Here is a 72,089-nt window from a genome sequence, read left to right on the forward strand (position 1 = left end):
TCTGATTCTGGCATCGCGAGTTTGGCTACAGCATACGTCGCCAAGTCCATCTTCAACACAGAAGACAATGACTTCATCACCAACACCGATGCAAATGACAAGGACGACTCCACTCCTACCTACTGCTTCATGGCCCGCGGTGCCAAGGTAAACAAACGCACTACTCACTATCAAACATCCAGTGACGATGACTCTGACTGTGATTCAAAACCCAGCTACAAAACACTTGCTAAAATTGCAACTGAACAACAAAAGGCCATGGAACATATTCAATACCTGTTAGACAGAAGCGATGATCTGTTGGGTGCTGAAATGACTCGATCTGAATCCTTAATTGAAGACATGAAAAATCTTCACGTTAAGTATCAGGAACTTGAAGATCGTCTTGAGACTCTCTCAACTACCCATGAAAAGCTTTCCTATGATTATCTTCAAAGGAAGCAAGAACTTGAGAAGTTGAGAGCGGATCATGAGGATCTTCAAAAGGAAAACGAGTCACTTCGAGCCGAACAGATCAGTTCCGCTCAAGAAGGATTTGAACCACCATGCCTTAAATGCATTGAGCGTGATAATGCTACTTCTGTTGCTGAATGTTCCACTGCTACTGTTGTTGCAATATCTTCAACTGTTGAAATGGTAACTAACCCCTCTGTTGAGGATACCACTGCTATTGCTGATGAGAATGCTAGGTTGAAGACATTGCTTGAAATAGGGATGTACAAAAGTCTTAAAGGGCATCAGACATTATGTGATGTCCTTAAGAAGCAGATTCTGAATCGAAACCCTAGGAAAGAGGGTGTCGGGTTCACAAGGAAAATAAGTGCAGATGGCTCTTACTGGAAACCTGAGCAGTACCCCAAAACCACATGGGTTGCTGCAAAGGAATCTTCAGCAGATCCATCCAATTTATCTGGCTTCACTTGTGCTAACCCCATTATCGCTGATGAATCCTTTGATGCAAACTATAAACTGTTTAAGAATCAGAATGGTGAAGTGTTTGCCAGGTACATTGGTACTAACTGCAGGAATGGATCGCCTATGAAGAAGGTCTGGGTTCTGAAAACGTATCTGGAAAATCTTCCTGTGAATGTCTTCATGACACCTCACATGAAGAAGACAAACCTCAGACCAAAGGCTTCATACGGTCCAAAGGCTTCATACAGACAGAGGACTCACCTGAGTCGCACTAACGCAAATGTTTTGCAGGGAAACCATACTCGGGCATATGAATATGAGAGCGGTTCATCAAACCGTCATATTCATATGACCAAGAACTATTCTGCCTATTCTTATGAGTACTATTATCCACCTGCTAGTCTGTTTGCTAGGGATTCAAAGCCAAAATTCTCAGATGCTCCACTTAGACTTATTGCTTCTAAGCCACCCTTGAAGATGTGGGTGGCTAAGAAAGCTTAACTCTCTTTTGCAGGGAAAGGTCTCCAGCAGAAAACCAAAATCTTCTGACGCCTTTGCTGGGGACCTTAAACATCTTGTAGGGCACAAGATCAAATGCCCGAATGGCATCACTATGTATTTCATTCCTGAATCGCATGCTACACTCCCTATCAGTCCTAATCTGGAACTAAGTTTTCATAACCCACTGGTTCGTCAAATGTTTTTGCTTCACAATTCTCTTCGTGAAGCCTATCCCCCTAACTGCACTGTAGGGTACGACACCAGCGTCTTCAGAATGGATTATTGACAGTGGGTGTACAAATCACATGACTGGCAAAAGAAGTCTTCTGATGGACTCAACCTTACGTCCATCCGACAAGAGCCACATCACATTTGCTGACACTGGTAAAAGTAAGGTATTGAGTCTAGGTAGAGTTGCAATCTCAAAGGATCAACACATGGACAAAGTCATGCTTGTTGAATCCCTTGGCTTCAACTTAATGTCTGTCTCAATGCTTTGCGATTTGAACATGGTCGTAATATTTGGAAAATATCGTTGCCTGGTACTAATAGAATCTGACAAGTCTCTAGTGTTTGAAGGGTATCGGAAAGATGATTTGTATGTGGTAGATTTCTCAGCAGGGCCACAGCTTGCAGTATGTCTTTTGGCAAAGGCTTCAGAATGCTGGCTTTGGCATCGGAGGCTTGGACATGCTGGCATGAGGAATCTCCACACCCTTGCAAAGAAGAAGCATGTCACAGGCATCGAGGGTGTCAAGTTCAAGAAAGATCAATTATGCGGTGCCTGTGAAGCAGGGAAAATGACGAGGGCAAAACATCCTTCGAAGACAATCATGACCACTACCCGACCCTTCGAACTGCTTCACATGGATCTTTTTGGTCCCACACACTACTCAACTTTTTCCACTACTGCTTGCCTCTATGGCTTTGTCATTGTTGATGATTACTCTAGATATACTTGGGTGCACATAATCCTTTTCAAGACTGAAGTGCAGGATGTCTTCAGACGCTTCGCAAATCGAGTTATGAACAATTATGATGCCAAAATAAAGCACATGAGAAGTGACAATGGCACTGAATTCAAGAACACTGGCCTTGATGCATATCTTGATACATTGGGCATCACTCATGAATTCTCTGCTCCATACACACCACAGAAAAATGGCACCGTCGAACGCAAGAACAGAACACTAATTGAGATGGCCAGAACGATGCTAGATGAATACAAGACTCCAAGAAAATTCTAGACTGAAGCTATTGACACCGCATGCCATACAATCAATCGTGTTTATCTTCACAAGCTTCTGAACAAGACATCTTATGAAATCCTAACTGGCAAGAAGCCAAATGTCAGTTACTTCAGAGTATTTGGCGCAAGATGCTGGATCAAGGACCCACACCACACCTCAAAGTTTGCACCAAAAGCACATGAGGGTTTTATGCTTGGATATGGAAAGGATTCGCACTCCTACAAAGTCTTCAATCTCTTCCACCACAAAGTAGTTGAAACAGTGGATGTGCGGTTCGATGAGACTAATGGTTCACAAAGAGAGCAACTGCCAAATGTGCTGGATGAAGTTCCAGCTAGTGAATCAATCAAGCTTATGGGAACTGGAGAGATTGTACCTTCTGAAGCTCATCCTGAAGAAGAACTTATCATCTCAGCACCTGATTCACATGAAGACAATGCTCAGCCTGAAGACATTCCTCCCAACAAAAACACAGATCAGCAAGAGCAAAGTCTTCGCCCTGTACACCCTCGTGTTGCCAATGAAGTGCAGATTGACAGAATAATTGACAGCATCAATGCACCTGGTCCACTCACTCGTTCAAGGGCAACTCAACTAGCAAATTTCTGTGGGAACTTCTCATTCGTCTCAATTTCAGAACCCAAGAAAGTTGAAGAAGCCTTTATGGAACCTGAATGGATTCAAGCAATGCAAGAAGAGCTTCAACAGTTTGAGCTAAACAATGTATGGGAACTGGTTAAGCGTCCTGATCCACGGAAGCATAACATTATAGGCACCAAATGGATATACCGCAACAAGCAAGATGAGCATGGTCAAGTTGTCAGAAACAAAGCTCGCCTCGTTGCTCAAGGATATACTCAAGTGGAAGGCATTGACTTCGATGAAACATTTGCTCCTGTGGCTAGACTTGAAGCCATACGTATACTGCTGGCATATGCAAATCATCACAACATAACTCTATATCAAATGGATGTGAAGAGTGCCTTTCTCAATGGCAAGATTGAAGAAGAAGTGTATGTTGCACAACCACCAGGGTTTGAAGATCCAAAACATCCTGACATGGTATACAAGCTCAATAAGGCATTGTATGGTCTCAAACAAGCCCCTCGGGCCTGGTATGACACACTCAAATACTTCCTGAAGAGCAAAGGCTTCATACCTGGTTCCCTAGATCCCACTCTCTTCACGAAGACATATGATGGTGAACTGTTTGTGTGCCAAATATATGTGGATGACATTATCTTCGGCTGCACCAATCAGAAGTACAATGAAGAGTTTGGCTAGATGATGCAAGAGCAATATCAGATGTCTATGATGGGGGAGCTGAAGTTCTTCCTCGGTCTTCAAATACGGCAACAACACAACGGCATCTTCATATCTCAAGAGAAATATCTCAAAGAGTGGCTGAAGAAGTTCGGTATGCAAGACTGCAAAGGCTTCACAACACCAATGCCAGCCAAACATCATCTGGGTCCTGACGACAATGGTAAAGAGTTTGACCAAAAGGTATACCGCCCCATGATTGGTTCTTTGCTCTATTTATGTGCATCTAGGCCAGATATTATGCTTAGTGTTTGCATGTGTGCTCGATTTCAAGCGGCACCAAAGGAATCGCATCACCTAGCTGTGAAGCGAATTCTTCGATATTTGGCTCACACCCCAACTCTAGGATTATGGTATCCAAATGGCTCAGAGTTTGATCTGGTTGGATTCTCTGATGCTGATTATGCTGGCGACAAGGTTGATTGGAAGTCTACATCAGGCACATGTCACTTTCTGGGACGATCACTCGTATGTTGGTCTTCAAAGAAGCAGAACTATGTATCCCTCTCCACTGCTGAATATGAATACATTGCTGCTGGATCTTGCTGCGCTCAGCTCCTCTGGATGAAGCAAACGCTCAAGGACTATGGAATTCATCTGAAGCAAGTGCCGCTTTACTGTGACAGTGAAAGCGCCATCAAGATTGCCAACAACCCAGTTCAGCACTCGAAGACAAAGCACATTGAAATTCGTCATCACTTTCTCAGAGATCATGTTGCAAAGGAAGATATTGATATCATACACGTCAACACTGAAGAGCAATTGGCAGATATCTTCACCAAGCCCTTGGATGAGAAGAGATTTTGCAAGTTACGGTGTGAGCTAAATATCTTGGAATCCTCAAATGTCCTGTGATCAGGCACACATCCTAACACTTATGCATGTTGATGACTTAGATGTGCAACACACGAAGTAACGTATATCTTCAATCAATGAAGACATACATTCTAAGTGTGAATACATTAACGTGGAATTTGACTTCGGAGCGCCACGATAATTGTGCGCCGTGTCTGGGTCTAATACTTCCTATACGGTGGGTAACGCCACCACCAAACGTTCTATTTGAAGTGTTTCACTCATGGCGTTACCTTGCAATGTCTTCACATTTGGTTTGGCTTCAATCAATATGTCTTCATGATAATCTTCATTGCGTTAATTATATATATATATATATATGTACTGGTGTTCTGTCCTCAACAGCATTCACTTAAAGCTATGTCTTCTTGTTTGAATCTTTTGAACTAAGTGAATGTGATCGGACCCTAACCTCTCTATGCTCTCTATCTCAAAGTCTATCTCTCCAAGTCATATGCATTCTATTGAAACTGTCGAATGTCTTCTCTGCGTCCTCGTCAGTAGAAGACACAGAGACAAACGCTAAAACCGTTTTCAATGCTCATCCATCCACAAAAAATCCGGAGAAGTAGGAACGACCACCCGACAATCCAGGCGTGCGTGGGATGGAACTGCCCCCGATATTCCGCATGATGGACACGTGCTGTTCAGATGCGAATCGCCAGGGGCACCTACGTAATAGCGCAGTGCCGCCCTTGTCCCTATAAATACACGATTCACCGCGGTCACTATCTCTTCTTCCACCCTAGCATGAAACCTAGCGCCACCGCTAGCTCTCGACGACGCCGGCGACGAAGCGCTTCACTACCGCAACCTCTCCGACGCCGTTTTCACGCCGACCGTGGACATCGTCCTCTCCGCCGTCGCCGTAGGTGTCTTTTGTCGCCAAGTTAGGGCACGAAGGATTGAACTGCTCGGCCTCATCTCTTACTTCGTCTAGCAGTTCCAAGTGTGGTAAATAAATCTTCCTTTTACAGCCTCGGTTGATCCTATGGTTCTGTCACTTTCTGCCATAAGAAGTTTCTATTCACACAAGTTAGATCTCTCTCAATCTGCATCTCATAACATGCCTAGTATATTCACTTGTGCTTCATGAAGTAGTTAGATTCCTCACTTGTACTGATCTGTGGATTCGTACAAATCTGGAACCAACTTCTTATCTATGAGTGAATGTCTTCGCACGATGAGGTCAATGTCTTCTAAACTGATTTACCTTCAAAAACCTTCTGAGAATGCATATGACCTCTTCCCCTTCCCACGCACCTTAATGCTGTCACAGGTACATGTCCGTGGGAGAATCCTTTGGTTCTCATAGTCTGCATTCATTTGCAGAATTCTTATAGCATCACATAAATTCTCCTGAAGCCAATTCCTGTTGGTCCAGCAAGAGGAAGCCTTTGAAGCCTTTGAACGTCTTGAAGCCTTTCAAGTTAAGGCTTATGGCTTCAGAGAAAGCAGCAAGGAAGGGGGGCAGACAGCGTCGTGGCGACACATCCAGAGATCTGCCAGATGAACTCGCAGAAATGTACAAGACAGATCCTGAAGAGGATTACGTTCAGTGCAAGACCCAAATCCAATGGATTTGACGCTATTGGTCAGAACAATGGTGCAAATACCGCTTCGTCACCCAGGAGTATGCTGAGAAATATGCCATCAAGGAACCATGGGGGGACAGCCTTTACAAGAACCTCATACCCAGGACCAGAGATGAAGCCATTGCTCAAGGCTTCTACCCATGCATGGTCCGAGGACCACAGCCTGATGATGCGCATCCGGCGTCACTCCTCTGGTGTCGCGACGACAATCTGTTCCAGCGCAACTTCCAGTTTGCCCAAAAATCAGCGAAGCTGAACAAGAAGAAATTTGGGTTAGACTTCAACCCTGGTCCCTCCTCACCAAGAGCTGATGGCACACGTGACGCAGAACCAAATATCATCGGTCCGTATGCCAATCTTGAGGGCCTCATCACCCGCATCCGAGTACTAGGGACTGCCGTGAATGACCCTCCAGCTGACTCTGATTCTGATGATGCACCTGCTGTGCCGAAGCCTAAGCAGACGAAGAAGCCAAAAGCTTCAGAGCCAGCCGCTTCTCTCAAAATCTCCAGAGCGAAGCCATTGGCAACTGCACCTCCTGAAGCCAGTGTGCAGTCTGAAGACTTATCATGAGTCTCCAAGCCACAGAAGGCCAACATGCCTCAGCCACACTCCAGCCAAGAGCTAACAGCTACTGCCATTCTGTGCAATGACGCCATTGACCTGTCAAGTGATGAAGACCTGGCAGATGGCGCTCTTGAGCAGCTCATCAAGAGCAAAGAAGAAGCAAAAATCTTCAACAATCTGCCTCTCTTTGATGTCGCCGTCATCCACGACTTCATTGACGAGTGGTTTGACACGCCCAACATCAGCTTCGATGATCTACAGTTGCCCATAGGCCTCAGCGTCGCTTTCCAAGGCGCTATTGCTTCAGAACTTGCAATTGCTCAACGCGTTGTTGAACTGAAGCAGAAAATTGATTTCCAAAAGGCTTAGTTCAAGAAGCACATGGCCAAGCTCAGCGTGCAAGACGTGAAAAACTTCAAGACCATGATGCATGAGCTCAAAGAAAATTTTCAGAAGAAGCGTGCTGAAGCTCAGGGCTCACGTGAGCGGATGAAGTCTCTGGCTGAAAAATGTGTACAAGCCTACAATGAGGCTGAGAAGCGCAAAGCACTTGGGCGTCCCGGCATCGACCCCAGGATGGCCGCGAAGAAGAACAAGAAGCCTGCTGTGACTGAACCAGAGGCACCTAGGCAAGAAGCAGTTCCAATTGTCTTCCCAACTGCGATGACTGGCTCGAAGCTAAAGAGCCGGTCAACAGCTTCAGAGCTCAAGAAGACAAGAACTGCTGAGGCTGAAGCCAGGAAGAGGAAAAGCTCTGAAGCCTCTCCTACTGCCCCCAGCAAGAAGAAGCGAAAAATCAAGAAATCTCGGGCTGCTCCCACAGAGCCGTTAATAGTTGAACCCCTCTCTGTCATCTATCCTGAAGCGGATCGTCAGTTGACAGTGCATGAGCCTGCTCCCACAGAGGCTCCGCAATTTGAAGACATTCCAGCAGCCGACCCCATCGCTGCTGAAGACATTGGTCACCAAGATAATGTACAAGATGATGCAGCCCTTACTCAGCTTGAGACAAGCGAACTTATCAGCATTGGTCGTCCGTTGACGCCAATCACACAAGATGCATCGTGGGCAGATCGTCCACAGGAGGAAGATGATGAGCCCCAGCCCACTGCAACTCCACAGGCGTCGTCTGCATTCCGCAGGCTTCGCAAAGGTCCAAGGGCTCAGGCTGCTGAAGACATTCCGGCTGCATCAGCCGAAGATATTGAAGAAGAACCCCAAGCTCCATCTCCCCCGCACCAACAAGAAGCAGTTTTCCAGGAGAACGTACCTGAATCCGTCCCTCTCACTACACGTGTTGAGGCTGAAAATATTGAGGCTGCCACAACCAACACTGAAGCAATTGTGGAGCCCTTCCCAACAACAGCTTCAGAAGACACTGAAGCTACTGCACCTGAACCTTCTGTGCCTGAGTCTGCTGCCGGTCCACAATTCAACTATCATGTTGCGCACAGGCCCCAGGTCTAGAAGCCGATCCCACGACTGCCAAGGTTCCCAGGTCCTGCATCAGCTCCTGGCTCCTTCAACATCAACAGCTTCAGGGCAGATAATACTTTCTTCAACAGCACCACGAACCCTTATTCAAGGGAACGGATTGTATCAGACAGGTTCTGGAGGTACCCACAACGTAGCTATTATTCATGCATCCTATACAACCAAGGCCGCATCTTTCCTCACCAGCGCCTTGAGGTTGAAGCTGTTGCTGGTCTGCCTGTTCTGGAAGAAGCACTCGATTGCTTCAAGCAAGTGGGTCTGCTGCCGTTTATCATAGATGAAGAGCACTGGAATGAAGAGCTTCTGCTCCAGTTCTATGCCACCCTGCATATCAAAGGCTATAACAGAGATCCGAAGACTTGGGTCCTGGAGTGGATGACCGGCAATGTCCATCATGAAGCTAATGCATTCGATATCATTGAGCTTACCGGCCTACCCACTCCTGGCGAACTCTTCGAAGAAGGCTGCCAACTCCATGCTGAAGAAATTGCGAGCATATTCCAGCGGCCTGAGCCAAATATGAGTCAGATGCTCTCAATGATGAAGCCATTGCCTCATGATGCACCTTATCCAACTGAGTTATTCGTTGAAGACTTCGAGTACCTGCCTAGAACCATATATCACATCGTCAAGCGGACTCTATGGCCCATTAAGGGGCACTCTCCATATGCCAAGGTTGAAGGTGCAATGAAGACTCTCATCTTCTGTATTCTGCATGGCAAATGCTTCAACGCACAGGATCTCTTTATGCGCCAACTTGCAGCGTCTGGCTCAGATCTCTTTGGTTTGAAGTTTTATGCTCCTTGGGTTATGAGGCTGATCAAGCTTCACTCTGCAATCTCCTATCAGCCCTCAGCGTGCAACCATAGGATCTTCTTACCAGATGTGGACACCTCTGCTGAAGCAATATATCCTGAGCCTGCCAAGCAACCATTAAGTCTTCAGAAAGCAGAACACCAGAGCTTCACTCAGAATGATGAAGGTGTTGAAGCCATCTCAAGAGTGTATCCAATGGCTGGCACAACACGTGCCCCTCCATCAACTGAAGCCACTGACAGCACAGCTGCACCGAGACCCAAGAAAGGCGCTCGTGCACTCAATGAACGAGAACTTCTTGTGGCTCTTCACCAAAAGCAAGATAGGCATCACGACTGGCTCAAGAGGCAGATCAGAAGTATCATGCAAGACGTCAATCGCATCAGAAATCTGGCCACCAAGAATGCATTCGTCACACACGAAACCTGTCGCCGCACTTGGAAAAGCCTCACCATGATGTGTCCTGAAGCTGAACTTCAAGAGGATGGCTTCACAGAGCGCTTCAAATTTGACTCCATGCCTCCTCGAAGGGCTACGCTGCGCCAAACTCCATCACTTGAAGATTCGGAGTTTTCTTCCTCTGCTGCCATGGTGTCCGCCCGAATTATCGAAGAAGAAGACGATGCTACATCACCTCCACCTACTTCAGCTCGCGTCGAATCTGCACCAAGCTCGTCTGCACCGCCACCCAACTCCACCGACCCTGCTGCGCCTGGGAACGCGTAGAAAACTCTATGTCTTCAAACCTTTTTGGTCATCACTGACAAAAGGGGGAGAAGCATATGACATTTATAGTCTTCAAGCGGGTCACTATGGGCGGGTGTCTTTCATCTTTTGCTACATTTTTGCTTCGTGCTTACAACTCCCGTTTTTGCTACATTTGCTTCTTTGAGTTGTAACACGTAGCCTTGATGGTCGTCTGCTACCTGTTTGTCACTCTGTTATGCGAAGATAAATTCCGCATGTGCGACGATAAATTCCGCACTTAGATCATTCTGCAGACGTCCATTTTCCATTATGCATGTCATTATCTTCGTATACTCTAACATGCATAGTGGATTGTCATCATAAGTTGAAGTGGATACAACCTGCCATGTGCATTTGCATTCAAAAAGCAAATTACTTATATGCACATCTTCAGGGGGAGCCCTTGCAGCTTATGAAGACAATTCATATACAATTTCACAAATTATGTTCCCCGTTGAAAACTTCAACTAGTTTGTCATCAATCACCAAAAAGGGGGAGATTGTAAGTGCATCTAGTGCCACCCCTAGTTGGTTTTGGAGTATTGAAGACAAACCTAGTTGAGGGACTAATGTGTTTGTGAGAATTGCAGGATAACACAAGTAGAAGTCCGTCATTGATTCCGTTTCACTACCAGAGATGACCCCTAAAAATGTACGAAAACATTGAAGACAATGGTGGTTTATGAACATATTCATATTGAAGACAATGACATGTGAAGACTCCCTATGAAGCTTATGGAACTCGAAGACTTAGATCCTTCGTAGTTTTATTTCATTTATGATGTGTCATAGGAACCACCGTACTGTTAAGTGGGGTCCAAGAGAACCAGTCAGGATGACTGAAGTGATGCCTAATACAAATCCTATGTCTTCGAGCAAAGACTATGAGAGCAAATCTTGTCCAGAGTCGGACAAGTCAGCTTTACTTGCAGCCCAAGTAAAATTGCCAAGTGAGTTCAAAATCTGACCGTTGGAACACGTGTCAGTTCCTTAGTGACCCAGGGTCATTTCAGACAAATCAGGTCGGGTTGCCCAGTGGCTATAAATAGTCCACTCCCTTCAACCATAAACGGTTGGCTGCTCAGATTTCAGTGCATGGCTTTTGTCGTTTGAGAGCAACCCACCTCGAAGCCTTTGAGAGAAAATTCTTAGCGAGGAGAAAAGCCCTACCACCCAAAGCCAGAGTAAATTGGGCATCACTTAAGTCTTCTTGTCTGAGTGATCTGAAGACTTATTACACTTCAGGACTGTGAAGGTTAGGCGTCGCGTTCTGAGCATCCAAGAGAAATTGTGGATTGCCGGTGAACGAAGTCTGTGAAGGTTTGGGAGTCTACCATGAAGACTTACCAGAGTGATTGGGCGAGGTCTGTGTGACCTTAGCTCAAGGAGAATACGGTGAGGACTGGGTGTCCTGAGCTGCGTGTTCAGGACTGGGTGTCCGGGACTGTGTGTCCTTTGGTTTAAATACCTAGCCGCTCCAACCAGACGTACAGTTGTCACAGCAACTGGAACTGGTCCAACAAATCATTGTCTTCAACGTGTCATTGGTTTCATCTTCACTTCCTTTTACTTACTGTTACTCATTGTGAAGCCATTGCATGCTTGCGCTATCTTTTGTCTTCACAACGTGAATGTATGATCTATTTGGCTTCATAACTTCTTCCTACCTGATCCTTATTACACTGCAGCTGTTTGTCATTGTGCTTTCACTCTATTGAATACTTGACCATGGCTGGCCTAGTGTAATCTAACTTCCGCTGCATAGTAATAGGCATAATCTTTGCTGTTTGTCTTCATAACTCCCATGTTTCGGAGACTTTCATAAAAATCGCCTATACAGCCCCCCTCTAGTCGATATAACTCACTTTCAGTAAGGATACAAGTCAATATGGCAATTAGAATATACCAAAACTAGGAAGAAACCATTAATACGAAAAATGATAAAGGGGCAAGAATCATTGTGCATTCGCTCCTCTTTATAAACACCAGTGCTAGAAAGATACATTCAGAGAAGGACAACATCAAGAGAAAATAAACACCGGTGCTGCAAAGATACGTTCAGAGAAGGACCACATCAAGAGAAAATAAGTAATAGCAAGGCAGTCTTGATGATGGCACTTATCAACAACAAGACACGCATTCTCTTTTGTGTTGCTCTTTTGTTGACGTGTACCACTTTTCTGTGTGGCCTAGCGGCAGCGGGGAGGGACGTAGGTAATTTCCAAATTAGTTTCCTTGATGAGTTTCTTGATATAAAACTGACCCAAATGATTATGTATCATTGTTTCCATACATATTAATTTGTATGTTGTGGTGCTTCCTTCATTGTGTTTAGGTACCAAGGCTGCATTTGGAATCCAATGTTTTACTTACTCAGTGTGCATGGAGTCATATCAGTATGCCGTTGATTACTACAACAAGGAGTGCAAAATACTTGGTTATGACGGCCAGAAAGGCTACTGCAAGAAGGAGAATCTTGGCGTGTGTTGTTGTGCCTAAAGTTAAAGACATGTTATATTGTCATTTTGTAGAAAATCATTGCATGTATTTGCTTCTCAGAATACTAATTTATATGGATTATACGATAATTTCAATAACATATACTGGTAGTTGCTTTCGAAGACCAGGCTAAAAACTGGAAGTACTGATAACTTAAAAAATTAAATTGGGGAGTGAATTAATGGAAATATATGAGAAATACATTGGGTATATGAAAATTTGTCATTCAACGATGCTAGTTAATACCAACTGATGGATGTACAACTCAAAAAAAGTCCATATTTGAACCCTGGACTATCACAAATATCTAAAAACCAACCCCAAACTTTGAAACAATCTATCTTGCAATTCTAAATTGTCAAAGTCGATCAACTTTCAACTTTTCCTCTCCTCAAACCGGTATTTGGTGCGTTGAAGTGGTTTGGAACAATTGATCTCCTAGTCGGCTGCCATGTCACTTAATATTTTTCCTGAATACGTATTTTGTTGCATGTTGTAATCTATTTGGCGGCATCGGCCCTATAGTTGAGAAATAATCAAATAATAGCAATGGGCATTTAATCGCTACAACTCTTATATCCCAAAGATATAGGATCCGGGCTACCGTACTAAACTTTTCTGTCACTAGTGATCAGAATAGTACTTCATGGTCTACCTGCCGTTAGCCTCTCTCTGACTCACTCTCTGTGATCCTAGGTACCTACAAGGACGAAGAATGTAGATGAGACAAGGGACATCCATGAAGAAATTTTATGTTACACATACGGGACAAATTCAAAGTACTTCTATATATCCCTCCAATAAATACATAGGGTTGTAGGGCTATGCCTCAACCCATGACGATACCTTAGATATGGAGAACAGATCACAAGTACAATCCATCAGAGAACACATCATGAATATTGATTGATAATATGTCTTACAATAATTGTCGGATGTGATATACGATTACAAAGTATGGCTTGTTGGATGAGTGCTTGGTGGGTGGAGATGGTGGCGGCTATGGAAATGAGATGGGAAATGGCGGTGGCTAGGGTTAATTTGGACGATGAAGATTGAGGTCTGGGCGATGCTCTGTTGCTATTATGGGATTGAGCCCTTCATGGTAGATCGGATAGCTCATACGAGCGTGTACGATCGTGTGGAACATCGTCTTGCTTTGTTCTTCCTGGAGTGTCTCCCGCTTGATCTCCTCTATATCCTCTTTACTCACTTCCATGTATTGGCTTGATTTCCTCCATATTTAGCCCATTTCCTACGGAAATAAACTAAAGATCGGACATTTCAAATCCTTTGCATTGCTTAGTCGTTTGTAGTAATATCAGAGCGAATATCTTGGTTTTTAAGAAATATATCGGTTTATGCTCATGTATCATGAGTGCAAGAATAACAATCGTCAACTCCATCAAGCTTAGACTTGATCATCCTCGACCCACGTAGAGGCAAATCCAAAACGTAAGGAACTCAGTTGTTTACACCAAATAAGTGAGTAGGTTTTGCTTCACTTATGATCAGCGCACCTAGATAACCCTACACTTCTTGACTTCTAAACTTAGTATAGGTATAGTAGTGACATGGTTATTATGCAAGTCTTAGTGAAGCAAAGATAATCAACACAAAGCTCTTGCTCAACTAGATAAAATAACAAAGTAACACTTGATTCTATTTTTGCTACTGAACACTTGCTTGACGGGAATGCACGAAGGTGATTGCATTTCTTGAGCAATGAAAGCATGTATTAGGGAGTTAAAGTTATGCAAAGACAACATCATTCTAGAGTAGCTCTAACTCACCCACAAGTGTCTCATCATCAAGGCTCTCATGAACTTTATTTAAATCATTGTCTGCTGAATCTTTTGTTGTCTGGTGATGGGATGCCAAAGAAAGGATCAAAAATAAGGTTTTGTTGTGCTTTAAGTTTGAGTAATATGAACTAATATGTTGCTACTATGTACCATAACATACTCATATCCGAAATCGGAGTCGAAACTCTAGTGGATCGTTCATTGTCCAGTGGAGTTCTCAGCATTACATCAAGAAAGGTGACATTCACATTTACATGCCTACATGTGCATGGAGTAGTAAGACCATTGCACCAGCGTGAAGCTGAAGCGCCATGTACAAATATAGCAAAGGTTTTTGGCATAATATCATTCACCTTACAATTAATTTTCTTTGGAAAATTTTATCCACAAGGGCTATAGAGTCTATTAAAATGGACACTATGGTGTTAGGTATCTCTGACAACATCTTCTCTAAAAGGTTTTTCAACACCCAAGTCTTGTGAGACTTTCTGTTGTGCATGGTTATTCTTTGTTAACATATCACTTTATTTTAATAGCCTGATTTTCATGGATTACTTCAGAAAGTTACAAATAGATTTTTTTTCTCTAAGTTTTGGAAAGTGGTTGCTCCGGTGCCCTGAGCCATTCAATGTTTGTATTATTACTAGAAAAAATGCCCGTGCGTTGCACGGGGAGACAAAAACACATGCATTTAGATCCATCACCGCCAATCATAAGTCGAGTGCCCTCCGAAACATGACAAATCTTAGAAAGCCATTATATGGTGCACTGCTACCACGTACCAAGATACAGTAACAACCCATCTAAAAAAATATACAGTAGCAGCTGGAACCTCGTCACATGATGACATGCGACGCGAACAGACCATGCAATGCAACAAACAGGGGAGCCATTATGCATTCAAATAGCCTCATATACTCAAATTATTTTCCCTTTATGTAGAAAGTCACTATACAGTTGTCATAGTAAAAGCAAAAGGGCATAAATAACCTCATATGAAACCAACCCCTAGCTAGCAAATATAAGACTTACATGATTTCGAATTATATGACAAACTCATCATATATAGAATCAAAGTTGAACTATGATATATAGTAGATGAGCCCGAGCTGGGGCCATGCATGCACACACGATTAACAATATCAACTGCTGCTAACATGAGGTCAGAACTAATGGCCTCACAAAAGATGATTAGTTGATCAGAACATGGTTCTCCAAAATATTCACCTTTGACAGTAGCTGCTGCAACCGGATTCAATTGTCCATGCATGGGTAGCTACTGCATTGCAACTTCATTACACCTAACGATCCTAATTAAGGTTGCCACCACAGCCACAATCGCATCTAGAGATTAAAGGAGGCATCATCAGTGGATTAATTTCTGAAAGGTTGCATAATGTCATCCACGAAGGTGAATACTCATAGAACAAAAAACGTGTTACTTAAGAAACAAAGTAGATGAATTAGAACATCGATGGATACCATATTACCACCTGCGTTGAGGTGAGCCAACCCGTTGACCCCGCCATGGTCTCTAGATGCAGCTGATAGTCATGGTCTGAAGCGACCCGGCCATCGTCGACGGCGCGTAAATCGCTGAGGCCTCCACCGACAACCGTTGTCTACCACCTCATCGGCAGCGTGGGGGCTTGCAGCTGCGTCAGCTACACCGGGGCTGAGCTCGCGTGTCACCGCCGTCCCTGGACTGTGCACACCGCCTCTGCATGCTAGTGCGCCGATGTTCCTGCCTGTCTGAGCTCGTGCGTAGGCAGACACAACCTAGCCATGGGCATGCACACTCTGCTTGGAGCCGAGCCCAACACCTACGTCATGGCATCAACCATCGAGAATCTTATGAGCCTGATATTGACCAGATCGATATGAGGATTGATGGAGACTCCATCCATGGCAACCAATGGGACAATTTGTGAACTCAGATTGTGTTGCACAGTCTGGGGGTCCGTGATGGCGCACTTCATGGAGGCGAGGATGCATGGGAGACAGATGCATGGCATGCGACTCTATGATCGTGAATTCCGCAGGGAGTGTTGGCTATTGGGGTGCGCAGGACGGCAACCACGACGGCGTCGGCGGCGGCGGCTGCTCGTGGTCAGGCAGGGAAGCAACACGGCATCGGCGGCGACTGCTCGTGGTCGCGCAAGACGGCAACCACGACGGCGGCGACGGCGGCTGTTGGTGCTCGCGCAGCGAAGCAACACGACGGCGGTGGCGACTGCTCGAGGTCACGCAGGGAAGGAGCGCCTGGGACAGGGGGAACTCGAATCTAAGAGAGTAGAGGAGACGGGTTAATTAGCCCCGGCTGGTTTTCTCCCGATTTATGTAGCAGACTTTTTTTAGCGTGGCGTGCGCCTGCGGAGGCTGGTTCCTATTTTTTTATCTGATGGTGATACACATACTAAACTTATCTCATTTGGTTACTGATTCCTGAGCCGGATATAGACGCATGGTGAGTTGCAACACTTCGACGGCTTATAGGGAAAGATTGATTGTGGGTTAATTCTCTAATACAATAGGGACTTTTTTGCAAAAATGTCACGACGGTGAACCCGGAGACTCAATCCGTGCTTTATTATTAGGGAGAGATATGAAATTTAATGTGCATGGAAACGACCTCTAAAATGTAACTTTGGCCCATAATATTTTTGTTATGTAAGGATACAAGTCAATATGGCAATTAGATTATACCAAAACTAGGAAGAAACCATTAATACGTAAAATGTTAAAGGGGCAAGAATCATTGTGCATTCGCTCCTCTTTATAAACACTGGTGGTAGAAATATACGTTCAGAGAAAGAAAACATCAAGAGAAAATAAACACCAGTGCTAGAAAGATACGTTCAGAGAAGGACAACATCACGAGAAAATAAGTAATAGCAAGGCAGTCTTGATGATGGCACTTATCAAGAACAAGACACGCATTCTCTTTTGTGTTGCTCTTTTGTTGACGTGTACCACTTTTTTGTGTGGCCTAGCGACAGCGGGGAGGGACATAGGTAATTTCTGAATTAGTTTCCTAGATGAGTTTCTTGATATAAAACAGACCCACATGATTATGTATCATTCTTTCCATACATATTAATTTGTACGTTGTGGTGCTTCCTTCATTGTGTTTAGGTACCAAGGCTGCATTTGGAATCGAATGTTTTACTTACTCAGTGTGCAAGGACTCATATCAGTATGCCATTGATTACTGCAACAAGGAGTGCAAAATACTTGGTTATGACGGCCAGAAAGGCTACTTCAAGAAGGAGAATCGTGGCGTGTGTTGTTGTGCCTAAAGTTAAAGACATGTTATATTGTCATTTTGTAGAAAATCATTGCATGTATTTGCTTTTCAGTATACTAATTTATATGTATTATACGAGAATTTCAATAACATATACTGGTAGTTGCTTCCGAAGACCAACTTGACTAGCCAATCAACTCTTTAGGTCATATGAATCAACAATGAGCTAGCTAAAAATTGGAAGTACTGATAACTTAAAATTTTAAATTGGGGAGTGAATTAATGGAAATATAAGAGGAATACATTGGGTATATGAAAATTTGTCATTCAACGATGCTAGTTAATACCAATTGATGGATGTACAACTCAAAAAAGTCCATATTTGAACCCTGGACTATCACAAATGTCTAAAAACCAACCCCAAACTTTGAAACAATCTATCATGCAATTCTAAATTGTCAAAGTCGATCAACTTTCAACTTTTCCCCTCCTCAAACCGGTATTTGGTGCGTTGAAGTGGTTTGGAACAATTGATCGCCTAGTCGGCTGCCATGTCACTTAATATTTTTCTGAATATGTATTTTATTGCATGTTGTAATCTGTTTGGCGGGATCGGCCCTATAGTTGAGAAATAATCAGATAATAGCAATGGGCATTTAATGGCTACAACTCTTATATCCCAAAGATGTAGGATCCGGGCTACCGTACTAAACTTTTCTGACACTAGTGTTCAGAATAGCACTTCATGGTCTACCTACTGTTAGCCTCTCTCTGACTCACTCTCTTTGACCCATGAAACAAGAGACATCCATGATGCAATTTTATGTTACACATACGGGACAAATTCAAAGTACTTTCATAAATCCCTCCAATAAATACATAGGGTTGTAGGGCTATGCCTCAACGCATGACGATACCTTAGATATGGAGAACAGATCACAAGTACAATCCATCAAAGAACACATCATGAATATTGATTGATAATATGTCTTACAATAATTGTCGGATGTGATATACGATTACAAAGTATGGCTAGTTGGATGAGTGCTTGCTGGGTGGAGATGGTGGCGGCTATGGAAATGAGATGGGAAATTGCGGTGGCTAGGGATAATTTGGACGATGAAGATTGAGGTTTGGGCGATGCTCTGTTGCTATTATGGGATTGAGCCCTCCATGGTATATATTTGTAGGGTTGGTCCAAGAGACCTTTAGCAGTCCATATGATAGCTCATACGAGCGTGGGCGGTCGTATGGAACATCGTCTTGCTTTGTTCTTCCTGGACTGTCTCCAACTTGATCTCCTCTATATCCTCTTTACTCCCTTCCATGTATTGGCTTGATTTCCTCCATATTTAACCCATTTCCTATGGAAATAAAATAAAGATCGGACATTTTTAATCCTTTGCATTGATTAGTCGTTTGTACTAATATCATTGTGAATATCTTGGTTTTTAAGAAATATATTGGTTTATGCTCATGTACCACGAGTGGAAGAACAACAATTGTCAACTGCACCGAGCTTAGACTTGATCATCCTCGACCAACACAGAGGAAAATCTAAAACGTAAGGAACTCAGTTGTTTACACAAAATAAACGATTAGGTTTTTCTTCACTTATGATCAGCACACCTAGATAACCCTACACTTCTTGACTTCTAAACTTAGTATAGGTATAGCGGTGACATGGTTATTATGCAAGTGTTAGCGAAGCAAAGATTGTAGCGACCCGACGTTAGATGGTCAAGTCTCTATGCTTAAGTGTCATCCCTGGATCGGTAATGCTGACACACACAGTACTCGAACGATTTATAACAGAGTAGCAATCACACACTATTACATCGAATGTCTCCAAAGAGAACTTATTATAATAATATGGCTTAAGGCCATCTAACGCGATAACAGCAGAAGGCTTGGAAGACAAGGTGAGTCCATCAACTCCAACAGCATAGCTGAGCTGCACGACAACGACCTAACGAACCTTACTCCTCGTCTGAAAAGTCTGCAACATAATATGTTGCAGCCCGAAAATGGGCCAGCACATGGAATATGTTGGCAATATAACACAGTAGGGCAGAAACGGAATAATGCTATCAATACATGCATATATGGCTGGTGGAAAGCTGTATGGTTGTAGTTTTGCGAAAAGCTAATTTTTCCCTACAACAACGGAATAGATTTTAACTTTACTATCATGGTGGTTGAAACATCATTGAGAAGGTATCCCCAACTCAATCCCAATTAAAGTGAATTAACATCCCAACAGTATTAATTAGACATGGTGAGATACATGTGATAACCCAAGTACTAGATACTCAAGAATTGTCCATAGCCGGGGACACGACTAACCATGATTAGATTGTACACTCTGCAGAGGTTTGCGCACTTTTCCCCACAAGACTCGATCGCCTCCGTTGGATTTCTCGCACTACATGGTGTTTGAGAAACGGATGACCGAGACACAGTCTTTCAGAAACATTAACTCTCTACTCCGGGTAGACCATACCAAACCTACAAAACCCACTACCTGCTGATCTACCTCTTCAAGAGCTTCACGTAACTTACTCAACTATGCTAGAGCCCATAATAGCTTGTGGCTGCACACGGATGTTTCTAGCATGAATCATCTCAGTTCCCTTTGAGCCTGGGTGGCGGTCCATAGGAAGATCACACGGGTACCCTGGGATTTCCAAAAAAACAGACAACACTGGGTTCCCCAGGTGCCTCAATCCACCCAGTTGTTTGATTAAGTTGCCACCTTAAGTTGAACCATTAATTATCAATCTCACATTTGACATGAATTTCACTCAAAGCCAAACCACGTCTACGAGCATAGCATAGCAATATAAGCAATACATAGAAGTAACTCCCAAGGGTTTGAATATAACAGGGCAATAGGTTCTACCTCAGCAACTACTTCCCAACCCAAGAGTTAATGACATACTAATCATGCAATGTTTGAGGATTGGAACTAATGCATAAAAACAGGGTAATAATGGGATATGATGAAAGTGTTACTTGCCTTGCTGACGATCCGCGAATCCTAGAGACTCGTAGTAACACGCTTCGCACTCCAGGAATTCTATCGCAAGCAAACAATAACATACATAAGTAACAAGCAACGATGCACAAGAAAAACTAAAATAAAAGAGGTTGACCAGAAAGTTCAAATTAAGAACTCCGGTTCGCAAAAAGAATCAAAACAAACGGAGCAATGAAACTAAAACGGCGAAAAAAAGAAGCTTCGTTTACTAATCTGAAACTAGGTCAAATTTTACAGTAGCAAAACTTGTTTGAGTTGGTTAAATGGAAAGAGGGTTTCGAGACGAAACTCTAGGCGCTTGAATCGCCTGATTCCGTTAAATGAGCGAAAAGATAAACAGAAACTAAGATCGGATTAGAAAGCACGATCAGAAAAATCGCAGAATAAATCCGATAAAAGAAAACTCACGAACAGAATAATGAACGAGCGTTCATTAGCTGTAACTAACGGGTGAAAACCGTTCGTTAAAACGAACGTATGGACGAACATCCGCTAACTGGAAGAACCGAGAAAAACTGGTGAATCCGAAAAACAACGGATCTAGGGATTTTGAAAAAAAAACCGAACGGTTTTTATTAAAAAAACCGGCGGCGAGGCGCGGTGGCTACCTCCAGCGAGAGGGCTCCAGCGAGGCGGGGCAAGGGCTCGCGAGGGCGGCGGGGCTTGGCGGCGGCGGCGAGCGCGGGCGGCGGCTGCGGGCGGCAGGGTTGGCGGCGGCGGTGGTGGTGTTGTGGCGGGGGTGGCGGCGTATATAAAGGGGCGGGGGCGGCGACTTGGAGGAGGGGGCAAGGCGTGGCGGCTGCGGAGTCCAACTCGGACTCCGGTCCGAGTGGCGGCGGGGGCGGCAGCGCGCGCGCGCGCAGGAGCCGGCCTGGCGTGGCTGGGCCTTAGGCCTAGTCGGTGCGGAACCCCTTTTTTTTAAACATCACCGACCGAAATAAAATCCTAGAAAAAAAGCTAAAAATGCCAAAACAATTTTTCACCGTCTAAATAAAATATTTAGAACAAGATGAACATTTTCTTCGCCCTAAAATGCAATTTCGAAAAACATGCAATTTTTCTAATGCAAATAAAATCTGAATAAAATCCAATAAAAATCAATTTAATGATTTTAATATTTTTCCTCCAATATTTAATTTATTTTGGAGAATTCATATTATCTCCTCTCTTTAATTTTTAATGTGAAATATTTTTCGGAGAGAAATAATTAAAATCAAATCCTCTTTTCATTATTTGATAAAAGAATCAAATATGAAGACCGGGAAATCCCCAACTCTCTCTGAGGGTCCTTGAGCTGCTTAGGATTTCGAGGATTACGGAACGGAAAAGCAATAAGACATGATATGCATGGATGATCTATGTATAACATTCCAAATTGAAAATTTGGGATGTTACAAACCTACCCCCTTAAGATGAATCTCGCCCTCGAGATTCGGGTTGGCTAGAAAATAGGTATGGGTGGTCCTTGCGGAGATCATCCTCTCGTTCCCAGGTAGCTTCATCCTCGGGATGGTGTGTGGGGACCCCAACTCATAAGTCGTGATCACCGAATGCACGTGTACAGTGATCCCAGAGATCAATGCTCACTGAACACACAGAAGCTGAATAACAAGAGTCTTACATCCATACATATCGTCTTACACAATTTATGACCATTATGGTCAAGTCTTACATAGATAAAGCCTTAAGGGCTGAACATCAACTGAAACATAAGCAGCGGAAATCTTCGTCGATAAGTAGAACCCATGCCATCTGCCTTAACCCTACAGGCATTCTGACTGGGAAACGTCCTAGTTCGCATGTTCGTCTTCAAAGAACTCTTCTTCGAACTCCTGTTCTTCCATGCCTGGCCAATTAAATAACCAGTGGCAAGCCAATGAGTACTTTGAATGTACTCGCAAGCAACCCATGTTTTGGTTCAAGGTACAACAATGCATGATATAGGTAAATTTTTGCGGAAAGCTAATTTTTGAGTGCAGTGACATGTTCAACTACTTGTAAGACATGCATCAGGAGAAATCAAGTAACCATAAGGACAGATTACAGATATCAACATAAATAGAGTGGGCACCAACCCAACTCAATCATGTCAAGTCCTTTGACTTGACCCGAGTAGTTCTTCCTACTTATCCAAACACTCACACTAGTTTGAAAACATATGGACGTAGTTTAAGCAGCACCGCCCAACTGTCCTTGACCGTGGACATGGCTATTCGAATAGTTTTACACTCTGCAGAGGTTGCACACTTTACCCACAAGATCCGGGGAACTTTCGTGTCATCCACGACCCGCGGTACCTCAAGTACCCGGGGTAAGCACCCGATCACTATCTTTCCCTAGACGACACTAACAAGGAGTCCACTCGTTGTTCCGTATCCTCACGATGCACATCATACGAGACTCACTCGAGATCGTAACATCCGAGAGGGGACACAACGGTGTATCCGATGCCCTGTGAAAATAGTCATGGCCGCCCTACCTAGCACGACCCCATCCTGAGAGAGAGAACCAACTCTCCCCCGTCACTAGTAATGCAGGCTCCAAGCTAGTATCGGCCTAAGTAATCAATAATGCCCTTTCCCATATAAGGGTAGAGTGGTTGCGCATGTAAGGTTGGGACAGTCGACAAATCTTAAATCTAATCCGTTTTTGAAAAACAACACACACACTTGCCTCGGTACACCACTTCGTCATCAAGTGGTTACCCATCTCATTGTCTCCCTCGGGCATAAGTAGCACCCGACGGGGTTTTCGAAAAGTCCTTTGAAAGTACTGGTCTCCATCACCATGCATATTCTCGACCCTTTAGCGTAGCACTACTTAGCATCCTATCTACTCCCACCAGCATAACCCTCATAAGGAGGTAGGGTCATGCACAATGCAAGTATCAACAAGGAGGAAATGAAGGCAACCCACCAGAGTGGCTACCCTCTCATCATGATTCCGATGCAACAATAATAAAGTGTTATATGAAATGCATAAAAATGGTTTCATAGACATGGTCAAAGGGCTTCTTGCCTGGCTCAACAAGGTCTTCTGGGTCTTCAAAGTCTTCTGGTCCAACTCCTTCGTCAGCAACGCAATCTATCGTCGCAAAATAATAACGAGAAAATAAGGCAATAATCAAACAGAAAAACCAAAGTGCTCGGAAAAATGTCAACTTATTTTTGTAAAATACTAGGTGGAAAACTAAGAAGGGGAAATTCCTAGTTTTGGATTTGGAGTTGTATAATAGGAGAAATGGATTTTCAGAGGGGAATATAAATGCTCGAATTTGAATTTAAATTTGAACAGTGCAGAAAAGTTTGATGGATATTTATGAAAGTTACACCATTAAATAGGTGGGATTTTTGAAAAATGTGGGAGTTGGAATTAATTTATTTGGACATATATTTTATCCTGTGGAATTTTTGCAAGATTCCAGGAAAAGAAAAAGGGGAAGAAGCACTGTGCCTGCTGGGCCAGAACAGCCGCAACGCAGCAGGCCCAGCCAGCGGGCCGGCCCAGACGAGCCAGCGCACAGCGCGCGCGCCCGCCCACCCATTTTAAACCTGATGGCCGGGGCCCGCAGGTCAGAGAGAGAGAGGGGCGCGGGAACGAGGGAGAGGATGACAGGCGGGGCCCACCTGTCATCACTAACCCGTGGACAGGGGGGTCGCGGTGCTCACCGGCGATGATGCAGGCCACGGCGAGCTCCGGCGAGTGCGGGGATGGCTTCAGGGGACTGCCGCACGTCGGTGGGTGGTGGACTTGGCCGGCGGGGGTGCCTGGTTCGCCGCCTGGTTCGCCGGCGACGAGGGGCTGCGGCGGAGGAGCTTCGGGAGGTGGTGACTCCGGCCGTTTCCGGTGGCTACAGAGAAGGGAAACAAGGGGGAAATGGTCAGTGGGCTCTTGCGGTTCAAGATCGAGTGAGAGCGGGGGCGGAGAGAGCCCGTACCTCTGGATCGACGGTGACCCGAGGCGGCGGAGCTCGAGCTCGATCTCGAGCTCGGGTGATCCTGGAGGAGAGTGGAGGGCACAGGGGGCCTTTTTGGAGTAGGTGAGGGCGAGTGGTGGTGATTGGGAGGCTCGGGGAGGCCTTTAAGTAGGCGAGCCACGGCTCACCGTAGACCCGTGCGCCGGCGAGGCTGTTGCCGTCGCTGCAAGCCACGGGGGCTCACGTGGGCGTGTCCGGGGTGTTTGTAGGGGTGGTCTACGCCCAGAGAGAGGGAGAGGAGGAGCTGGGAAGCGTCAGGGCAGCGCGCGTGTGAGCGTGATCATTGGAGCTCTCGGGCGGCCATGGTGCGTGTGCGAGCAGGGGCAGGAGAGAGGGAAGGAGGAGGGGGCCGACCAGCTGCCGTGTCCTGGACGCCGAGGCGTCTCGTCGGGCGTGCTGGGGAGGCCCGAGGTGGCCGGAGGCGGTTGGAAGGGGGCGGCTACAGTGTGGGAGCGCACTGTAGCGCGCTCCAGAGAGCCCAAATGGCATGCCATGGCATATTATATGCCTTGTGGGTGCGGCCACTGATGTCTGGCAGCTCTAGGAGGGAGTAAAGAAGTGGGGAGGGGCATTGGATGCTCTGGATGGCCACTTGGGTGAGGAGGGAGGTGAGGAAGAGGGGTACAGGGGCTGACCAGAGAGAGAAAGTGAGGGTTTCACCCCCAAATAATTGATCTGAGGGCTTGCCACTGCTAATGGAGGTATAAGGTGACTAGATTAAGCTTTGGTAAAAAGTTGAGCTTACCAAGAATAGTGGAAGGGGTCAAAACAGTGGTTTTTGCAAAATGTCAGAAGGTGTTTGATAATGGTTTGGGCAAGAAAATGAACTCCAATTTCCATGAGGTTCTACAGGGTGAAATTACACATATAATTAGGGCGTTCTACCAAATTTGAGCTCATTTGGGCAAAGTGGCTAATGCAACTTTTGTAAACCCTAGAAATCAACAGAAAGGGGTTTGTGTAGATTTAGTCATGCAAAACCATTCTCCTTGATGCACCACTTGGTGTAGTGTCATCATTTGGTCATATGAACATGCTCACAAAATTTGGGGTCAAGGAGAGAAAGTTGGTAGTACATACTTGCTCAAATTTGGTTCTGAACAGAAAGGGTTATGGGGCATTTTGGTGGACCAAAATGACCTTGATTGAAGTGAGGCTTTGCAAGATCATCACAATATGCATTTGTGACTTGCTGGATGTTTCTTGGATTTTTATGAAAATATTTCCTGTAGAAATATTTCAAATCCTTGAAATGAGCAGAAATGGTTTTGGGAGGTTTTGTCCAATATTTTGAACATGACCATGTGTTGAAACTCTTATATATGGGAAATATATGTGCACTGAGTTCCCATCAATTTTCTCAAATATTTTTAAAATAATAAAATAGTTTTTCCCTATTAAAGACCATTTCTGGCCTTAAGAAAAAGCCTTTAAATAAAATAGGAAAACAACTTTTAAAATTATATTTTTAGGGTTTATGGGAATCCTATATCTAATAGGTTTCAAATATACCTTTTGAAATAGTTTCCATACCCCAAATCAGGTACTTGCAGTGCAAACCTCAATCCAGGGGTTTTTGGAAAACTAATTTTTTAAAATACTATTTGGCCAAATTATTTTTGTAAGAAATACTATGTTGCTCTATACACATGGCATGATCATTGGGCAGAAGTTTGGGGCAAGGAGATTAAGTATAGAAGGTGGAGTTGTGTTGACTTTAAAGAGCACTTGAAAAGCACACAGAGAAAACCAACTCCAAATAAAAGCCAAATAATGCAAAAGTTTTTGTTGGTCCAAAATTTTCATGCTTTATTAATGCAAATGAAGAGTTACAAAATGCAGGGTGTGACAGACCTACCCCCCTTACAAGAATCTCGTCCCCGAGATTCCTAAACTAGACTTTAAAGAGATATGGAAACTCGGATCTAAGGTAGTCTTCACGTTCCCAGGTTGCTTCTGCTTCAGTGTGGTTGCTCCACTGGACCTTGAAGTACTTGATCGCGCGGCTTCGAGTGCGTCGCTCAGCCTCATCCAAAATGCAGATGGGCCTCTCGCGGTAGGTCAAGTTGGGCTGAAGGTCAATGGCTTGGTGATCAACGCCCTCATAAAGATTAGGCTTGCCTGGGACTTGGAGACACTTCCGGAGTTGTGACACGTGGAATATGTTGTGCACATCGGATAGTTCAGGTGACAGTTCCAACTGGTAAGCCACTTCTCCACGTCGTGCAGTGATCTCGAAGGGGCCGATAAATCTTGGTGCGAGTTTTCCCTTAACGTGGAAACGCTTGGTTCCCTTAAGAGGAGTCACTCATAGGTAAACATGGTCTCCGACTTGGAAGTCTACTTGTCAGTGATGAATGTCAGCATAGCTCTTCTGTCTGGACTTAGCGGCCTTCAGTTGTTCTCTGACTAGCTGAACTTGCTCTTCTGCTTCACGGAGGATCTCAGGCCCAAATACTAGTCCTTCTCCGGTTTCTGACCAATTGAGGGGTGTGCGGCACTTCCGACCGTACAATACCTCAAATGGTTCCATCTGGAGGCTTGACTGATAACTGTTGTTGTAGGAGAACTCGGCAAAAGGGAGGCAATCTTGCCACCTAGCTCCATATGCTAAGACACAGGCTCGGAGCATGTCTTCGAGTATCTGATTCACTCGTTCTGTCTGGCCTCCGGTCTGTGGGTGGAAAGCAGTGCTGAAGGACAACTTGGTTCCCACGGCTTTTTGGAACTTCTTCCAAAACCTTGAGGTAAACTGGGTTCCTCGGTCTGACACAATCTCCTTGGGAACACCATGAAGACTCACGATTCTGTTGATGTATAGAGTCGCTAGCTGGTTGCCACCATAGGTAGTCTTCACAGGAATGAAATGGGCTACTTTAGTCAAGTGATCTACTATGACCCAGATGGAGTCATGTCCCTTGTTTGACCTAGGTAGTCCAGTGATGAAATCCATTCCGACTTTATCCTATTTCCAGTCGGGAACCTTGAGTGGTTGGAGCAATCCAGCAGGTCGCTGATATTCAGCTTTGACCCTTTGACATACATCACACTTTGCAACATAGGTGGCAATCTCCCTTTTCATGCCATGCCACCAGAATCTTTCCTTCAGGTCTTGATACATCTTGGTTCCTTCGGGGTGGATGGAATATGGGGTGTCATGAGCCTCTTGCAAGATTAAATTCTTGAGCTCAATCTTGTGGGGTACGCAGATGCGATTCCCAAACCACACAATTCCTTGCTCATCCTCTGAGAATCCTAGGGCCTTTCCTGCCTTGATCTTCCTCTTGATGCCTTCAATACTTTCGTGTCCCTTCTGAGCTTCCTTAATATCATCCATCAGGGTAGGCTTGACTTCAAGGTTGGCTAAGAATCCTGGTGCAACCAGTTCCAACCCGAAGTTTTCAAGTTCTTCATACAAGGCGGGTAGCCTTTCCTTAAGCATAGCATTCAAAGAACAAGCCTTCCTGCTTAATGCATCTGCTACCACATTAGCCTTTCCAGGGTGGTATTGAACACTGAGGTCATAATCCTTGATCAACTCTAGCCACCTTCTCTGCCTCATGTTCAATTCCTTTTGAGTGAAAATATACTTCAGACTTTTGTGATCCGTGTATATCTCACACCGCTTCCCTAGGAGGTAATGTCGCCATATTTTCAGGGCATGAACTACAGCTGCCAACTCAAGGTCATGAGTAGCATATTTCTCTTCATGAGGTCGTAGTTGCCTTGAAAGGTAAGCTACGACTCTGCCTTCTTGCATCAGAACACCTCCCAGTCCGGTTCTTGACGCATCACAATATATCACAAACTCTTTGTGTATATCTGGTGTGGCCAGAACTGGGGCGGTGGTCAATCTCTTCTTCAGCTCCTGGAAGCTTTCCTCGCACTTCGGCGTCCATTCAAACTTCTTGTCCTTTTTCAAGAGCTGAGTCATGGGTCGTGCAATGCTTGAGAATCCTTCAACGAACTTGCGGTAATATCCCGCGAGTCCGAGGAAGCTTCTGACTTCCTTCACATTGCTTGGGGATTGCCATTCAGTTACGGCTTCAATCTTAGTGGGATCGACCGACAATCCTTCTTCAGTCAAAACATGACCCAAGAATCCAACTTCGCGCAGCCAAAATTCGCACTTGCTGAACTTGGCATACAGTTGGTGCTCTCGAAGCTTGTCTAGGACCATCCTCAAGTGTTGCTCGTGCTCTTCTTCCGTCTTCGAGAAGACAAGAATGTCATCAATGAAGACAACGACAAACTTGTCCAAATATTCCATGAAGACCTTATTCATGAGATACATGAAGTAAGCTGGGGCATTGGTCAATCCAAAGGACATGACCGTGCACTCATACATGCCATATCTGGTTACAAATGCCATCTTCGGAATATCTTGGGGTCTGATTTTCAGCTGGTAGTACCCAGATCTGAGGTCAATCTTAGAGAACACTTTGGCTCCATTGAGTTGATCAAACAGATCTTCAATCTTGGGAAGTGGATACTTGTTCTTGATTGTAACTTCATTGAGGGAGCGGTAGTCAATGCATAAGCAGATGGTACCATTCTTCTTTGCCACAAACAGAACAGGTGATCCCCAAGGGGAGGCACTAGGGCGGATAAATCCCTTCCTCAACTGCTCTTCCAGTTGCTTTTTCAATTCTGCTAACTCTTCCGATCCCATTCTATAAGGCTTCTTATAGATGGGTCCTGCTTCGGGTATGAGCTCGATGATGAACTCAATGTCTCGGTCAGGAGGCATTCCCGGTAGCTCATCAGAAAAGACATCGGGGTATTCGCATACTACCGGCACTTGCTCCAATCCAACCTCTGACAGAGAGTTGACTTGGGTGGCTTGAGCAGAGGAGGGGTTGGAGGCAAATTTAACTTCGACTCCTTGGTCATTGGTCACAGTGACAGTCCGGTTGGCACAATCTAACAAGCCTTGGTGCTTGATGAGCCAATCCATTCCTAAGATCACATCCAAGCCTTGCGATCTTAAGATGATAAGGTCTGCTAGGAAGTCTACCCCATTAATGACAATCCCGACTCCTTTACATCCTATCTTGGCTCTCATCTCTGCTCCGGGGGTTTGTACCACCATAGGGTTATTCAGGGGTGTAGGGGTCATGCCACTTTTTAATGCAAACTTTTGGGTGACAAATGAATGCGTGGCTCCAGAATCAAACAAGATAGTTGCAGGTGCTGAGTTGACAAGGAACGTACCCATCACGACGTCTGGGTCTTCCTGGGCTTCTTCTGCAGTGACATGATTCACACGACCCTTGCCGTTGTTGGGCTGGTTGCGGGGAGCTTGGTTCCTTGGTGGCATTCCACGGCCTTGTCCTGGGTTCTGCGCATTGGGGCGCGGTGCGTCAGGCTTCTTGTTGGGGCAATTCTTGGAGTAGTGTCCTGCCTGACCACATCCGAAGCAAGTGACTTGATTGGGGTTGCTGCTCTTGCCGGCATTGTTATTGGGGTTGTTGTAAGCTGGCCTGGGGTTGGCATACTACTGAGGTGGATAGTTGGTGCGGGGTGCAGGAGCTCTTGGCTACTGATAGGTTGGCCTGACCGGGGCTGGCTGCCACGGGCGAGGCTTCTGGTTGCTGGAGCTACCCTTGCTGATCATCTTGCGCTTACGGGTATCATCCGAAGCACGTCGCTTGTCTTCCAGCATGAGTGCCTTGTTCACCAGATCAGGAAAGGTCGGGCAGTCACACACAACAAGCGAGTACTGCAGAGTCTGGTTAAGGCCTTCCACGAAACGCTCCCTTTTGGCAGCATCAGTGCTGACATCTTCGGGGGCATACCTTGAGAGAACACTGAACTTTTGCATGTACTCCTTGACAGTGTTGCTACCCTGCTTCAGGGCTCGGAACTCACCCTTCTTGATGGCCATGATTCCGGAAGGAATGTGGGCCTTGCGGAATTCTACCTTGAAGTTATTCCAAGTGATGTTTTGCTCAGCATGCATGGCCTTGAATCCATCCCGCCAAGCTCTAGCAATTCCCCCGGGACAGTGAGCAGCATATGCCACCTTCTCATGGTCCTCAGTGCATCCGACTAGTTCCAGCAGATCCTCAATGGTGCGGACCTAGTCGTCTGCATCCAGGGGTTCAGCAGTCTCGAAGAAGGTGGGTGGTGCATGCTTCTTGAACTCCACCAACGTGGAACGTGCATAGCCGTTTCCCGCCGGCTGGCGGTTGACAGCTTGAGCGATCATCTGGAGGGCTGCAGTGTTGGCTTGGCGTTCCTCTCGGAAGGCTTGGAGAAGCTGAGCTATGTCCATGCTTGGAGGTGGTGGCAGTGGTGGAGCTTGTCCTTGGGTTTGGTCTTGACTGGCTCCTTCTCCAGCTTCGGGCTGCTGGGTAGAGGTACCAGTACGAGTTACAACAGGCATCCTGTTGGAGCGGTCAAGGTCTCATGATTGGGAAAGATGGGGAAAGCAATATAGATGGGATGCCTAGTAAGGGGGTTGGTATATTATCTCCTCTCTTTAATTTTTCATGTGAAATATTTTTCGGAGAGAAATTATTAAAATCAAATCCTCTTTTCATTATTTGATAAAAGAATCAAATATGAAGACCGGGAAATCCCCAACTCTCTCCAAGGGTCCTTGAGCTGCTTAGGATTTCAAGGATTACGAAACGGAAAAGCAATAAAACATGATATGCATGGATGATCTATTTATAACATTCCAAATTGAAAATTTGGGATGTTACAAAGATAATCAACACAAAGCTCTTGCTCAACTAGACAAAATAACAAGTAACACCTTATTCTATTTTTGCTACTGAACACTTGCTTGCCGGGAATGCACGAAGGTGATTGCATTTCTTGAGCAATGAAAGCATGTATTAGGGAGTGAAAGTTATGCAAAGACAACATCATTCTAGAGTAACTCTAACTCACTCACAAGTGTCTCATCATCAAGGCTCTCATGAAGTTTATTTAAATCATTGCTTGCTAAATCTTTTGGTGTCTAGTGATGGGATGCCAATGAAAGGATCAAAAATAAGGTTTTGTTGTGCTTTAAGTTTGAGTAATATGAACAAATATGTTGCAACTACGTACGATAACATACTCATAGCCGAAATCCGAGTCGAAACTCTAGTGGATCATTCATTGTCTAGTGGAGTTCTCAGCATTACATCAAGAAAGGTGACATTCACATTTACATGCCTACACGTGCATGGAGTAGTAAGACCATTACACTAGCGTGAAGCTGAAGTGCCATGTACGAATATAGCAAAGGTTTTTGGCATAATATCATTCACCTTTCAACTAAGTTTCTTTGGAAAATTTTATCCACAAGGGCTATAGAGTCTATTAAAATTGACACTATGGGGTTAGGTATCTCTAACAACATCTTATATAAAAGTATTTTCAACACCCATGTCTTGTGAGACTTTCTGTTGTGCATGGTTATTCTTTGTTAACATATCAATTTATTTTAATAGCCTGATTTTCATGGATTAATTCAGAATGTTACAAATACATATTTTTTTCTCTGATGCCCTGAGCCATTCAATGTTCGTATTATTATATGAAATTTAATGTGCATGGAAACGACCTCTAAAATGTAACTTTGGCCCATAATTTTTTTGTTATGTAAGGATACAAGTCAATATGGCAATTAGATTATACCAAAACTAGGAAGAAACCATTAATACAAAAAATGTTAAAGGGGCAAGAATCATTGTGCATTCTCTCCTCTTTATAAACACCAGTGCTAGAAATATATGTTCAGAGAAGGAAAACATCAAGAGAAAATAAACACCGGTGCTGGAAAGATACGTTCAGAGAAGGACAACATCAAGAGAAAATAAGTAATAGCAAGGCAGTCTTGATGATGGCACTTGTCAAGAACAAGACAAGCATTCCCTTTTGTGTTGCTCTTTTGTTGACGTGTACCACTTTTCTGTGTGGCCTAGTGGCAGCGGGGAGGGACGTAGGTAATTTCCAAATTAGTTTCCTAGATGAGTTTCTTGATATAAAACAGACCCAAATGATTATGTATCATTCTTTCCATACATATTAATTTGTATGTTGTGGTGCTTCCTTCATTGTGTTTAGGTACCAAGGCCCCATTTGGAATCCAATGTTTTACTTACTCAGTGTGCATGGACTCATATCAGTATGCCATTGATTACTGCAACAAGGAGTACAAAATACTTGGTTATGACGGCCAGAAAGGCTACTTCAAGAAGGAGAATCATGGCGTGTGTTGTTGTACCTAAAGTTAAAGACATGTTATATTGTCATTTTATAGAAAATCATTACATGTATTTGATTTTCAGGATACTAATTTATATGGATTATACGAGAATTTCAATAACATATACTAGTAGTTGCTTCTGAGGACCAACTTGACTAGCCGATCAACTCTTCAGGTCATATGAAACAACAACGAGCCAGCAAAAAGCTGGAAGTACTGATAACTTAAAAATTTAAATTGGGGAGTGAATTAATGGAAACATAAGTGGAATACATTGGGTATATGAAAATTTGTCATTCAACGATGCTAGTTAATAGCAATTGATGGATGTACAACTCAAAAAAAGTCCATATTTAAACCCTAGACTATCACAAATGTCTAAGAACCAACCCCAAACTTTGAAACAATCTATCTTGCAATTCTAAATTGTCAAAGTCGATCAACTTTCAACTTTTCCCCTCCTCAAACCGGTATTTGGTGCATTGAAGTGGTTTGGAACAATTGATCCCCTAGTCGGCTGCCATGTCACTTAATATTTTTCTGAATAGGTATTTTATTGCATGTTGTAATCTGTTTGGCGGGATCGGCCCTATAGTTGAGAAATAATCAGATAATAGCAATCGACATTTAAAGGCTACAAGTCTTATATCCCAAAGATATAGGATCCGGGCTACCGTACTAAACTTTTCTGTCACTAGTGTTCAGAATAGCACTTCATGGTCTACTTGCTGTTAGCCTCTCTCTGACTCACTCTCTATGATCCTAGGTACCTGGAAGGACGAAGAATGTAGATGAGACAAGGGACGTCCATGAAGCAATTTTATGTTACACATACGGGACAAATTCAAAGTACTTTCAAAAATCCCTCCAATAAATACATAGGGTTGTAGGGCTATGCCTCAACCCATGATGATACCTTAGATATGGAGAACAGATCACAAGTACAATCCATCAAAGAACACATCATGAATATTGATTGATAATATGTCTTACAATAATTGCCGGATGTGATATACATTACAAAGTATGGCTAGTTGGATGGATGCTTGGTGGGTGGAGATGGTGGCGGCTATGGAAATGAGATGGGAAATGGCGATGGCTGGGGATAATTTGGACGATGAATATTGAGGTTTGGGTGATGCTCTGTTGCTATTATGGGATTGAGCCCTTCATGGTATATATTTGTAGGGTTGGTCCAGGAGACCTTTAGCAGTCCATATGATAGCTCATCCGAGCATGTGCGGTCGTATGGAACACCGTCTTGCTTTGTTCTTCCTGGAGTGTCTCCCACTTGATCTCCTCCATATCGTCTTTACTCCCTTCCATGTATTGGCTTGATTTCCTCCATATTTAACCCATTTCCTATGGAAATAAAATAAAGATCAGAATTTGGAATCCTTTGCATTGATTAGTCGTTTGTAGTAATATCAGAGTGAATATCTTGGTTTTTAAGAAATATATCGGTTTATGCTCATGTATCACGAGTGCAAGAACAACAATTGTCAACTACACCGAGCTTAGACATGATCATCCTCGACCAATGTAGAGGAAAATCTAAAATGTAAGGAAATCAGTTGTTTACACCAAATAAATGATTAGGTTTTGCTTCACTTATGATCAGCACACCTAGATAACCCTACACTTCTTGACTTCTAAACTTAGTATAGGCAAAGCGGTGACATGGTTATTATGCAAGTGTTAGCGAAGCAAAGATAATCAACACAAAGCTCTTGCTCAACTAGACAAAATAACAAAGTAACACCTGATTCTATTTTTGCTATTGAACACTTGCTTGCTGGGAATGGACGAAGGTGATTGCATTTCTTGAGCAATGAGAGCATGTATTAGGGAGTGAAAGTTATGCAAAGACAACATCATTCTAGAGTAACTCTAACTCACCCACAAGTGTCTCACCATCAAGGCTCTCATGAACTTTATTTAAACCATTGCTTGCTGAATATTTTGTTGTCTGGTGATGGGATGCTAATGAAAGGATCAAAAATAAGGTTTTGTTTAAGTTTGAGTAATATGAACAAATATGTTGCGACTACGTATGGTAACATACTCATAGCCGAAATCGGAGTTGAAACTCTAGTGGATCGTTCATTGTCTAGTGGAGTTCTCAGCATTACATCAAGAAAGGTGACATTCACATTTACATGCCTACACGTGCATGGAGTAGTAAGACCATTACACCAGCGTGAAGCTGAAGTGCCATGTACGAATATAGCAAAGGTTTTTGGCATAATATCATTCACCTTTCAACTAAGTTTCTTTGGAAAATTTTATCCACAAGGGCTATAGAGTCTATTAAAATTGACACTATCGGGTTAGGTATCTCTAACAACATCTTCTCTAAAAGTATTTTCAACGCCCAAGTCTTGTGAGACTTTCTGTTGTGCATGGTTATTCTTTGTTAACATATCAATTTATTTTAATAGCCTGATTTTCATGGATTACTTCAGAAAGTTACAAATACATATTTTTTCTCTAAGTTTTGAAAATTGGTTGCTCCGGTGCCCTAAGCCATTCAATGTTCATATTATTATATGAAATTTAATGTGCATGGAAACGACCTCTAAAATGTAACTTTGGCCCATAATATTTTTGTTATGTAAGGATACAAGTCAATATGGCAATTGGATTATACCAAAACTAGGAAGAAACCATTAATACAAAAAATGTTAAAGGGGCAAGAATCATTGTGCATTCGCTCCTCTTTATAAACACCGGTGCTAGAAATATACGTTCAGAGAAGGAAAACATCAAGAGAAGATAAACAACGGTGCTGGAAAGATACGTTTAGAGAAGGACAACATCAAGAGAAATTAAGTAATAGCAAGGCAGTCTTGATGATGGCACTTGTCAAGAACAAGACAAGCATTCTCTTTTGTGTTGCTCTTTTGTTGACGTGTACCACTTTTCTGTGTGGCCTAGTGGCAGCGGGGAGGGACGTAGGTAATTTCCAAATTAGTTTCCTAGATGAGTTTCTTGATATAAAACAGACCCAAATGATTATGTATCATTCTTTCCATACATATTAATTTGTATGTTGTGGTGCTTCCTTCATTGTGTTTAGGTACCAAGGCCGCATTTGGAATCCAATGTTTTACTTACTCAGTGTGCATGGACTCATATCAGTATGCCGTTGATTACTGCAACAAGGAGTGCAAAATACTTGGTTATGACGGCCAGAAAGGCTACTGCAAGAAGGAGAATCGTGGCGTGTGTTATTTTACCTAAAGTTAAAGACATGTTATATTGTCATTTTGTAGAAAATCATTACATGTATTTGCTTTTTAGGATACTAATTTATATGGATTATACGAGAATTTCAATAACATATACTAGTAGTTGCTTCTGAGGACCAACTTGACTAGCCGATCAACTCTTCAGGTCATATGAAACAACAATGAGCTAGCAAAAAGCTGGAAGTACTGATAACTTAAAAATTTAAATTGGGGAGTGAATTAATGGAAACATAAGAGGAATACATTGGGTATATGAAAATTTGTCATTCAACGATGCTAGTTAATAGCAATTGATGGATGTACAACTCAAAAAAAGTCCATATTTGAACCCTAGACTATCACAAATGTCTAAGAACCAACCCCAAACTTTGAAACAATCTATCTTGCAATTCTAAATTGTCAAAGTCGATCAACTTTCAAGTTTTCCCCTCCTCAAACCGGTATTTGGTGCGTTGAAGTGGTTTGGAACAATTGATCCCCTAGTCGGCTGCCATGTCACTTAATATTTTTCTGAATATGTATTTTATTGCATGTTGTAATCTGTTTGGCGGGATCGGCCCTATAGTTGAGAAATAATCAGATAATAGCAATGGACATTTAATGGCTACAAGTCTTATATCCCAAAGATATAGGATCCGGGCTACCGTACTAAACTTTTCTGTCACTAGTGTTCAGAATAGCACTTCATGGTCTACCTACTGTTAGCCTCTCTCTGACTCACTCTCTGTGATCCTAGGTACCTGGAAGGACGAAGAATGTAGATGAGACAAGATACATCCATGAAGCAATTTTATGTTACACATACGGGACAAATTTAAAGTACTTTCATAAATCCCTCCAATAAATACATAGGGTTGTAGGGCTATGCCTCAACCCATGACGATACCTTAGATATGGAGAACAGATCACAAGTACAATCCATCAAAGAACACATCATGAATATTGATTGATAATATGTCTTACAATAATTGCCGGATGTGATATACATTACAAAGTATGGCTAGTTGGATGAGTGCTTGGTGGGTGGAGATGGTGGCGGCTATGGAAATGAGATGGGAAATGGCGATGGCTAGGGATAATTTGGACGATGAAGATTGAGGTTTGGGCGATGCTCTGTTGCTATTATGGGATTGAGCCCTTCATGGTATATATTTGTAGGGTTGGTCTAGGAGACCTTTTGCAGTCCATATGATAGCTCATCCGAGCATGTGCGGTCGTATGGAACATCGTCTTGCTTTGTTCTTCCTGGAGTGTCTCCCACTTGATCTCCTATATATCCTCTTTACTCCCTTCCATGTATTGGCTTGATTTCCTCCATATTTAACCCATTTCCTATGGAAATAAAATAAAGATCAAACATTTGGAATCCTTTGCATTAACTAGTCGTTTGTAGTAATATCAGAGTGAATATCTTGGTTTTTAAGAAATATATCGGTTTATGCTCATGTATCACGAGTGCAAGAACAACAATTGTCAACTGCACCGATCTTAGACTTGATCATCCTCGACCAACGTAGAGGAAAATCCAAAACGTAAGGAACTCAGTTGTTTACACCAAATAAACGATTAGGTTTTGCTTCACTTATGATCAGCACAACTAGATAACCCTACGCTTCTTGACTTCTAAACTTAGTATAGTATAGCGGTGACATGGTTATTATGCAAGTGTTAGCGAAGCAAAGATAATCAACACAAAGCTCTTGCTCAACTAGACAAAATAACAAAGTAACACCTGATTCTATTTTTGCTATTGAACATTTGCTTGCCGGGAATGGACGAAGGTGATTGCATTTCTTGAGCAATGAGAGCATGTATTAGGGAGTGAAAGTTATGCAAAGATAACATCATTCTAGAGTAACTCTAACACACCCACAAGTGTCTCACCATCAAAGCTCTCATGAACTTTATTTAAATCATTGCTTCCTGAATCTTTTGTTGTGTGGTGATGGGATGCCAATGAAAGGATCAAAAATAAGGTTTTGTTTAAGTTTGAGTAATATGAACAAATATGTTGCGACTACGTACGGTAACATTCTCATAGCCGAAATCGGAGTTGAAACTCTAGTGGGTCGTTCATTGTCTAGTGGAGTTCTCAGCATTACATCACGAAAGGTGACATTCACATTTACATGCCTACACGTGCATGGAGTAGTAAGACCATTACACCAGCGTGAAGCTGAAGTGCCATGTACGAATATAGCAAAGGTTTTTCGCATAATGTCATTCACCTTTCAACTAAGTTTCTTTGGAAAATTTTATCCACAGGGGCTATAGAGTCTATTAAAATTGACACTATGGGGTTAGGTATCTCTAACAACATCTTCTCTAAAAGTATTTTCAACACCCAAGTCTTGTGATACTTTCTATTGTGCGTGGTTATTCTTTGTTAACATATCAATTTATTTTAATAGCCTGATTTTCATGGATTACTTCAGAAAGTTGCAAATACATATTTTTTCTCTAAGTTTTGAAAAGTGGTTGCTCCGGTGCCCTGAGCCATTCAATGTTCGTATTATTATATGAAATTTAATGTGCATGGAAACGACCTCTAAAATGTAACTTTGGCCCATAATATTTTTGTTATGTAAGGATACAAGTCAATATGGCAATTAGATTATACCAAAACTAGGAAGAAACCATTAATACAAAAAATGTTAAAGGGGCAAGAATCATTGTGCATTCGCTCCTGTTTATAAACACCGGTGCTAGAAATATACGTTCAGAGAAGGAAAACATCAAGAGAAAATAAACACCGGTGCTGGAAAGATACGTTCAGAGAAGGACAACATCAGGAGAAAATAAGTAATAGCAAGGCAGTCTTGATGATGGCACTTGTCAAGAACAAGACAAGCATTCTCTTTTGTGTTGCTCTTTTGTTGACGTGTACCACTTTTCTGTGTGGCCTAGTGGCAGTGGGGAGGGACGTAGGTAATTTCCAAATTAGTTTCCTAGATGAGTTTCTTGATATAAAACAGACCCAAATGATTATGTATCATTCTTTCCATACATATTAATTTGTATGTTGTGGTGCTTCCTTCATTGTGTTTAGGTACCAAGGCTGCATTTGGAATCCAATGTTTTACTTACTTAGTGTGCATGGACTCATATCAGTATGCCGTTGATTACTGCAACAAGGAGTGCAAAATACTTGGTTATGACGGCCAGAAAGGCTACTGCAATAAGGAGAATCGTGGTGTGTGTTGTTGTACCTAAAGTTAAAGACATGTTATATTGTCATTTTGTAGAAAATCATTGGATGTATTTGCCTTTCAGGTTACTAATTTATATGGATTATACGAGAATTTCAATAACATATACTAGTAGTTGCTTCCGAAGACCAACTTGACTAGCCGATCAACTCTTCAGGTCATATGAATCAACAATGAGTCAGCTAAAAACTGGAGGTACTGATAACTTAAAAATTGAAATTGGGGAGTGAAATAATCAAAATATAATAGGAATACATTGGGTATATGAAAATTTGTCATTCAACGATGCTAGTTAATACCAATTGATTGATGTACAACTCAAAAAAAGTCCATATTTGAACCCTGGACTATCACAAATGTTTAAGAACCAACACCAAACTTTGAAACAATCTATCTTGCAATTCTAAATTGTCAAAGTCGATCAACTTTCAACTTTTCCCCTCCTCAAACCGGTATTTGGTGCGTTGAAGTGGTTTGGAACAATTGATCGCCTAGTCGGCTGCCATGTCACTTATTATTTTTCCTGAATATGTATTTTATTACATGTTGTAATCTGTTTGGTGGGATCGGCCCTATAGTTGAGAAATAATCAGATAATAGCAATGGGCATTTAATGGCTACAACTCTTATATCCCAAAGATATAGGATCCGGGCTACCGTACTAAACTTTTTTGTCAGTAGTGTTCAGAATAGCACTTCATGGTCTACGTGCTATTAGCCTCTCTCTGACTCACTCTCTGTGATCCTAGGTACCTGCAAGGACGAAGAATGTAGATGAGACAAGAGACATACATGAAGCAATTTTATGTTATATATACGGCACAAATTCAAAGTACTTTCATAAATCCCTCCAAGAAATACATAGGGTTGTAGGGCTATGCCTCAACCAATGACGATACCTTAGATATGGAGAACAGATCACAAGTACAATCCATCAAAGAACACATCATGAATATTGATTGATAATATGTCTTACAATAATTTCCGGATGTGATATACGATTACAAAGTATGGCTAGTTGGATGAGTGCTTGGTGGTTGAAGATGGTGGCCGCTACGAAAATGAGATGGGAAATGGCGGTGGCTAGGGATAATTTGACGATGAAGATTGAGGTTTGGGCGATGCTCTGTTGCTATTATGGGATTGAGCCCTTCATGGTACATATTTGTAGGGTTGGTCCAAGAGACCTTTAGCAGTCCATATGATAGCTCATACGAGCGTGTGCGGTCGTATGGAACATCGTCTTGCTTTGTTCTTCCTGGAGTGTCTCCCACTTGATCTCCTCTATATCCGCTTTACTCCCTTCCATGTATTGGCTTGATTTCCTCCGTATTTAACCATTTCCTATGGAAATAAAATAAATATTGGACATTTGGAATCCTTTGCATTAATTAGTCGTTTGTAGTAATATCAAAGTGAATATCTTGGTTTTTAAGAAATATATCGGTTTATGCTCATGTATCACGAGTGCAAGAACAACAATTCTCAACTGCACCGAGCTTAGACTTGATCATCCTCGACCAACGTAGAGGAAAATCGAAAACGTAAGGAACTCAGTTGTTTACACCAAATAAACGATTAGGTTTTGCTTCACTTATGATCAGCACACCTAGATAACCCTACACTTCTTGACTTCTAAACTTAGTATAGGCAAAGCGGTGACATGGTTATTATGCAAGTGTTGGCGAAGCAAAGATAATCAACACAAAGCTCTTTCTCAACTAGACAAAATAACAAAGTAACATTTGATTCTATTTTTGCTACTGAACACTTGCTTGCCGGGAATGCATGAAGGTGATTGCATTTCTTGAGAAATGAAAGCATGTATTAGGGAGTGAAACTTATGCAAAGACAACATCATTCTAGAGTAACTCTAACTCACCCACAAGTGTCTTATCATCAAGGCTCTCATGGACTTTATTTAAATCATTGTTTGCTGAATCTTTTGTTGTCTGGTGATGGGATGCCAATGAAAGGATCAAAAATAAGGTTTTGTTGTGCTTTAAGTTTGAGTAATATGAACTAATATGTTGCGACTACGTACGGTAACATACTCATAGCCGAAATCGGAGTCGAAACTCTAGTGGATCGTTCATTGTCCAGTGGAGTTCTCAGCATTACATCAAGACAGGTGACATTCACATTTACATGCCTACATGTGCATGGAGTAGTAAGACCATTACACCAGCGTGAAGCTGAAGTCCATGTAAGAATATAGCAAAGGTTTTTGGCATAATATCATTCACCTTTCAACTAAATTTCTTTGGAAAATTTTATCCACAAGGGCTATAGAGTCTATTAAAATTGACATTATGGGGTTAGGTATCTCTAACAAAATCTTCTCTAAAAGTATTTTCAACACCCAAGTCTTGTGAGACTTTCTGTTGTGCATGATTATTCTTTGTTAACATATCAATTTATTTTAATACCCTGATTTTCATGGATTACTTCAGAAAGTTACAAAAACATATTTTTTCTCTAAGTTTTGGAAAGTGGATGCTCCGGTGCCCTGAGCCATTCAATGTTCGTATTATTATATCAAATTTAATGTGCATGGAAACGACCTCTAAAATGTAACTTTGGCCCATAATATTTTTGTTATGTAAGGATACAAGTCAATATGGCAATTAGATTATACCAAAACTAGGAAGAAACCATTAATACGAAAACTGTTAAAGGGGCAAGAATCATTGTGCATTCGCTCCTCTTTATAAACACCGGTGCTAGAAATATACGTTCAGAGAAGGAAAACATCAAGTGAAAATAAACGCCGGTGCTGGAAAGATACGTTCAGAGAAGGACGACATCAAGAGAAAATAAGTAATAGCAAGGCAGTCTTGATGATGGCACTTATCAAGAACAAGACACACATTCTCTTTTGTGTTGCTCTTTTGTTGACGTGTACCACTTTTCTGTGTGTCCTAGCGGCAGCGGGGAGGGACGTAGGTAATTTCCAAATTAGTTTCCTAGATGAGTTTCTTGATATAAAACAGACCCACATGATTTTGTATCATTCTTTCCATACATATTAATTTGTATGTTGTGGTGCTTCCTTCATTGTGTTTAGGTACCAAGGCTGCATTTGGAATCCAATGTTTTACTTACTCAGTGTGCATGGACTCATATCAGTATGCCGTTGATTACTACAACAAGGAGTGCAAAATACTTGGTTATGACGGCCAGAAAGGCTACTTCAAGAAGGAGAATCGTGGCGTTTGTTGCTGTGCCTAAATTTAAAGACATGTTATATTGTCATTTTGTAGAAAATCATTGCATGCATTTGCTTTTCAGGGTACTAATTTATATGGATTATACGAGAATTTCAATAACATATACTGGTAGTTGCTTCCGAAGACCAACTTGACTAGCCGATCAACTCTTCAGGTCATATGAATCAACAATGAGCCACCTAAAAACTGGAAGTACTGATAACTTAAAAATTTAAATTGGGGAGTGAATTGATGGAAATATAAGAGAAATACATTGGGTATATGAAAATTTGTCATTCAACGATGCTAGTTAATACCAATTGATGGGTGTACAACTCAAAAAAAGTCCATATATGAACCCCGGACTATCACAAATGTCTAAGAACCAACCCCAAACTTTGAAACAATCCATCTTGCAATTCTAAATTGTCAAAGTCAATCAACATTCAACTTTTCCTCTCCTCAAACCGGTATTTGGTGCGTTGAAGTGGTTTCGAACAATTGATCGCCTAGTCGGCTGCCATGTCACTTAATATTTTTCCTGAATATGTATTTTATTGCATGTTGTAATCTGTTTGGCGGGATCGGCCCTGTAGTTGAGAAATAATCACATAATAGCGATGGGCATTTAATGGCTACAACTCTTATATCCCAAAGATATAGGATCCAGGCTAACGTACTAAACTTTTCTGTCACTAGTATTCAGAATAGCCCTTCATGGTCTACCTGCTGTTAGCCTCTCTCTGACTCACTCTCTGTGATCCTAGGTACCTGCAAGGACGAAGAATGTAGATGAGACAAGAGACATCCATGAAGCAATTTTATGTTACACATACGGGACAAATTCAAAGTACTTTCATAAATCCCTCCAATAAATACATAGGGTTGTAGGGCTATGCCTCAACCCATGACGATACCTTAGATATGGAGAAGAGATCACAAGTACAATCCATCAAAGAACACATCATGAATATTGATTGATAATATTTATTACAATAATTGCCGGGTGTGATATACGATTACAAAGTATGGATAGTTGGATGAGTGCTTGGTGGGTGGAGATGGTGGCGGCTATGGAAATGAGATGGGAAATGGCGGTGGCTAGGGATAATTTGGACGATGAAGATTGAGGTTTGGGCGAAGCTCTATTGCTATGATGGGATTGATCCCTACATGGTATATATTTGTTGGAAATATGCCCTAGAGGCAATAATAAATTGATTATTATTATATTTCCTTGTTCGTGATAATCGTTTATTCTCCATGCTATAATTGTATTGATAGGAAACTCAGATACATGTGTGGATACATACACAACACCATGTCCCTAGTAAGCCTCTAGTTGACTAGCTCATTGATCAATAGATGGTTACGGTTTCCTGACCATGGACATTGGATGTCATTGATAACGGGATCACATCATTAGGAGAATGATGTGATGGACAAGACCCAATCCTAAGCCTAGCACAAAGATCGTGTAGTTCGTATGCTAAAGCTTTTCTAATGTCAAGTATCATTTCCTTAGACCATGAGATTGTGCAACTCCCAGATACCGTAGGAATGCTTTGGGTGTACCAAACGTCACAACGTAACTGGGTGGCTATAAAGGTACATTACAGGTATCTCCGAAAGTGTCTGTTGGGTTGGCACGAATCGAGACTGGGATTTGTCATTCCGTGTAAACGGAGAGGTATCTCTGGGCCCACTCGGTAGGACATCATCATAATGTGCAATTTGTGATCAAGGAGTTTATCACGCGATGATGTGTTACGGAACTAGTAAAGAGACTTGTCGGTAACGAGATTGAACAACGTGTCGAGATACCGACGATCGAATCTCGGGCAAGTATCGTACCGCTAGACAAAGGGAATTGTATACGGGATTGATTAAGTCCTTGACATCGTGGTTCATCCGATGAGATCATCATGGAACATGTGGGAGCCAACATGGGTATCTAGATCCCGCTGTTGGTTATTGACCGGAGAGTCATCTCGGTCATGTCTGCATGTCTCCCGAACCCGTAGGGTCTACACACTTAAGGTTCGGTGATGCTAGGGTTATAGAGATATTAGTATGCGGTAACCCGAAAGTTGTTCGGAGTCCCGGATGAGATCCCGGACGTCACGAGGAGTTCCGGAATGGTCCGGAGGTAAAGAATTATATATAGGAAGTGCTATTTCGGCCATCGGGACAAGTTTCGGGGTCACCGGTATTGTACCGGGACCACCGGAAGGGTCCCGGGGGTCCACCGGGTGGGGCCCCCTGCCCCGGGGGGCCACATGGGCTGTAGGGGGTGTGCCTTGGCCTATATGGGCCAAGGGCACCAGCGCCAGGAGGCCCATGCGGCAAGAGAAGAGGAAAAGGGGAGAGTCCTAAAGGGGGAAGGCACCTCCGAGGTGCCTTGGGGAGGATGGACTCCTCCCCCCCTTGGCCGCACCCTTCCTTGGAGGAAGGGGCAAGGCTGCGCCCTACCCCTCTCCCTTGGCCCTATATATAGTGGGGGGAAGGGAGGGCAACCATACCTAAGGCCTGGCGCCTCCCTCTCCCTCCCAAGACACATCTTCCTCCTCCCGCAGCGCTTAGCGAAGCCCTGTTGGAATCCCACTACTTCCACCACGCCGTCGTGCTATTGGATCTCCATCAAACTCTCCTCCCCGCTTGCTGGATCAAGAAGGAGGAGACGTCTCTGCTCCGTACGTGTGTTGAACGCGGAGGTGCCGTCGGTTCGGCGCTAGGATCATCGGTGATTTGGATCACGACGAGTACGACTCCATCAACCCCGTTCTCTTGAACGCTTTCGCGCCCGATCTACAAGGGTATGTAGATCCACTCCTCCCTTGTTGCTAGATGACTCCATAGATTGATCTTGGTGACACGTAGGAAAATTTTGAATTTATGCTACATTCCCCAACAGTGGCATCATGAGCAAGGTCTATTGCGTAGATTCTATGCACGAGTAGAACACAAAGTAGTTATGGGCGTTGATTTTGTTCAATATGCTTGCCGTTAATAGTCTTATCTTGATTCGGCGGCATCGTGGGATGAAGCGGCCCGGACCAACCTTACACGTACTCTTACGTGAGACCGGTTCCACCGATAAACATGCACTAGTTGCATAAGGTGGCTGGCGGGTGTCTGTCTCTCCCACTTCAGTCGGATCGGATTCGATGAAAAGGGTCCTTATGAAGGGTAAATAGCAATTGGCATATCACGTTGTGGTCTTTGCGTAGGTAAGAAACATTCTTGCTAGAAACCCATAGCAGCCACGTAAAACATGCAAACAACAATTAGAGGACGTCTAACTTGTTTTTGCAGGGTATGCTATGTGATGTGATATGGCCAAAAGGATGTGATGAATGATATATGTGATGTATGAGATTGATCATGTTCTTGTAATAGGAATCACGACTTGCATGTCGATGACGTGACAAGATGATCATGGAGCCCCAAGATGGAGATCAAAGGAGCTATATGATATTGGCCATATCATGTCACTATTATTTGATTGCATGTGATGTTTATCATGTTTATACATCTTATTTGCTTAGAACGACGGTAGTAAATAAGATGATCCCTCATTAAAATTTCAAGAAGTGTTCTCCCCTAACTGTGCACCGTTGCGACAGTTCGTTGTTTCAAAGCACCACGTGATGATCGGGTGTTTGATTCCAACGTTCACATACAACGGGTGTAAGACAGATTTACACATGCAAACACTTAGGTTGACTTGACGAGCCTAGCATGTGTACAGACATGGCCTCGGAACACAGAAGACCGAAAGGTCGAGCATGAGTCGTATGGTAGATACGATCAACATGAAGATGTTCACCGATGTTGACTGGTCCGTCTCACGTGATGATCGGACACGGCCTAGTTGACTCGGATCATGTAATCACTTAGATGACTAGAGGGATGTCTATCTGAGTGGGAGTTCATAAGATGAACTTCATTATCCTGAACATAGTCAAAAGGTCTTCGCAAATTATGTCATAGCTCGCGCTTCAGTTCTACTGTTTAGATATGTTCCTAGAGAAAAATTTAGTTGAAAGCTGATAGTAGCAATTATGCGGACTAGGTCCGTAAACTGAGGATTGTCCTCATTGCTTCATAGAAGGCTTATGTCCTTAATGCACCGCTCAGTGTGCTGAACCTCAAACGTTGTCTGTGGATGTTGCGAACATCTGACATACACATTTTGATAACTACGTGATAGTTCAGTTAAACGGTTTAGAGTTAAGGCACCGAAGACATTTTTGAAACGTCGCGAAACATATGAGATGTTTCGAGGGCTGAAATTGGGATTTCAGGCTCATGCCCACGTCAAGAGGTATAAGACCTCCGACGATTTTCTTAGCCTACATACTAAGGGAGAAAAGGTCAATTGTTGAGCTTGTGCTCAGATTGTCTGAGTACAACAATCATTTGAATCGAGTGGGAGTTAATCTTCCAGATGAGATATTGATGTTTCTCCGAAGTCATTACCACCAAGCTGCTAGAGCTTCGTGATGAACTATAATATATCGGGGACATATATGATGATCCTTGAGATATTCGCGATGTTTGACACCACAAAAGTAGAAATCAAGAAGGAGCATCAATTGTTGATGGTTGCTGAAACCACTAGTTTCAAGAAGGGCAAGAGCAAGGAGGGATACTTCATGAAACGGCAATTCAACTGCTGCTCTAGTGAAGAAACCCAAGGTTGAACCCAAACCCGAGACTAAGTGCTTCTGTAATAAGGGGAACAGCCACTGGAGCAGAATTACCCTAGATACTTGGTAGATAAGAAGGCTGGCAAGGTCGATAGAAGTATATTGGATGTATTATGTTAATGTGTACTTTACTAGTACTCCTAGTAGCACCAGGGTATTAGATACCGGTTCGGTTGCTAAGTGTTAGTAACTCGAAATAAAAGCTACGGAATAAAGAGAGACTAGCTAAAGGTGAGCTGACGATATGTGTTGGAAGTGTTTCCAGGGTTGATATGATCAAGCATCGCACGCTCCCTCTACCATCGAGAATGGTATTAAAACCTAAATAATTGTTATTTGGTGTTTGCGTTGAGCATAGACATGATTGGATTATGTCTATCGCAATACGGTTATTCATTTAAGGAGAATAATGGTTACTCTGTTTATTTGAATAATACCTTCAATGGTCTTGCACCTAAAATGAATGGTTCATTGAATCTCGATCGTAGTGATACACATGTTCATGCTAAAAGATAGTAATGATAGTACCACCTACTTGTGGCACTGCCACGTAAGTCATATCGGTATAAAACGCATGAAGAAGCTCCATGTTGATGGATCTTTGGGCTCACTCGTTTTTGAAAGGATTGAGACATGCGAACCATGTTTGTTGGTAGATATGCATGAAGAAACTCTATGCAAATGGACCGTTTGGACTCACTTGATTTTGAATCACTTGAGACATGCAAATCATACCACATGGGCAAGATGACTGAAAGCCTCGTTTTCAGTAAAATGGAACTAGAAAGCAACTTGTTGGAAGTAATACATTTTGATGTGTGTAGTCCAATGAGTGCTGAGGCATGTAGTGGATATCGTTATGTTCTTACTTCACAGATGATTTGAGTAGATGTTGAGTATATTTACTTGATGAATCACGAGTCTGAATTATTGAAAGGTTCAAGTAATTTCAGGGTGAAGTTGAAAGATCGTCGTGACAAGAGGATAAAATATCTATGATATGATCATAGAGATGAATATCTGAATTACGAGTTTGGCACAGAATTAAGACATTGTGGAAATTGTTTCACAACTAATACAGCCTGGAACACCATAGTATGATGGTGTGTCCGAACATCATAACTGCACTCCATTGGATATGATGCATACCATGATGTCTCTTATCGAATTACCATGATAGTTTATGGGTTAGGCATTAAAGACAACCACATTCACTTTAAAATAGGGCACCACGCAATTCCGTTAAGACGACACCGTATGAACTATGGTTTAGAGAAACCTAAGCTGTCATTTCTTGAAAGTTTGGGGCTGCGACGCTTATGTGAAAAAGTTTTAGGCTGATAAGCTCGAACCCAAAGCGGATAAATGCATCTTCATAGGACACCCAAAACAGTTGGGTATACCTCTTGTCTCAGATCCGAAAGCAATAAGGGATTGTTTCTAGAATCGGGTCCTTTCTCGAGGAAAGGTTTCTCTCGAAAGAATTGAGTGGGAGGATGGTGGAGACTTGATGAGGTTATTGAACCGTCTCTTCAACTAGTGTGTGGCAGGGCACAGGAAGTTGTTCCTGTGGCACCTACACCAATTGAAGTGGAAGCTTATGATAGTGATCATGAAACTTCAGATCAAGTCACTACCAAACCTCGTGGGATGGCAAGGATGCGTACTACTTCAGAGTGGTACGTAATCCTGTATTGGAAATCATGTTGCTAGACAACAATGAACCTACGAGCTATGGAGAAGCGATGGTGGGCCCGGATTCCGATAAATGGCTCGAGGCCATAAAATCCGAGAGAGGATCCATGTATGAAAACAAAGTGTAGACTTTGGAAGAACTACTTGATGGTCGTAAGGCTGTTGAGTACAGATGGATTTTAAAAGGAAGACGGACAATGATGGTAAATGTCACCATTAAGAAAGCTCGACTTGTCGTTAAGATGTTTTCCGACAAGTTCAAGGAGTTGACTACGATGAGACTTTCTCACTCGTAGTGATGTTTAGAGTCTGTTGGAATTATATTAGCGATTATTGCGTTATTTATGAAATCTTGCAGATAGGATGTCAAAACATTGTTTCCTCGATGATTTTTCTTGAGGAAAGGTTGTATGTGATACAACCGGAAGGTTTTGTCAATCCTGAAAGATGCTAATAAGTATGCAAAGCTCTAGCTATCCTTCTGAGGACTGGAGTAAGCATCTCGGTGTTGGAATGTATACTTTGATGAGATGATCAAAGATTTTGGGTTTATACAAAGTTTATGAGAAACTTGTATTTCCAAAGAAGTGAGTGGGAGCACTATAGAATTTCTGATGGGTATATGTTGTTGACATATTGTTGATCAGAATGACGTAGAATTTCTGGAAAGCATATAGGGTTATTTGGAAAGTGTTTTTTAATGGAAAACCTGGATTAAGCTACTTGAGCATTGAGCATCAAGATCTATAAGGATAGATCAAAACGCTTAATGGTACATTCAAATGAGCACATACCTTGATATGATCATGAAGGTGTTCAAGATGGATCAGTCAAAGAAGGAGTTCTTGCCTGAGTTGTAAGGTATGAAGTTAAGACTTAAAGCTCGACCACGGCAGAATAGAGAGAAAGGACGAAGGTCGTCCCCTATGCTTAAGACATAGGCTCTACAGTATGCTATGCTGTGTACCACACCTGAAGTGTGCCTTGCCATGAGTCAGTCAAGGGGTACAAGAGTGATCCAAGAATGGATCACAGTACAGCGGTCAAAGTTATCCTTAGTAACTTGTGGACTAAGGAATTTTCTCGGTTATGGAGGTGAAAAAGAGTTCGACGTAAAGAGTAACGACGATGCAAGCTTAACACCTATCCGGATAGCTCTGGTTAGAGATACCGGATACATATAATGGAGCAACAATTTAGAATAGCTCCAAATAGAACAGTTATTTGAAATGGCTCCAAATAGAGCGTGGTAGCTGCATCTAGGAGATGACATAGAGATTTGTAAAGCACACACGGATCTGAAAGGTTCAGACCCGTTGACTAAAACCTCTCTCACAAGCAACATGATCAAACCCAGAACTCATTGAGTGTTAATCACATAGTGATGTGAACTAGATTACTGACTCTAGTAAACTCTTTGGATGTTGGTTACATGGCGATGTGACCTGTGAGTGTTAATCACATGGCGATGTGAACTAGATTATTGACTCTAGTGCAAGTGGGAGACTGTTGGAAATATGCCCTAGAGGCAATAATAAATTGATTATTATTATATTTCCTTGTTCATGATAATCGTTTATTATCCATGCTATAATTGTATTGATAGGAAACTCAGATACATGTGTGGATACATAGACAACACCATGTCCCTAGTAAGCCTCTAGTTGACTAGCTCGTTGATCAATAGATGGTTACGGTTTCCTGACCATGGACATTGGATGTCATTGATAACGGGATCACATCATTAGGAGAATGATGTGATGGACAAGACCCAATCCTAAGCCTAGCACAAAGATCGTGTAGTTCGTATGCTAAAGCTTTTCTAATGTCAAGTATCATTTCCTTAGACCATGAGATTGTGCAACTCCCGGATACCGTAGGAATGCTTTGGGTGTACCAAACGTCACAACGTAACTGGGTGGCTATAAAGGTACATTACAGGTATCTCCAAAAGTGTCTGTTGGGTTGGCACGAATCGAGACTGGGATTTGTCACTCCGTGTAAACGGAGAGGTATATCTGGGCCCACTCGGTAGGACATCATCATAATGTGCACAATGTGATCAAGGAGTTTATCACACGATGATGTGTTACGGAACGAGTAAAGAGACTTGCCGGTAACGAGATTGAACAAGGTATCGAGATACCGACGATCGAATCTCGGGCAAGTATCGTACCGCTAGACAAAGGGAAATGTATACGGGATTGATTAAGTCCTTGACATTGTGGAACATGTGGGAGCCAACATGGGTATCCAGATCCCGCTGTTGGTTATTGACCAGAGAGTCATCTCGGTCATGTCTGCATGTCTGCCGAACCCGTAGGGTCTACACACTTAAGGTTCGGTGACGCTAGGGTTATAGAGATATTAGTATGCGGTAACCCGAAAGTTGTTCGGAGTCCCGGATGAGATCCCGGACGTCACGAGGAGTTCCGGAATGGTCCGGAGGTAAAGAATTATATATAGGAAGTGCTATTTCGGCCATCGGGACAAGTTTCGGGGTCACCAGTATTGTACCGGGACCATCGGAAGGGTCCCGGGGGTCCACCGGGTGGGGCCACCTGCCCCGGGGGGCCACATGTGCTGTAGGGGGTGTGCCTTGGCCTATATGGGCCAAGTGCACCAGCCCCAAGAGGCCCATGCACCAAGAGAAGAGGAAAAGGGGAGAGTCCTAAAGGGGGAAGGCACCTCCGAGGTGCCTTGGGGAGGATGGACTCCTCCCCCCTTGGCCACACCCTTCCTTGGAGGAAGGGGAAAGGCTGCTCACTCCCCCTCTCCCTTGGCCCTATATATAGTGGGGGGAAGGGAGGGCAACCATACCTAAGGCCTGGCGCCTCCCTCTCCCTCCCACGACACATCTTCCTCCTCCCGCAGCGCTTGGCGAAGCCCTGTTGGAATCCCGCTACTTCCACCACGCCGTCGTGCTGTTGGATCTCCATCAACCTCTCCTCCCCCCTTGCTGGATCAAGAAGGAGGAGACGTCTCTGCTCCGTACGTGTGTTGAACGCGGAGGTGCCGTCGGTTCGGCGCTAGGATCATCGGTGATTTGGATCACTACGAGTACGACTCCATCAACCTCGTTCTCTTGAACGCTTCCGCGCGCGAGCTACAAGGGTATGTAGATCCACTCCTCCCTCGTTGCTAGATGACTCCACAGATTGATCTTGGTGACACGTAGGAAAATTTTGAATTTATGCTACGTTCCCCAACAATATTTGTAGGGTTGGTCCAAGAGACCTTTAACAGTCCATATGATAGCTCATACGAGCATGGGCGGTCGTATGGAACATCGTCTTGCTTTGTTCTTCCTGGAGTGTCTCCCACTTGATCCCCTCTATATCCTCTTTACTCCCTTCCATGTATTGGCTTGATTTCCTCCATATTTAACCATTTCCTATGTAAATAAAATAAAGATTAGACATTTGGAATCCTTTGCATTGATTAGTCATTTGTAGTAATATCAGAGTGAATATCTTGGTTTTTAAGAAATATATCATTTTATGCTCATGTATCATGAGTGCAAGAACAACAATTGTCAACTGCACCGAGCTTAGACTTGATCATCCTCGACCAACGTAGAGGAAAATCCAAAATGTAAGGAACTCAGTTGTTTACACCAAATAAACGATTAGGTTTTGCTTCACTTATGATCAGCACACCTAGATAACCCTACACTTCTTGACTTCTAAACTTAGTATAGGTATAGCGGTGACATGGTTATTATGCAAGTGTTAGCTAAGCAAAGATAATCAACACAAAGCTCTTGCTCAACTAGACAAAATAGCAAAGTAACATATGATTCTATTGTTGCTACTGAACACTTGCCTGCTGGGAATAAACGAGGGTGATTGCATTTCTTGAGCAATGAAAGCATGTATTAGGGAGTGAAAGTTATGCAAAGACAACATCATTCTAGAGTAACTCCAACTCACCTACAAGTGTCTCATCATCAAGCCTCTCATGAACTTTATTTAAATCATTGATTGCTGAATATTTTGTTGTCTGGTGATGGGATGCCAATGAAAGGATCAAAAATAAGGTTTTGTTGTGCTTTAAGTTTGAGTAATATGAACAAATATGTTGCGACTACGTACGGTAACATACTCATAGCCGAAATCGGAGTCGAAACTCTAGTGGATCGTTCATTGTCTAGTGGATTTCTCAGCATTACATCAAGAAAGGTGACATTCACATTTACATGCCTACACGTGCATGGAGTAGTAAGACCATTACACCAGCGTGAAGCTGAAGTGCCTTGTACGAATATAGCAAAGGTTTTTGGCATAATATCATTCACCTTTCAACTTAGTTTCTTTGGAAAATTTTATCCACAAGGGCTATAGAGTCTATTAAAATTGACACTATGGTGTAAGGTATCTCTAACAACATATTCTCCAAAAGTATTTTCAACACCCAAGTCTTGTGAGACTTTTTGTTGTGCATGGTTATTCTTTGTTAACATATCAATTTATTTTAATAGCCTGATTTTCATGGATTACTTCAGAAAGTTATAAATACATATTTATTCTCTAAGTTTTGGAAAGTGGTTGCTCTGGTGCCCTGAGCCATTCAATGTTCGTATTATTGTATGAAATTTAATGTGCATGGAAACGACCTCTAAAATGTAACTTTGGCCCATAATATTTCTGTTATGTACGGATACAAGTCAATATGGCAATTAGATTATACCAAAACTAGGAAGAAACTATTAATACGAAAAATGTTAAAGGGGCAAGAATCATTGTGCATTCGCTCCTCTTTATAAACACCGGTGCTAGAAATATACGTTCAGAGAAGGAAAACATCAAGAGAAAATAAACACCGGTGCTGGAAAGATACGTTCAGAGAAGGACAACATCAAGAGAAAATAAGTAATAGCAAGGCAGTCTTGATGATGGCACTTATCAAGAACAAGACACGCATTCTCTCTTGTGTTGCTCTTTTGTTGACGTGTACCACTTTTCTGTGCGGCCTAGCGGCAGCGGGGAGCGACGTAGGTAATTTCCAAATTAGTTTCTTAGATGAGTTTCTTGATATAAAACAGACCCAAATGATTATGTATCATTCTTTCCATACATATTAATTTGTATGTTGTGGTGCTTCCTTCATTGTGTTTAGGTACCAAGGCCGCATTTGGAATCCAATGTTTTACTTACTCAGTGTGCATGGACTCATATCAGTATGCCGTTGATTACTGAAAAAATCTATCTTGCAATTCTAAATTGTCAAAGTCGATCAACTTTCAACTTTTCCCCTCTTCAAACCGGTATTTGGTGCGTTGAAGTGGTTTGGAACAATTGATCGCCTAGTCTGCTGCCATGTCACTTAATATTTTTCCTGAATATATATTTTATTGCATGTTGTAATCTGTTCGGCGGGATTGGCCCTATAGTTGAGAAATAATCAGATAAGAGGAATGGGCATTTAATGGCTACAACTCCTATATCCCAAAGATATAGGATCCGGGCTAACGTACTAAACTTTTCTGTCACTAGTGTTCAGAATAGCACTTCATGGTCTACATGCTCTTAGCCTCTATCTGACTCACTCTCTGTGATCCTAGGTACCTGCGAGGATGAAGAATGTAAATGAGACAAGAGACATCCATGAAGAAATTTTATGTTACACATACGGGACAAGTTCAAAGTACTTTCATAAATCCCTCCAATAAATACAAAGGGTTGTAGGGCTATGCCTCAACCCATGACGATACCTTAGATATGGAGAACAGATCACAAGTACAATCCATCAGAGAACACATCATGAATATTGATTGATAATATGTCTTACAATAATTGCCAGATGTGATATACGGTTACAAAGTATGGCTTGTCGGGGGTTTGATGTGACATATGCCAACGGATGGCTTATCATGGTGGGGGCGAGTAGAACGTCGCCGGTGCCTGGAAACGGGATTAGGCGAAGACATGCACGCCGGTGAATCTTACCCAGCTTCGGGGCTCTCCGGGGGGAAAATACCCCTACTGCTGCTCTGCGGGGTCTCCGCATGATTACTATGGCAAAGTGCTTACACGGTTGCTCCTTGAGCTGTTTTCTGGTGGTAGGAGAGGGCAAGGCTAGCTCTCTCCCTTCTATATGATCTGGTCTAGAGCTAATGGGTTCCAACCCTTTGCATGGGTGCCCTGGGGGGTTTATATAGGCCTACCCCCAGGGGTACAATGGTAATTCGGCTGGGCGCGGGCCCAGCCGTCAGTGTCTCTGGCCTCCGTCTTCTCTGCGGACCGCTGGGGCCCGCTGACTGGCGGGCCCTGCCGACTGGCCGGGTACGGAGCTAATAGGCCGCGTCCGCCGCGGGTGGGTCTTGTCGGCTGCTGATTACTGTAGTCGTACTTCTGATGAAGCAGGCTTGATCATGAGGTCGTGGCAACAGCCCCGCGGCCTGGCGGGCGATCACTGTTGCCACTCCCCATCTCATCTTGATTAATGGCGCGTGGGCCCCGGGGGAGGGCTCGGCCGACTCCCCCGGGCCGACTCCCGACGGGTCCGACTGGTGGTTCTCCCGCCGTCTCCCGAGGTCTCACTAACTGGTGGGCCCTGCTGCCTCCAGGCCGTACAGACAAGCCGTTGTGGGTGCAGGATTCGGCCCTGCGGTGCTGATGTCAGGGCCGGCATGGCAACAGTGCCACGCCGCAGGGAGATCTTCTGGGGTACGGCGTGCTGTGGCCATGCCTGCCCTTGGTGAGGGGCGGGGGTGGGCTTTGTTGTAGCCACGCCCCTGCCTCGTCCCCTTTGATGAGTTCATGGGGTTTGTTGGAGTCGCAGGCTGACTCCCCAAAGCCGGCTTCTTTGGAAGTCGTCCCTGGGACTCGGCCGTGAGCGGGCAGTCGGCCGCCTTGCCGTCGACTCCTCAGGAGGCGGCTCTTTGTCCTGGGGTCTTGAGGGGTGCAGCCTGCCCCGATGTCTTGAAAGGTTATGGGCCTCGGGTTGGCCTACCCGTGGCCCATTACTCTGACAGTAGTCCCCGAAGCTGGTGAGGCGGCACAGATGATCGGCCGAGAAGCCTCAGCAGTTTCTCTTTCCGGGTGCTCAACACATGCTCTTTGATTGACTTCTGCCGGGGTCCGACTAGAAGGAGTCGGACTTGCTCAACTCGGACTCACTCAATTCCGACTCGCTCAGTATTTTGAACGTCGTGACAGGATTTAAGTGGCGTGCTAGCTAAGCCTCCAGGCCGCCGCCCGTTCTTGGCCTGTCACGCGAGGGCACGTGGCTAGGCCGTCCTGCTAGCCTACGCGCGCGAAGGGATAGGCCCATAGGCGGGGCCCGCCACTATCGCGCCTCGGCGCCCGAGCGGATCCGCTGCGTCCCCGGTGGACGGTTGGGATTCCCGTGGAGTTACTGCGTGCAGTAACTTTATCGTGGATCGTGGGGGTCGTGGGGTTGTGGGCGTAGTAAATCCCCACGTCCGCCCCCTCGGCTTCGCAGCCCACGAGGCTATAAGTAGGGGGAAGAGGGGGGCACGCGCGCCCCTCCTTCCCACTACTCCTCGTTCTCTTCCTCCTTGCTGCTCCTTGCTCTCCTCCTTCCTCTTCTCTTCTTCGCTCCGCTTCATGCCCAAGCTCCGGCGAACGCTGCGGCAACAGCTCGCGATGAGTTCTTCCTCCGCCGCCGTGCCTCCCCCAGTGCGCTCCGGCACCTGGGACGGCTCCGAACTTCATGAAGACCACATTGAGTTCCTCCGTCGGACCCGTCGGCTTCCCGGCGAGGATCGCGTGCAGCTGCGTCTTGCGCCGAAGGGGGAGATTTCCCCCGCACCATAGGAGGGAGAGCGGGTCATCTTCCGCTCACACTGCCTACGCGGGCTGGGGCTGCCGGCGAGCAGCTTCTTCCGGTCCTTCCTGGAGTTTCAGGGCCTCCAGCCGCACCACCTCACCCCCAACGCAGTGGTGCTGCTGTCCGGGTTCGTGGCCATGTGCGAAGGCTTCCTCGGAGTCCTCCCCACCGTCGAGCTCTGGCGGGAGTTCTTCTTCTCCAAGCTCGGCACCCAGGCTACGGGCGTGCCGGCTCAGTGCGGCGCTTTCATCGTCGTGCAAAGGTCGGGATCCGACAATCCCTTCCCCTCCATCTCGCTGATTAAGTCGGTGAAGATGTGGCAGAGATCCTACTTCTACGACAAGAATGCCTCCGCAAGGGGAGACTGGGTCAACTTGCCGGCTTTCGAAGCCGGCCCGCCGGCTGGGCGACAGCCCAACTGGTCGTACCGGGCCAAGTCGCTGACGCCTGCGGGAGCCGGCGCCATCACGCGACTCTGAGTGCTGACGTAGTCGGAGGGTCCGACTGGTCCGGATCTGCAAGCCGCCTTCGTTTCGCACCGAGTTCTCCCACTCCAAGGCCGCCCTCATATGATATGCCACATGAGCGGGCATCGCGACCCGAGTTGGATGTGCACCAAGGACATGCCTCACGAAGAGGTGGCCTTCATGGTGAACTACCTCTCGGACAGCAGGCCCCTAGAGGACTGGCGATTCGGCAAGGAGCCGTACTCCCGCGCCAACCCCCCACCCGTGGTGAGTCGCCTTTCTTTTCTTTCTTTGGATTGTCTTCTTCTTGACAAGTTTTGTTTTGACTAGTCGGCTTTGGTTAGAATCCCCTCCTTCACCCACCAGCCGGCACCTCGGGGCCGGCCCGCGAGTTCCTCGCCGACCGGGCGGAGAGCGACGTTGACGACCCCGATCTGGCGCCGGCGGCTCTGGAAGATGACACCGAGGGAGGAGGAGGAACAGCAGGCGACTTCAGGCCTTCGGCCACTTTCGCCGACTAGCCTGACGACGACGCCGAGGGAGAAGTCGCCCCTCGCCATCGGCCAGGAGCCAGCCAGCCGGGCGCGGGCTCTTCTGTCGCACCGGGCGCTCTAGGCGGCGGAAAGAAGCGCAGGGCCGTGCCGACCTTGTTCGGCAGTCGGCCGAAGAAGCCCTAGGGTTCGGCTACGGCGACCCGGCGGGACGAGGCGGCCGCGAAGGCCATCCGCTTCCATAAGGAAGTGAAGAAGCCTCCATTGGTCTCCGCGTAAGTATTCTGTCTTCAAAGTTTTATTCTTTCTTCGTGATTTGTCTGAGTCTCTGCTTGCCCCTCTTCCTTCAAGGCTCCCCTCTCTCTTGAGAGGGTCACCGCCGCCTCCGTCATGGGGTCAGCGGAGACATCCTCCACCACTCGGCGGATTGACCCCGCTGCTGACCTCCGGGAGGCGACGGAGCGGAATGCGCAGGAGAAGCGCAACGAAGAAGAGGCCCTCCGCCTGGAGAAGGCGGAGGCCGACAGGGCGGAGGCCTCCGCTAAGAAAAACTAGCAGAGGCCGAAGCCGCCACCGCGATGAAGCAGCAGGCTGAGGAAGCCGCACGCCGCCAGTCGGCAGTGCTCGTCACCCCGTTGAACTCTGCGCAGCCACCTCCAGAGTTCACGGGGCAGACTGGGGAAGCCGGTGGGGAGAACCCCGTCGTGGAGGGGGAGGGCGGTGACCCCTGTACGCCGGATGCGAACGTTCCACCGCCGCCTCCGCCGCTGTCTGAAGGTGCGCAGGGCGAGCAGCCGGTGGTCCCTCCGGTGCCGCCGACCGAAGACGAGGCCGTGGCGAGGCTACTCCTCCAAGTTGGCTCGCCAACGCGCCGCCATCTGGAGAAGGCGACTTCGGCGCCCCGTCCCCTGGAAACCAGCGCTGCCAGCTCGGCGATCCAGACGCCGAGGCGACGAGCGCTGCGCCCATTGGGTGGGTGCGAGGAGGCGGCACAGGGCCGCTGAACCAGGCACTTCTGGACGTCCAGGCAAAGCTTCGTGCTGAGGGTGACGCTCTCCAGAATTGCACCAAGGCGTACCTGGCGTCGCGGGCAGCCGTCCGGGTATGTTTTTTCCGTTTGGCCTTTGTTTTTCTTCTTCCTCTGCGTGGGGGCGCGCCAGCGCACCCACTGGGTGTAGTCCCCGAGTTTCGGGCTAGCTGCTGAGCAGGCAGCCCGGAACTTCAATTGATGAACTTTGGGTATTAACTTTTTGTCTGAAACGTTCGTTGCAGGATTACCACAACCTCCGCGTCACTGCCTTCAACCGTAATGTTGAAGAGCTGGGCAAGCGGACCGCCGATCTGTCGGAGAGCCAGAGTAAGTCCTTTTCCTTCTTCCCGGGGGCGCGCTGGCGCACCCGCGGGCTGTAGTGCCTGAGATTCGGGCCGACTACTGAGCAGTCGGGCCGGATCTCCCCGGCGACCTTCTTTACTGGTGGCTTGACGCCTTCTTTCTTTCTTCTTCTCAGGGGCCTACGCTGCTCTTCAATAGCAGCTGAGCGACGCCAACTCCGCTTTGCGCGCCAAAGAGGAGGAGTGCAGCAAGCTCGCCACGGAGCGCGATCTGCTGGCCACTCAATTGGCAGAGCAGAAGGAGCTGCTTGTGAAGTCGCAGAGGGAGGCGGAGGAGACAGAAACCGCCCCCTTGGCCGAGTTCGCGAGCAAGCGCTCCTCCTGGTCTGACAAGGAGGCGCTGCTGTCCTCCGGCTTCCACGAGATTGAAGACATCGTTGATGGTGAGTCTCTTTATTTTCTTTCTTCGAGCTACCGATTTAAGTCGTGCCGACTCCTGATTTTTGACTAGCTTCTTCGTTTCTTTGCGTCTTTGCAGAATTCTTCGCTAGGCAGTCGCAGGCCGCCACCCAAGCCATCGAGGCTGACCGTGCAGGTCGGAGGGCGGAGGGTGCAGAGATTGCCGCCGATGCCCCCCGAACTCTTGACGAGCACATCCTGAGCATCGAGGCTCGCCTCCGGCCGGCTCACCGGATGCTGCGCCGGCTTCAACATGTCGGTGCCCGGGCGATTGCCGCCCCCTGGCCAGATATGTAGGCTCCGCGCACCCCCAGCCTCACGGCCGACTGGCTAGAGGTCGCGGCTGGTCGTCTTGAGGCCTGGAAGGGCTCTTCGGCCCGAGCTGGAGCGCGCCGGGCCTTGGAGTTCGTCAAGGCATGGTATCCGGGGCTGGACCTAGACCGGCTGGCCACGCTTCGGTCGGAGGCCCAGTCGGAGCTGGCGGCCGCGGAAGACGCCCTCGTCAAGCATGCTGCGGCGATCGCCGAGTACACTGACACCAACATCTTCGTCCCCGAGCGGTCTGAAGATGGCGAGGAGGTACCGCCGGAGTGGTTTGAGATGAACCCAGACTACGGCGAGGACTCGGCGGAGGTGATTGGCTCCAGCGTCAAGGAAGAGGGTGAGGCGGAGGACGGAGGTGAGGCGGAGGCACCAGAAGACGGAGCAGACGGCCAGCCTCAGCTCGACCGTGCCTCCAGCAACGAGCCGCGTGCAACCGACCCGACTGCTGCCGGAGGCGATCAAGCCGAGACTAGCCAGCCGGCCGCCCCGACGCCTGGCGCTGGCGCCTCCTCCGACCCTCCGAGTCCGTCTGCTGCTTCCTAAGCTGCCGCTGTATCTTTGTTTTGTCTGCTTCAGTAGTCTTTGAAGAACTTTGTTAATTCGCACAATTCCAGCCGCAGGGTGTATTTTGAACCTCTACTCGACAATTCAGCCAAGGGCCTATGTTATGTAAATATATATATATATATATATATATATATATATCTTTTCTTGCTCATTGCTCTTTTGGCTTTTTTCCTTTGCCGCTTTCTCTTAGTTGCCTGCCTTGCCAATCGGACAGCCGCTCTGCGGACTGTCGCTGGATCAAGTGCTAGGCTACTTTGGGAAAGCAAGTACTTAGCCGTTTTCAAGATTTTTGAGCAAGTTAGATAGAAGACGGCAATCCGACTATCCGAGAGTCGGTTTGCGAGAAAGGCTAGAAGCTGTCTTGAGCTATGTTTTATGCTTTGAGTCCTTAGCCATTTTTCATGCGAATGCCCATTCTACCTTACCGCTGCCCACCGTACAGTCCCTCTGCGAGCTGCGGCTTCTGATAGGAGACGATTTAGGCGTTTACACACTACTTGTCCGACTGCAGGAAGCATTTCATAGTGCAAGGCGGCAAGTCCCCGGGCCGACTTGTCGAGCCCGGTGCCAAACGGCATAAAAAGGAGTAACATGCTTGCAGTCATAATTTTTATCATACAGACAAAAGAGGGCAGTCCCCGAGCTTGCCTCGGGGGGCCCGAAGTCTTGGTACTTTAATACAAAAGGTAGCATGGTACATACTGCATCAACTGTAAAATCTTCAGAGGAGATTTGCATTCCGTGGCCGCTCTGTCTCCTTGCCGGAGTCGTCCCTCTTGCGTGCTCGGGGCTTCTGAGCGTCGATCAGGTAGTAGGAATCGTTGCCCGGTACTTTGCTGATGATGAAAGGGCCTTCCCAAGGCACCGACAGCTTGTGCTGGCCGGCTGTTCGCTGGATCAGCCGGAGCACAAGGTCGCCTTCTTGGAAAGATCTTGGCCTGACCTTCCTGTTGTGGTATCGGCGCAGGCTCTGCTGGTAGATGCTGGACCGGCTGAGTGCCAACAGCCGGCCCTCCTCAAGCAGATCGATGCCGTCTTGTCGTGCTTCTTTTGCTTGGCCTTGAGTGCAGAAGCCACCTAGTGCTGTTCTGAATGGTCCCACCATGTCTAGACCCCAAACTACGAAAGGCCAGGCAGTGGGGATGGTCTTGAGTGCAGAAGCTGGCTGGTGCGGCTTGGAGCTGAACTTCTGACACCCTTTGCATTTTTGGACCAGCTCCTTTGCCTCTTCCAAGGTAGTTGGCCAGAAGAAACCGTGTCGAAAGGCTTTGGCGACGAGTGCTCTTGAAGCCGCATGGTGGCCGCACTCGCCTTGATGGATGTCTTTGAGAATCGCTTGGCCTTGCTCTCGCTCTACGCAGCGCTGGTAGACACCAGTGACGTTGCGCCTGACCAGCTCTCTATTGACTATGGTGTAGGCTGCCGCCAGGTGTTGTATTTGCCGAGCTGAAGTTTCATCCGTCGGCAGCTCTTTGTTCACTAGGAATTTGAGGATGGGCTAGGCCCATGAGGGTGCTGCTACTTCTTCGACTGCCAGATCTGCAACTTGGACGAGGGCGGTTGGGCTGGGAGGCAGCGGGGTGGAGTCAACAGCTGCTTGCTGGGTTGTTGAAGTCCCCAGGCCGACTGGCGCGGTCCTTGGGCTAATTTCTGGAGTCTTCGAGTCCGCCACCGCAGTCCCCGGGCCGGATTTGGTTGTGGCAGCTTTGGGGTCTTCTGCCAAAATCCTCGTTCCGGCTGCTGGAGCTCTGGAGTCGGATCCGGCGTCTTCGGGAGGAGCTGGCACAAAAATGGAGTCTGATTCTTGTGAAGGCTTGACAGACGGCTTGAGGAGGCGTTGAAGGGCGACACCAGATGGTATTGCTTGGCGGGTAGAGCCGATTCGTGCTAATGCATCTGCTTGGTCGTTGTCATTCCTTGGCACATGGAGGAACTCACACCCTTCGAAATACCCACTGAGTTGCTGCACGAGGAAACGGTAGCTCGCCATGTTTGCATCTTTCGCATCCCAGTCGCCAGATGATTGCTAGACCACTAAGTCCGAGTCACCATAACACAAGATCCGGTGGATGCCAAGCTCTTTGGCAAGCCGGAGCCCATGAATGAGCGCCTCGTACTCGGCGACATTATTGGAGGCGGCAAAGTGGATTTGCAGCGCATACTTGAGCTTGTCGCCTTTGGGAGAGGTGAGGACGACGCCGGCTCCCAAGCCAGTGCGCATCCTGGAGCCGTTGAAATGCATCTGCCAATGGCTGGAATCAGGTGCTGGAGGTAGGTACTGGGTCTCGGCCTAGTCGACGAGGAAGTCGGCCAGTGCTTGTGACTTGATGGCGGTGCGGGGCTGGTAGTGGATGGTGTAAGGAGCCAGCTCTATGGCCCACTTGGCCACTCGGCCAGAAGCATCTCGGCTACCAATGATCTCGGCAAGTGGGCCCGTGCAGACCACCGTGATTGGATGCTCTTGAAAGTAAGGCTTCAATTTCTTGGCAGCAAAGTGTACGCCATAGCACATCTTCTGGTAGTGGGGGTAGTTCTGCTTCGAGGTCGACAGTACCTCGCTCATGTAATATACCGGTCTCTGGACAGGCAGCGCCTTGCCTTCCTCCTTGCACTCCACTACAATGACTGTGCTGACTACTCGGCTGGTGGCGGCGATGTACAGGAGCATATGTTCCTTGGGAGTCGGAGCCGCCAGGACGGGTGGAGTAGTCAGCATCTTCTTCAACTGGTGAAAAGCTTCGTCCGCCTTATGGTTCCACTCGAAAAGAGTGGTCTTCTTCATGAGTTGGTACAGGGGGAGAGCTTTCTCGCCCAGCCGACTGATGAATCGGCTGATGGACGCTAAGCAGCCGGTGAACTTCTGCACATCCAGCAGTCGGCTGGGTACCTCCATACTCTCAATGGCCTTGATTTTTACTGGGTTGCATTCTATGCCGCGTTCAGAGACCAGGAAGCCAAGGAGCTGGCCGGCTGGTACTCTGAAGACACACTTCTTGGGGTTGAGCTTGATCTCGAACCAGCGCAGGTTCTCAAAGGTCTCCTTGAGGTCTTCCAGCAGTGTCCCATGCTTTTCCTTCTTCACCACCACGTCGTCCACGTAAACATGAGTGTTCCTGCCGAGCTGCTTGAGGAGGCACTTCTGCATGCAACGCTGAAAGGTGGCATCGGTGTTCCTTAAGCCGAACGTCATGGTGAGGTAGCAGAAGGCCCCAAATGGCCTGATGAAGGCGGTTTTCAGTCTGTCAGCCGGGTTTAGCTTGATCTGGTGATATCCTGAATATGCATCCAAAAAACTCAAAAGCTCGCATCCGGCTGTGGAGTCTATCACCTGATCGATTCTTGGTAAAGCAAATGGGTCCTTGGGGCAGGCCTTGTTGAGGCTCGTGTAGTCACTACACATTCGCCACTGCTTGTTCTTCTTTAGTACCAGGACCGGATTTGCTAGCCATTCTGGAAAGAATACTTCCATAATGAAGCCGGCTGCTAGGAGTCGGGCTATCTCTTCTCCGACAACTCTTCTCTTCTCTTCTGATAAGCGGCGCAGGGGCTATCTGACCGGCTTTGCATCAGATCGGACATGTAACTTGTGCTCGGCGAATTCCGTCGGTACACCTGGCATGTCCTTGGGGTACCATGCAAAGATGTCTCGATTCTCACGGAGGAAATCGACAAGCTCGCCTTCCTATTTGTTGTCGAGGTTTGCACCTACGACGGCGTACCTCTCTGGGTGCTCCGGGTCCAATGGTATCTTCTTTGTCTCTTTCGCTGGCTTGAACGAACCCTCAGTCTCCGACTCTTTTGGGTTGGGCGACACCTCAGGCTGCTTGCCGGCCATCGCCACAACTCGCTCAAGGAGCCGCTTCTCAGCCGCGATTACCAAGGACTCGGCCAGCCGACTGCTCTCTGCTGTGCAAGCAGATGACTTCCGGTAGTCGCCAGCCACAGTCAGAATTCCCTTGGAACTGGGCATCTTCATTTTGAGGTAGGCATAGTGGGGGACCGCCATGAACTTGGCCAAGGTAGGTCGGCCAAGCAGCGCATGGTATGGGCTCTCAAGATCCACCACCTCAAACCAAACGGGCTCTCTATGGAAGTGATCTTTGTCCCCAAAGAGGACGTCCATCAGGATCTTGCTGATTGGCGAGCAGGAATGCCCAGGAACAATGTCGTGGAACACAGTTCGGCTGTTCTGAAGTTGTCTTTGCTTGATTCCTAACTTCTCCATGGTGTCCTTGTACAGGATATTGATGTTGCTGCCCCCGTCTATCAGAACTCGCGAGAAATGCGCGGCTCGTTTGTCCGTAGCAAAGGTGGCGTCCAGGACCAAGGCGTAGGAGCCCGGACTCGGCATCACCTCTGGGTGGTCAGCCCTACTCTAGCTGATGGGCTTCTCAGACCAGTGCATGAACTCTGGCGTCTCTGACGCTACCGCGTTCACCTCTTGTCGCTGCAGCCGCCTGCTGCGTCGATCATCAGCCACACTGGTGAACACCACATAGGCTCCATGCTCTTCAGGGTATTCGTCTTGTACTGCGCCGACTGGCCTGACAATCGGCTGCTGGGGCAGAGGCGGAGGCGGCTGCCCAGCAGGCGGGGGAGGCAGGAGGCCGTCTCCCTTGGCGATCCTGGATAGCCAGTTGCACTTCCGGGTGGTGTGATTCGACGGTTTTGCGCCGCTGTGGAACTTGCAAGGTTCATCCAAGGTCTGCTCATAGGAGAAGGCCGGCAACCAGTTTGGCTTGCCGCCTTTCTGTCGCTTGGGTGGGGGCTGCTCTTCGACCTGCTGGGCTTCAAAGGTCGCGACCTGCCGGCTGCTGGAAGCCGGCTGCGGGGCCTTGCGCTTGTTGTCGCCCTGCTGTTGTCACCGGCCAGCGTCTGCCGCCGGAGTTCTTGGAGCTTGAGGAGCCACTTTGCCAATTGTGCTGATTTGAATTTCCGCCTTCATAGAGGAGTCGGCCGTGGCGTACTTGTCGAGGGTTTCTGGCTCGTCGCAAAGGAGCTTGTGCTTGAGGAGGGTGACTTCTCTGCACCCCGCCGTGAAGTACTCGATGGCCTGCACCTCGTGCACGCCCTCGCAGGAGTTTCGGAGCTCGGCCCAACGCGTGAGGTAATCGCGAGTCGACTCGTCGGGGCCTTGCACGCACAAGGAGAGCTGACGAGGCTTGGGAGGACGCTTGTACATGTTGGTGAAGTTGTGGACGAACGCTTCGGTGAAGTCGACCTAGCTGTTGATGCTGCGGGGCTTTAGGCTGTTCATCCATGTCCGGGCCGTGCCCTGGAGCATGAGCGGAACGTACTTTACGGCGACACGCTTGTTGCCATTTGCTATGCTGACAGCCGTGGAGTAGTCGACTAGCCAGTCTTCCGGCTTCACGGAGCCGGTATACTTGGGCATGTCTCTTGGGAGCGTGAACCCTCTGGGAAAGGGCTCGTCCCGAATGCGGGGCCCGAAACAAGGCGGACCCAGCTCGTCTTCTTCTTCCAGTGCTAAGGATCAATGGAGTCGGTCGATCCGATGGCGGGCGTCGTTCTCTCCAACTCCCTCTCGGCGACCAAGGCGGTCACCGAGAGTCGGATGGTCAACAGGCGGCGGGAGACTCGCCTCTCCTTGCGGGGAGGGGGAGGCGGACAGTCGTCCCATCGTTCCACTGCCCCTGGGCGGCCGTCTTGGTCGCGCTCTATGGTAATGCGAGTCCGACTGTGGCTGACAATCGGCTCCTTGTCTCTTCTTCCTCGGCCGCCGCCAGTCCGCGTCCGACATGTCGCGCCTTGGTCTCGTTGAAGGTCTTCGTTGGGCCGTTGAGGCGCCTCCGCACGGCAGCCGGCCTCGTTCTGCGCGGCGGCCGCGTCGAGAAGCCGTTGGACTCGCTCCATCATGAGGCGGCGTTCTTTGCCCTCGAAATTGTCCAGCTCGTCCGCCGCTGCCTGGGTGGCTCAGATGTTCTCTGCTGGTGTAGCGTACACAGGGCTACACCAAGGTTGGCGATGGCTACGCTGCGCTGCCGGACCGCGCCAAGGCGGCTGGTCTCTGCCGGGGCCGGCGAGCCGCCGACAGCGTGATCCATCTCCCGCTGGTAGGCTTCTGACAAATGCCTCATGCCGCCAAGCTTCTTCGCGCCTTCAACGAGCTGAAGGCGGCGCGCCTCCAACGTCTCTGCGTCAGTGTCTTCCAGAATGGGCGCAGTTAGGTCTTGCAGCGCCGCGCCGAGTGAGTCGGGCCCTCCTCCGCCAGGGAACTCGTCATGACTGATGACTAGCACCTCAGTGATGGTGCTTCCGTCGCTCTCTGCGTGGGAGAGAGGTTAGTCGTAGACCACCACGTTGGTGGGGAACGCGTCGAGCGACGCGGTGTCGCAGTCGACCAGCATCGGGTCGGTGCAGCCTACGGACTCCAAGTCTACGGCAGGAGGTTCTCGGGGCCGTCCGTGCCTACGTTGGATGCGGGTTCGTCGGAGAGGCGGACCTCACCGACGAGTTCTGCCAAGGAGCTGACCGCGCAGGCGATCTCAACGCCGCTTAGCGCGTCGGCGCAAACTCCATCTGGCATGCCTGGCTGGCTGCGCTCGCCAGGGAGGAAAAGGGTTCCCGTCCAGAACAGATCTCCGGACGGCGGTGCACCAGGCCCCACGGTGGGCGCCAAATGTCGGGGGTTTGATGCGACATATGCCAACGGATGGCTTATCATGGTGGGGGCGAGTAGAACGTCGCCGGTGCCTGGAAACGGGATTAGGCGAAGACATGCACGCCGGCGAATCTTACCTAGCTTCGGGGCTCTCCGGGGAGATAATACCCCTACTGCTGCTCTGCGGGGTCTCCGCATGATCACTATCGCAAAGTGCTTACACAGTTGCTCCTTGAGCTGTTTTCTGGTGGTAGGAGAGGGCAAGGCTAGCTCTCTCCCTTCTATATGATCTGGTCTAGAGCTAATGGGTTCCAACCCTTTGCATGGGTGCCCTCGGGGGTTTATATACGCCTACCCCCTAGGGGTACAATGGTAATCCGGCTGGGCGCGGGCCCAGCCGTTAGTGTCTCTTGCCTCCGTCTTCTCTGCTAACCGCTAGGGCCCGCTGACAGGCGGGCCCCACCAACTGGCCGGGTACGGAGCCGAGAGGCCACGTCCCTCGCGGGCGGGTCTTGCCGGTTGTTGATTACTGTAGCCATACTTCTGATGACGCAGGCTTGATCATGAGGTCGTGGCAACAGCCCCGCCGCCTGGCGGGCGATCACTGTTTCCACTCCCCATCTCATGTTGATTAATGGCGCGTGGGCCTCGGGGGAGGGCTCGGCCGACTCCCGACGGGTCCGACTGGTGGTTCTCCCGCCGTCTCCCGAGGTCTCACTGACTGGTAGCCCTGCTGCCTCCAGTCCGTATAGACAAGCCGTCGTGGGTGCAGGATTCGGCCCTACGGTGCTGATGTCAGGGCCGGCATGGCAATAGTGCCACGCCGCATGGAGATCTTCCGGGGTACGGCATGTTGTGGCCATGCCTGCCCTTGGTGAGGGGCGGGGGTGGGCTTTGCTGTAGCCACGCCCCTGCCTCGTCCCCTTTGATGAGGTCATGGGGTTTGTTGGATTCGCAGGCTGACTCCCCAAAGCCGGCTTCTCTGGAAGTTGTCACTGGGACTCGGCCGCCTTGCCGTCGACTCCTTAGGAGGCGGCTCTTTTTCCTGGGGTCTTGAGGGGCGCAGCCTGCCCCGATGTCTTGAAAGGTTATGGGCCTCGGGTTGGCCTACCCATGGCCCATTACTCCGACATGGCAAGTTGGATGACTGCTAGGTGGGTGGAGATGGTGGCGGCTATGGAAATGAGATGGGAAATGGCAGTGGCTAGGGATAATTTGGACGATGAAGATTGAGGTTTGGGCGATGCTCTGTTGCTATTATGGGATTGAGCCCTTCATGGTATATATTTGTAGGGTTGGTCCAAGAGACCTTTAGCAGTCCATATGATAGCTCATACGAGCGTGGGCGGTCGTATGGAAAATCGTCTTGCTTTGTTCTTCCTTGAGTGTCTCCCACTTGATCTCCTCTATATCCTCTTTACTCCCTTCCATGTATTGGCTTGATTTCCTCCATATTTAGCCCATTTCCTATGTAAAGAAAATAAAGATCGGACATTTGGAATCCTTTGCATTGATTAGTCGTTTGTAGTAATATCAGAGTGAATATCTTGGTATTTAAGAAATATATCGGTTTATGCTCATGTATCATGAGTGCAAGAACAACAATTGTCAACTGCACCGAGCTTAGACTTGATCATCCTCGACCAATGTAGAGGAAAATCCAAAACGTAAGGAACTCAGTTGTTTACACCAAATAAACGATTTGGTTTTGCTTCACTTATGATCAGCACACCTAGATAACCCTACACTTCTTGACTTCTAAACTTAGTATAGGTATAGCGGTGACATGGTTATTATGCAAGTGTTAGCGAAGCAAAGATAATCAACACAAAGCTCTTGCTCAACTAGACAAAATAACAAAGTAACACCTAATTCTATTTTTGCTACTGAACACTTGCTTGCCGGGAATGAACAAAGGTTATTGCATTTCTTGAACATCATTCTAGAGTAACTCTAACTCACCCACAAGTGTCTCATCATCAAGGCTCTCATGAACTTTATTTAAATCATTGCTTACTGAATCTTTTGTTGTCTGGTGATGGGATGCCAGTGAAAGGATCAAAAATAAGGTTTTGTTGTGCTCTAAGTTTGAGTAATATGAACTAATATGTTGCGACTACGTATGGTAAAATACTCATAGCCGAAATTAGAGTCGAAACTCTAGTGGATCGTTCATTGTCTAGTGGAGTTCTCAGCATTACATTAAGAAAGGTGACATTCACATTTATATGCCTACACGTGCATGGTGTAGTAAGACCATTACACTAGCGTGAAGCTGAAGTGCCATGTACGAATATAGCAAATGTTTTTGGCATAATATCATTCACCTTTCAACTAAGTTTCCTTGGAAAATTTTATCCACAAGGGCTATAGAGTCTATTAAAATTGACACTATGGGGTTAGGTATCTCTAACAACATCTTCTCTAAAAGTATTTTCAACACCCAAGTCTTGTGAGACTTTCTGTTGTGCATGGTTATTCTCTGTTAACATATAAATTTATTTTAATAGCCTGATTTTCATGGATTACTTCAGAAAGTTACAAATATATATTTTTTCCCTAAGTTTTGGAAAGTGGTCGCTCCGGTGCCCTGAGCCATTCAATGTTCGTATTATTATATGAAATTTAATGTGCATGGAAACGACCTCTGAAATGTAAGTTTGGCCCATAATATTTTTGTTATGTAAGGATACAAGTCAATATGGAAAAATGTTCAAGGGGCAAGAATCATTGTGCATTCGCTCCTCTTTATAAACACCGGTGCTAGAAATATACGTTCAGAGAAGGAAAACATCAAGAGAAAATAAACACCAGTGCTGGAAAGATACGTTCAGAGAAGGACAACATCAAGAGAAGATAAGTAATAGCAAGGCAGTCTTGATGATGGCACTTATCAAGAACAAGACACGCATTCTCTTTTGTGTTGCTCTTTTTTTGACGTGTACCACTTTTCTATGTGGCCTAGCGGCAGCGGGGAGGGACGTAGGTAATTTCCAAATTAGTTTCCTAGATGAGTTTCTTGATATAAAACAGACCCAAATGATTATGTATCATTCTTCCATACATATTAATTTGTATGTTGTGGTGCTTCCTTCATTTTGTGTTTAGGTACCAAGGCTGCATTTGGAATCCAATGCTTTACTTACTCAGTGTGCGTGGATTCATATCAGTATGCCGTTGATTACTGCAACAAGGAGTGCAAAATACTTGGTTATGACGGCCAGAAAGGCTACTGCAAGAAGGAGAATCGTGGTGTGTGTTGTTGTACCTAAAGTTAAAGACATGTTATATTGTCATTTTCTAGAAAATGATTGCATGTATTTGCTTTTCAGGATACTAATTTATATGGATTATACGATAATTTCAATAACATATACTGGTAGTTGCTTCCGAAGACCAACTTGACTAGCCGATCAACTCTTCAGGTCATATGAATCAACAATGAGCCACCTAAAACCTGTAAGTACTGATAACTTAATATTTTAAATTGGGGAGTGAATTAATGGAAATATAAGAGGAATACATTGGGTATATGAAAATTTGTCATTCAACGATGCTAGTTAATACCAATTGATGGATGTACAACTCAAAAAAAGTCCATATTTGAACCCTGGACTATCAAAAATGTCTATGAACCAACCCCAAACTTTGAAACCATCTATCTTGCAATTCTAAATTGTCAAAGTCGATCAACTTTCAACTTTTCCCCTCCTCAAACCGGTATTTGGTGCGTTGAAGTGGTTTGGAACAATTGATCGCCTAGTCGGCTGCCATGTCACTTAATATTTTTCCTGAATATGTATTTTATTGCATGTTGTAATCTGTTTGGCGGGATCGGCCCTATAGTTGAGAAATAATCAGATAATAGCAATGGGCATTTAATGGCTACAACTCTTATATCCCAAAGATATAGGATCCGGGCTACCGTACTAAACTTTTCTGTCACTAGTGTTCAGAATAGCACTTCATGGTCTACCTGCTGTTAGCCTCTCTCCGACTCACTCTATGTGATCCTAGGTACCTGCAAGGACGAAGAATATAGATGAGACAAGAGACATCCATGAAGAAATTTTATGTTACACATACGGGACAAATTCAAAGTACTTTCATAAATCCCTCCAATAAATACATAGGGTTGTTGGGCTATGCCTGTCGGAGTAATGGGCCACGGGTAGGCCAACCCGAGTCCCATAACCTTTCAAGACATCGGGGCAGGCTGCGCCCCTCAAGACCCCAGGGCGAAGAGCCGCCTCCTGAGGAGTCGACGGTAGGGCGGCCGAGTGCTCGCTCACGGCCGAGTCCCAGGGACGACTTCCAGAGAAGTCGGCTTTGGGGAGTCGGCCGGCGACTCCAACAAACCCATGACCTCATCGAAAGGGACGGGGCAGGGGCGTGGCTATAGTGAAGCCCACTCCCACCCCTTACCAAGGGCAGGCATGGCCACAGCGCACCGTACTCGGGAAGATCTCCGTGCGGCGTGGCACTGTTGCCCTGCCGGCCCTGACATCAGCACCACAGTACCGAGTCCTGCGCCCACGACAGCTTGTGTGAACGGCCCAGAAGCAGCAGGTCCCACCAGTCAGTGAGACCCTAGGAGACGGCGAGAGGACCGCCAGTCAGATCCGTCAGGTGTCGGCCCGGGGAGTCGGCCGAGCCATCCCTTGGGCCCCATGCACCATTAATCAAGATGTGATGGGGAGTGGCAATAGTGATCGCCCGCTAGGCGGCGGGACTGTTGCCACGACCCCATGACCAAGCCCGCGTCATCAGAAGCACGGCTACAGTAATCAGCAGCCGGCAAAACCCGCCCGCGGCGAATGCAGCCTGTCGGCTCCGTACCAGACCAGTCGGTGGGGCCCACCAATCGGCGGGCCCCAGCAGTCGGCGGAGAAATCGGAGGCCAAAGGCACTGACGGCTGGGCCAGCGCCCAGACGAATTACCATTGTACCCTTGGGGGGTAGGCCTATATAAACCCCCTAGGGCACCCATGCAAAGGGTTGGAACCCAGTAGGGTTGGAACCCAGTAGGGTTCGAACCCAGTAGCTCTAGACCATACCAGATAGAAGGAGAGAGCTAGCCTTGCCCTCTCCTACCTCTAAGAAATAGCTCAAGGAGCAACC

This window comes from Triticum urartu, chromosome 1, assembly GCF_003073215.2.
Source record: "Triticum urartu cultivar G1812 chromosome 1, Tu2.1, whole genome shotgun sequence".
Lineage (NCBI taxonomy): Eukaryota > Viridiplantae > Streptophyta > Magnoliopsida > Poales > Poaceae > Triticum > Triticum urartu.